Here is a 72,089-nt window from a genome sequence, read left to right as displayed (position 1 = left end):
ACTTAACGATTAGCTCGGGTTCGATGAGAATGCGAGAGTCTTTCGATGGATGAAGACGATGCCATCTCATGAATGGACTTGGGACTTCCCAAGGATTGTGGATTGCGAACCGAAGTCTATTATCTTTGCCAATAAACTTCATATTAGCTTTTCTCCCTTTTTTTTCCAAAACATAAGTTACACCTGGTTCCTTCAGTAAAGCTGGAAATTTTACTGGTCCCGGATAATACCAGTTGCCTGGATAAGCAGCCGATGATAAATATCCTTTGAATGACGGGAATCCATTAATAGTATTAGTATCCAATTGGAATGTTATGTTAATTGCCCACCTTTTTTTCATTTTTAGTTCTAAATCATTGCGTAAAAATTCTCGTACCGCATTCATTTTATAAATTGTGGATGGTGCAAGAGTGTTTCTGGACAAGCAGCGTCCCCTGAGCATGAAGGTTGGAGTTTCAAAAAATTCATGATCAGTCGATGTTGAGAGTGATAAGAAATCGTTCATTGAGAGAGAACGAAAAATGGCTTCAAGACTCAAATCAGATATAACAAATTTCTTTCCATTACTATATTTGCGATTTGCAGTTGAACGTATGTAGAACTTCTCATTGAATGCTTTTCTAGACATACCCAAGATATCTGCAATCTTGTATATCACATCCATATATCCATGTTTTTCCATGAATTCAACTTCTTTGATTGAAGTACGTAGTGCACCACAGATAGTGAATGCGGGAATAGGCAGAGTAGAGATGTGTTGGCGAGTGCTTGCCTCTTCAATCTTCATGGGATTTTCTTTCGATTCATCCATTTTAATTATATTTAATGTGATTAATGAAATGATAAGACTGATTACGACTATGCACCAAAATCCGCGCTTAATCCAATGATTGTGACTATCACAAATGTACTTGACTCCATGCAGCGAAGTATTCTCCACAAAGTTTTTGAAATGAGTATTCACGTTTCCCATTCTTCTCATCCTTCTTTGATGTAAAGTTTTTGGAGTAGCCGCGTTCATTTGTGTGAAGAACACAACAAACAACTCACACGGTAGATGATAGATCACTTGACTCAATAGATTGAATATCACTGTTTAAGAACTAGGATAGATAGTCTGGTACTTTCAACTAGAACACTCACGAAAATGTGCTATAACCTGGGCCTAAACCTTCAACAGACTGCTAAAAAATGAACATCAGGGCAGGGTCCCTTCACTCAGAGTGAATTTATGGGAAGAAGGTAGCGTACTTCTCAGTCACTTTTTCCATTTCAATATTACTTTACAACAGAGATAATGTGATAGGTAATCATTTTGAGTATGCAACTCATATTTCAAATGGCTGTTATTTCTATTGGGATTTGCATGGAGAGGCTGATAAATTCAATGAGCCCTTATTATCCGAATTGGATGAATTCATTAGTCATTCTGAGGTGAAAATAATTATTTTAAGTGATTGGTTGTTTAACTAAACACGAAACAGTTATTACAAGCAGGAGAAAGGAGTTGGTTGAGGTAGATGGGGAGGAGTGGGAGGAGGATGATGTTGCAATTGTGGAGGAAGATGATGAGGTGGAGGAGAAGGAGGAGAAAGAGTAGGAGTAGAAAGAGTAGTCGGGAGAGGAGTAGGAAGAGGAATTGGAAGAGTAGGAGTAGCAGAAGGAGGAGTTTGAGGAGGTGGTGGATGATGAGTATTAGATTAGATTTCTTTATTTATTTATGTTATAATATTTACTGGCTTATACACTAATTTACATTAAATGACGGTAATGCTAATTATTCAACGAATTTTACAAAGTATAAAAAATTAATCAATGAGAATAAAGATTAAATGCAATTAGAATAACGATGATATAAAATTGTAATGTAACTTCATAAATCGGCGGTGTTTCAACAAATAGTATTGTCGATTCTCTAAGAAGGATATAAAATAATATCCTTCCCATCAACACACGACCGGGTTATGATGGAATAGAGCTGTTGGGAATACAATAACATGTTAATTTAAAAAAAAATAGAAATCAATCAATGAGAATAAAGATTAAATGCAATTAGAATAACGATGATATAAAATTGTAATGTAACTTCATAAATCGGCGGTGTTTCAACAAATATTATTGTCGATTCTCTAAGAAGGAAATAAAATAATATCCTTCCCATCAACACACGACCGGGTTGTGATGGAATAGAGCTGTTGGGAATACAATAACATGTTAATTTATGTGATTTGTTTCTAGAATTATGGGATGAATGGATAAGATGGATGATATTGGCTGATATATGGTATGGTATGATATATGGCTGAGATTTCATATTCAGAGATAAGATTATTCATTTATGTGAAAAACCCTTGATAAAATGTTTTAAAATTAGCATGTAAGTCATATTGAGTTATCATGCCTTTTAGTATGTATTCAGTGAGGTTCCCTGCTAATGTTCTACTGTTGTAGAAATTCAATAGGTCTAATCATTTTGAATATCCTCAAATTTTTCAATTTTAATTGTGTAGCTCCATCTCATTTTATACTTTTTTGTAGCCTATACAGTATATTTACAAAATGTTTCATCTTAGCCTAGTATAATTAGTTATGCTCTCGTTTCATATATTATTTGCTTCTTATATTCTTTTTATTTTTGTCAATATTCTAATATTCATTATGTTGTTGTTGATAAGATACTCCTGTGCGCGGACGGAAAATTTACTTTCTTTGCGCTCAGTAAATTTGCCATAATTATTATGATTTAGTTTTAAATTTTTATTGTATTATTGTTTTATTTACAATCAATATTGTGTTTCCAACAGTATGTCTGTATTTGTTTTTATGGCAAATAAAGTCTATTCTATTCTATTCTATTCTATTCTATTCTATTTATCCCTGACTACTGGGAATTTGTAGAAGTCATCATGATTTTAAAGCCAGGGAAAACACCACATGACGTTACATCATACAGGCCAATCTCACTCCTACCTGTAATATCAAAACTTTTTTAAAAGCTGATCTTGAAAAGATTGAAGCCAATCATAGAGATGAAGATGCTGATTCCAAAACATCATTTCGGGTTCACAGAAAAATCACACTTCCATAGAACAAGTCCATAAAATCACCAATATAATTGGAATTTGCAACATCCTGGAGAAAAGAAAATCTGTAGTACAGTATTCCTGGATGTTGCTCAAGCATTTGATAAGAAATGGCACAGAAGTTTGTTAGCAAAATTAAGAACTATGCTCCCAATTGAGTACATTGAAATATTGGAGTCATATTTATTGAAAAGATATTCCAGAGTCAAGCAGGAAGCCACCTGGACTCGAAGACTCTGGACTCAAAGAAATTAGAGCAGTAGTACCTCAAGGTAGTGTTCTTGGGCCAAACCTATTCCTACTGTATTCCAGTGATCTACCTGAGTTTGAGAGCAATACAGTAGCAACATGATGACACAGCTATACTAACTCTAGGCAACAATTCATCCATTCATACAGTGAAATGTAATTTCACGTGTCAGCATATCAAGGTCTGTCTATGTTCTATCTCTCAAATACTTTAATCTGGTATCATTTGATGGCAAACCATTGTAGCTAGTTATCTTCACAAAACAGAAATCAGTTGTCTGCTGGATGATCAATCACTAAATTTCTTTTCCCCATGCACCTCCAGTGTTATGATGTTATATCCTCAAAAAGGATGAAGGATTTAGTCAATTTTGTAGGCAAAGGAAGCCATCTCTGTATAATGATTGAAAGAATATTTGTTCGAAATGTGAAGCTCGTGATAAAAGCGATAGAAAGAAATTGACGAAAGTGCCCATGAACAAACAACCCCATAAACTTACAAGGACTGAAGGCTCTAGTTGTCAATGAGAACTCACTATACTTGTTCAATAAAAATATTCGAAATACTGGTAACCAATGGAATAGAAAGTAGTCCTTTGTCATGACTACAACCAATAGGATTTGAGTTATAAAGAATTGAACTAATCACATCCTAACCAATGAAAAAGTAGCAAGTCCTTTGTCATAATGACAGATACTGTTTGCGATTGGTCAATTTGCTGTTGTTATTGCAAAGGAATACTTTCTGATGAAATTGTGTAATTTCAGCAGTAGTGAGTGAATAAATATTGTGAGATATTAGCGAATCAGTCAACATAAGTGATAATCCACAAGAGCAATACAGAATTTAGAGTTTCAAAGAGACAATGATCCGAAGACTAATAATAGTCCATTTCAAACATAGATGTCTCATCAACGCTTAGATAATCTGGTAGAGGAATTATTGGACCAAGAAGTTAATAATAACGACTATAGACATAGATTGGATACAATCATTCTATGGTGAAACACTAGAAAAAATATATCATCCTCTACATAAAATAGATCTCCACTTTTACATCTTTGACAAACCAAACAAGGGAATCTTTTGTAACTGCAAAAGAAAACATATTTCTGAGATGAGTTCAAACAATTAAGTGCAACTATTGTTATTTTTGAAGGGGAGGATTCAAGGATCCAAAGGTTCAAAGAACCCCACACTTCAACTGGAGATTATTGTATTCCCAAGTACATTAGTTAGGCGAACCAATACCTGTGCCCTTTACAAGATCCAGGAGTTTCTCCCTATACTAGCATTCCATTCCATTCCATTTGGTTGCTTGCAGCCAAACAGAGCCCTTTTCCTTGCCCCTGGTCTCTCGCAATCCAGTCCACTCGCAATCCATATGCTTGGCAGTCTCTTCAGGCTGATTGGCCCTGGTGACCTCAGTGAGTTCCATTCCTGGCCTTCTTTGTAGGTCCTGCTTAGTAACATCATGCCTCCAGATCTCAGAAGGTTGGAGAAGAAGAACAAGTTCATTTCCCAGTTACAACACATTCATGAGGATCTCCCAGTCTCTAGAGATTTGGCTAACCCTCCACCAAGGCGCCTCAAGTCAAGAAGATACTTGAGACTTGATGAGCAGGAGGAAATTAGAAGTGCAAGGGAGTTATGGAGACTGAGATGGTTGCAGGGAGAGGTCAGGAACAAAGGCCTTGTGGATGACCCTAATAACATTGTTCCTGGCACCCAGCTGAGACGTAGAGAGTGGTGTGGCCTTAACCGGTTCAGGACGCAGGTGGGAAGGTGTTCTGACCTGATGACAGCATGGGGATACACATCTGATCCTCTGTGCCAATGTGGACGAATCCAATCAATGAACCACCTAATATCTGAGTGTCCACAACACTCCTATCATGGAGGGCTGTCGGCCCTCCATGATGCTGGAGAAGATGCGTGTCAGTGGCTCCAGAACATTCTAAATTCTATTGGTATTTGAAATATTAAGTGTAAAATTATGTTTTTTTTCTAATTTTGGCCTATGTATGCATATGCATATATATATATATTTGTAGGTCCTTCCACTGAGGAAGGGGTTGCCAAATTGCCACCAGGGCACCCGGCCACCCTTGATTCAGCCTCTTGACCCACATTTGTGCCTGGAGTTTCACCCATCTCTCTGGTCTCTTGGGTTTTTTCCATTTTGCCCCTCCGAAACTTTGCAGGGTGGAAAGCCTCACCTCTCCCAAGAAGTTTTGCCTGAATGGCCGCCTTTCCATGAGCAGTGGTGAGCTATGGTCTCTCCACCCATAAACTTGTGACCTACGTGAGTTCCACTCCTGGCTTTTTTGTAGGTCCTTCAGCTGAGGAAGGGGTCGCTGAGTTGCCTCTAGGTCACCTGGTAACCCTCGACTCAACTTCTTGACCCATATTTGTGCCTGGAGTCTCACCCATCTCTGGTCTCTTGAGGTTTTTTCTTTTTTTGTTCCTGAACCTCCTGAGTTCCTGAAGCACCCCAGATTGAGGAACCTTCCTTGATGAGGCGAATCCTGATGGGTTTGAATGCTAGGCATCTTTCGGAGTTGGCTTGAGGTTTGGTTGGTTCATGTGATTCCCACAAACAGCTAGGGAAGTGGAGTCACTTGAGACAGAGCCCCGTACGTCCAGGCAAGGCTAAGTACTACAGAAGGGTGCCTGGTATCCGGTAGGCACCGTTAGAGGAACCATATAAATGAACCACCCATCAACACGGTCCACATCACACCTTTGGTTGGCCTAAGAAGAAGTAAGAGTATGGCCAAGGAAGGCCAACGGATAGATAAAGAAAGGAAGAATGGCACAAAGCTAATTCAATGGAAAAAGTGTCATTCTAGAAATGAAAAGTTCCAAAGCATATTAAGAAGGAGATGAAGGGTTTTGTGAAAAGGGCTTTGGAAAGGGGAGCCCTTTTAGTTAAGTCGCCTTCTATGACAAACAGGGATACTGTGGGTGTATTTATGTTTTCAGAAAATTCTTGAGTAGGATGTTTGACTCATAGCTCCTCGACCCACAGGGGGCAACTTAGTGCAACTAAGTCAAGTTTCCTTTAATTCAAAGTTTGTATGAAATGAATGTATTTTGCAAACTTAAAGTCAAGTTGACAAGAACAGAAGCTTGAATCCACTATACCAATGTACATCCTTCTTCAAGCTCTGTTGATTCAAGTAGATGTTGAACAGGTTCGACTTTTGAATGCAACTTGAATCTTCAAGGTACATTCCAACCCAAAAATGGGAAAATGAGATAGAAAAAGTTATTGCATTGCCAGTCAATGTAGAATTAGCCCAGTCAATAAGTGATGAGCAAGAAATTAGGGGAAGCTGAATTTTTGCAAAGTGTTTGTATACATAGTGCATAGCCTGGCATCGTTACCACCGCTTTCAAAGTCCATGATGATAGAAAGCTAAATTTGGTATCAAATTGTGGACCAGGAGTTTTTCCTTCCACTTGCATTAAATTAAATTGAGAATAAATAGTTTTGAGATTATTAAGGTGAGCTTAAAGAGGCCAAAGATTTCAAGAGAGTTATTTTGAAAATTGGGCCATTGAAATGGACAAATTCAGTACTTTAGAGAGCTATATCCAGATTTTGGTGTTCGAATAATATATTTGATAGAATAATATCATAAATAATACAATAACCGTTTTCTTGAAATTCTAATCTTGACTACATCTTCCCTTGAGTTCTTCCCTGTATCTATTCTTCGCATGATGTATTTTGCTTTTTTCAATTGTAGGTTGGAGTATGGCATTTCTTGCTATGCTTCCACATTCATGTCACATTTTAAAAATCTTATAGTTCTACAAAAATCTGTCATTAGGGTCATTTATGGTGCTAGTAGACGAGCTCATACTTTCCCTATGTTTAAATCATTGGGGATTCTCCCTTTTAGATATAGGTATGTGTTGAGAGTTCTATCCCTGTTTTATAAAATGAGTGGGGATAGATATTTGATGGAAAATATTGAACAAGACAGTTTGGTTACACGGCAAACTACACGAATGCTGGTGAGACTTCCCAAACCCAACTGTACCACCTTTCAAAGATTTTATTCATTTTTCTGGGACCAAAATTTCACAATATCCTTCCTGAGGAAATAAGGAAGCTGAAAATTTGCAAACAATTCATCCGTAAAACGAAGTGTTGGCTATGGCTTCATTCACCTTTGGAAATTGAAAATTTCTTCAGAGTGGTAAGCTAAAAAATTGTCTTAAAACCTAAACATTTTTCTTCTTCTTCTCTCTTCTGTCTTAAATTTTTTTTCTGCCTTAAAATACCTGTTGGTCGATTTATAGGTGGTGGCTTCGTCCCTACTGTTCACATGAAGTTTATATCACTATGAGATATATGTAATGAGGGGAATGATGTGTCAATTGTCGAATATTGATGACTGTGTGAATGCGTGTGTGTATGTGTCTTATTTTTTTCATATGTCCCATTATTCAAACTCCTATTCACGGACAAGGGCTTTGCGGAAGCTCTTTTGTGAATAGTATTTTTGTTTGCATCGGTTCTCACATAAAATATTAAGGTTCATTTCCATCATCAGTTACATTATTCCAAAATGTTGATATGAGTTGTGTAAGTACTTATAAGTTTAAAGTTAATTTCTACTGTATTATTGATACATTATGATATAGTGCCAAATTAACCTTTCAGAAGTGCCTAGTATCTTTAACTTCTTAGTTATAGGTATCTGATGAGATGTTTTTTATTTTGTTGTATTGCTGATGTAAACAATAAACTTGAAACTTGAAACTTGAAACATCTTGATGCCAGAGACAATTATGGACGATGTATAAACATACACAATCCCTTATCTCTCTTATTATACAGATGAATCAAATTATATTCAATCAATATTTAATAGTATTATTATCACAAGAATACCCCTACTAGACTATACGTCTGTGTGTAGAGGTGAGCTCTAGGTAACCAACTGGATCTAGACCTATTGCGTGTTATAAATTTATAGGCTGCAATGGCCTGCATGATTTTCTAGTACAGAAGTACCGCAACTAAATTTTACTTGATAAATAACTAAAACACATTGAAAACATATCAACATACAAAAACTTTTGGTACTGTAAATCACAGTTATATATCCATAACAAAGATACAAGGGAGAAAGAAAATTGAAATTAAAACAAAAGTAATAATAACAAATAAAACATATTAGAGATTTTGCATACAAGAGTTGTGATAACATCATATCATTTTACTAGTATTCATGGAATTATTAATAATACTCATAAATGTTAAAAATTAGATCGAAGAAAAGAGATAAAAAAAAAGATATTGAAGATATCCTGATTATACAGGAGCAGTGATTGGCGGACCCTCGAATGATAAAAGTACAAACATGTGGATTTATTTCGTAAGAAGGAGGAAGAGTATTCAGATTCTCACTAATAGAGTCAAGAAATAGAAGAATTCCAAGAAAGAAACGAATTAATTCAATGCAAGTATACAACTGAAGCAGGCTTTCTGTCATTTCCCAGCCACCCCTCAAACCTCTGCTTGTATACAGTAACACTGCATTCCTCCATATTCCTTATCTCAACAGGTAAGTTCCTGTGTACCATTTGGGCTAGGTAGAAAGGTGTTCCCATCTCAAGCCCATGAACCACTTGAGTTCACCCTGCATCTTGTTGGATAAGTATGGATATTTCTGGTAAATTGATGAATCTATTGTTTCTGGGATGAATTGATAAAGATTCTATGTAGAGTTTTCTTATATTCAACACCGGGAATTCTGTGAATAGGTAAATGGTTGGATAGCGGTACTCTTTATTTAAGATAGTTTTGATTATTTGCCACTGTGACACTGCAAGTGCCTCCAAGAGGGTTGCAGGCAGTCCCCCTCAAATAAGAATGCCATATTGGATGATGGACAGTAGCAAAGTAGACTGACTTACAATGCTTTTTCTCAAAACTTGGATTAGCTGAGAGAAAGCATAGATAATAGCCTTCCAAGTTGCTGTTTGACAAACTGGACATGGGGACCTCAAGGGCTTGATCAAATGTTATGCCCAGATACTTGTAATGGTTAACTCGTTCTAGAACGTCGTTCTACAACTACAGCCAGTGGAAGTTGAGTCCTGACATGCGTGAAGTTTCAATACTCTAGGCCCTGGCTGCGGGTGACACTTATTTTGGGTGATAACAGGTGATTAAGTATAGGCTTGATGATAAACCTTGATAATCAGAACTAAAAACGCTCATAACTTCTCAAACAAGAATAGAATCTTCTCATTTGGTGCCCAAATGCACCACCTATGTTTAATGCTAATCGATTACAAGATGGAATGATCATATTCAATATATTTTTTCCAAGATCGATTGATATTCCAATTGCAATTAATCATAATGATGATGATGATAATAATAATAATAAATAATAATAATAATAATAATAATAATAATAATAATATAATAATAATAATAAATAATAATAATAATAATAATAATAATAATAATAATAGTAAAAATAAAAATATTATTATTATTATATTATTATTATTATTATTATTATTATTATTATTATCCCATTGTTTTATTATTTTATTGCTACATATTGCTACACAATACAATTAGATGAATTATTATTGATTAATTTTTTTCTACTCAAGATTGACAACTATTTTTCTTTTGATATGATTTGCATTGAAAATTATTTATTTTGGGATCACTGATTGATTATATCAATGTACTATTTTTCTATGTTTTTTTTTTTTAATATAATGTAAAACTTGACTCCTCCAGTCAAACCTTCTTTAGAAGGTTTTGGAGAATTTATATTCCGTCTGGTTTATAATATTTGAGATATTTCCACTGAAAGGGAATCTTCTTATCTTTTGTCATTCTTGTTTTTTTTATCCTTCTTCGTTTGTTTTTGTTTGTGAGATTTCTTTTTATAAGTGTATTTTTCATTTTTGTTTGTTATATTTTCTATAATAAACTCCCTTCTTCTGGGGGTACCAGGACGAAGGAAAAAGGAAAGGAAGGAATTATTATTATTATTATCATTATTATTATTATTATTATTTTTATAGAGCAACAAGAGAGACTGTGCAGGATGAAGAAAACACCTCTGGTGGCCCATCTGATCTAGATTAATTCAAGGCACAGGTCAGAAGTAAATTTAATGGAATGTACATGTTGCATGAAGGTATGGACCCACACCAATGACAATGCATCCCACGACTGCGAAACATATCATAAGCCACCCACACAATAGCAATAGTGAATGATTTAATAAGAGAAGCAATTAACAATGAACAGAATCCTAACATTGATGAAGTAGTTCTCCTTATTTACAGAGGTGCAACAACAGTCACTCAGCTATGCAATAAACAAACACCTGTAGGGAAAAATAGAAACACCAAAACCATTCCTAACTGAAGAAGAAGACTCAAGGGAAAGATATCAGAGTTGAGGGCAGAGATAGGTCAAATTACCCAATATTTTAAAGGGAACCTCACAGAAAGGAAAATTAAAAAATACAAGCTCACTGTCCAACACCTATTCAAAGCTGAAATATGGGATCTCCTAGACTCAAAAAAAACAGTTACTAGTAGCAAAATCAAAACAACTCAAGAGATATATGAAATGCATCCTTAGACATAAACAAAATCAAGCTTTCAACAACAACCAAAAACAGTTCTATAAATTTTTAGAGCACAATCAAAATCAGAAAAACTCTGAAACACCCATCAAAAAGGTTGAAGAGTTCTGGTCCAACATATGTTTACAAAATGTGCAACATGATGAAAGAACTGAGTGGATCGAACAGGAAAGACAGTATCACATGAATATTCAGCTAATTGAAGAAATGGAAATCTCTGTTAATGATTTCAACATAGCTATTAACAGGATTCATAACTGGTAAGCACCCGGTCCCGACAAAATCCAAAATTTCTGGCTGAAAATATTCACTCATATTCACAAACCACTGTTAGCAATTCTTAATTCCTTCTTAGGAAACCCAGAAAGTGTACCAGACCACATGATGCAAGGAATAACATACCTAATACCCAAGCAAAGACAATGATACTAAGAATCCAGTCAACTACAGACCAATCACCTGCCTTTCAAACATCTACAAATTGCTCACTTCCATAATAACTGCCAAACTAAAAATTCGTACAGACCCACTCATGTGTGAAGAACAAAAAGGATGCCGTAGTAACTCGAAAGGATGTAGGAACAGTTGATAATTGATGCAGAAATCACCTCAAATGTTGAAAGAAAACACAGGAACTTATGATATGCCTATATAGATTATAAAAAAGCTTTTGACAGCTTCCCGTACTCCTGGTTGCTACATGTACTGCAGATGTACCGTGTAAACCCACAAGTTGTAAAGTTTCTAAAAACTGTAATGACAAAATGGATGACAACATTTAGCATGAATGAAAATAGAACGAAACCAATCAGAATAACACAAGGAATCTTCCAAGGAGAATCACTGAGCCCTCTATGGTTCTGTTTAGCACTAAACCCTCTCTCCAATATGCTGAACAAAACGAAATATGGCTACAAATTGGATGGAAACCAGCAAAATACTTACACCCTTTCACACCTCTTCTATGTTGATGACCTTAAACTCTTTTCACACAACAGACAGCAACTTGATCACCTTCTTTAAACTACATACAACTCCAGCCGTGACATATGTATGCAGTTTGGAATAGAGAAATCCAAAATCAACAGCATTAGAAAAGGAAGGCAGGTCACGGAGCTTCCCTGCACAACAAAAAGCCAGGGGTGCCAAAAGGGGGGGACATGATGCCAACGGCGTAGGACCAATTCTCTCTAATGATTTTTATTTTATTCATTCTCTTATTATTATTTTTATTTATTCATTACTGCTTTGTATTTCCCAATGATGTAAGCGCCAGCTTACTGGTTTTTGGAAATTGTATCGAGAATTTTAATTTGAGGATTTTCTTGCACTTGGATTAGCTGACAGGATTTAAACTTGTCAATCAATCGGCAATATTGTCAATATGGATCATCTAATTGATCGACATCAAACAGTCAGATCGAATATTCGTATCAGTGTATCGTTTCAGTACTTGCGCATAAACGCGAGAACATTCTAGTGTTATCCTCGCCAGGGAAAGCTGAACTACAGCATCCTTGCAAGCAGCAAGCAGTCTCCTCTCCTTCCTGCACCGGGTCCAAGAGGGATTCTAACCTCGGCTACAGTTAGAATAACAGTTCCAGTTGGGAAACTAAGTTACCAGTAAACCGGGGTTACTTTGTTCCAATTTTGGAGAGTTGAAACTTCAAACAGCTTGCAATCAATCTTAAGTTGCAACAAATCTCTTGTAATATTTTTTTATTGTACTCTGCAATGTTTATAGAGTATTTTCCATTTTAAAAAGTTAGTATTTATCTTAACTCAACAAATATATATTTTTTCGAAAATAAGAGACAATGTCAATCAGGGGTTTATTGTTTATTGTTTTTGAAGGACAAATTCAAGGATCCACAGGTTCAAAGAACCCCACATGTCAAACTAAGCTTATTGTGTTCTCAAGTTTGCTCTTTTTGCATGAGGCCTCTAGGTAGGTGGCTCATTCAGGTCATCCAAGTTGTTCAAATTCTTTCTTGAGTCAATATGATTGAAAGACATTCTTGGAAGTTTGTATGGTACTGTAGCTGTTGGAATGAAAAATAAAACATTCAATTACAATCGTTTATTCAAATTTTGTTCTCATTACATATACAGTCCTTCAAGCATTAGCTGTATTTTGCCTTTCAAATAATCAGCAGCATACAACAACATATAGTAGAATATTTCGGCTATGGTCGTTATACTTATGCCTAGAAATGCGTCCAAGTAGAAAACAGTGGAATCCATCATGTCATTGTTATTGTACGTGTGGGTTCGAACTTTCGGATGGAAAAAATTTTCTCTAAATACAATATCAACTTGGGGATATCCATTGTATTTACCAGGAGATTGACCAAAAGATATAACCTTGTAGTCGGTGTAGTTACAAGATGGCAAACAGTCGCAAGAATCTTCAAACTCCCTGTCACCCATAATGAGTGTCTTTGGCAACATACACCGCACAGGAGCTGTTCTCATCAGAGCATATGTATGTTGATTCGTTGTGCGGCATGAAAAACAGAACACATCCGCATTCTCTCAAAGCTCTTCTGGTGGAGCACTCCATTAGACAATTTCTTTGTGTATAATATTGAAAAAACTGCAATGTCTTCTCTGTTGCATTGTAGCATTGCTTGGCAGATGGAACTTTGTACAGATAATCATTCATAGGATATTCAAGGATCAGTTCAGGTTCGATGAGAACGCGAGAGTCTATATATGGCTGGATACGATGCCATCTCATGAATGGACTTGGCACATCCCAAGGATTGTGGATTGTGAACCGAAGCATATTATCTCTCCCAATAAACTTGAAGCCTTCTGACATTGATCTAAAAATACCCATTAGATAATTTATGTCTGATTTATACACTAAAATTGGAAGCTTCATTAATGGTGGAAGAATAGGGTTTTTATTACTGGATGGTAGGTTGGATGACCAGTTCCCTGTAAATGACGGGAATCCATTTATCGACTCAGTATCCAATTGAAACGTGACACTCAGTTTAAGCCTTCTTCTTAAATCAGGTTCAAAATCATTACGTAAAAAATTTCTCACAGTATTAATTCTGTAAATCCTGGAAGGTGGAACAATGTTGCTGGACAGGCAGAGTCCTCTGAACATGAAAGTTGGACGTTTATCAAATCCAAAATCAAATGCTGGTCGTAATCCTAAATATGCATACATTGAGATATGACGGAAAAAGCTTTCAAGACTCAAATCAGATATAACAAATCTCTTTCCATCACTATATGTACCATTTTTAGTTGTACTTATGTTGAACATTTCATTAAATGCTTTTCTATGCATACCCAAGATATTTGCAATCTTGTATATCCCATCAACATCTTGTTTATTCATGACATATTTGAATTCTTTGACTGAAGGACGTACTGGACCACAGATAGTGAATGCAGGAATAGGCAGGGTAGCGATGTCTTGGCGAGTGGTTGCCACTTCAATCGTCATGGGATTTTCTGTCCATTGATTGATCTTCATTCTATATGTTCCAAATAATGAGATAAAAAACCCGATTACGACTATGCACCAGAATCCGCGCTTAATCCAATGATTGTGACCATCACAAATGTACTTGACTCCATGCAACGAAGTATTCTCTACAAAGTTCTTGAAATGAGGATTCACGTTTCCCATTCTTCTCATCCTTCTTTGATGTGAAGTTTTTGGAGTAGCAGCGTTCATTTGTGTGGAGAATACAACAAACAACTTACACAGTAGATGATAGATCACTTGACTCAATAGATTGAATATCAGTTCAAAAACTAGGATAGAGAGTCTGGTACTTTCAAATAGAACACTCACAAAAATTCGCTATAAGCTGAGCCTGAACCTCCAACAGACTGCTAACAAATGAACATCAGGGCAGGGCATCTTCACTCAGAATTCAATTATTTTAAAAGAAGGTCATCATCGTTTTTTTGTGTTAATAGAGGTCAGAGATAATGTAAAAGGTGACTCATGCAGCTCATATTCTGTATAATTATTATTTCTATTGGGATTTGCATGGGAAGGCTCGTGTCCGAATTCGCTTACATTATCAAAATTGGATGAATTCATGAGTCATTCTGATGTTTAATAATTCATTGAGCTACAGGCCTAAGCTGATTGATTGCTTCAAATAGACACAAAGGAAGTATTAGAAGCAGGAAATAAAGAGTTGGAGGAGGTTGAGGATAAGGAGGTGGAGGAGCTGGATGATGAGGATGAGTGGGGGGGTGGGGGAGAAGTAGGATATTGAGGAATAGTAGATATTGAGAAAGAAGAGGATGAGGAGGAGAAGGTGAAGAGCTTGGAGAAGGTACCCATTATATATTTTTTTTCTGTTCTCGAGCAATAAAAAAATTCAAAAATGATACATGAAGGTGATATTTATATCTTTGAAGCAGCATAAATTTTCAAGTAATGGACCTGTCAAAGCTTTCATTCTTAGCAGGCTCTTCATCAATAAGTCAGTTGATGTAAACGTTGTAAATATGTATATTGATTAGCTGAAATCACGTCTCAGCAAATCACGGACAGTCTGTGTGATATCTCCCAAACTGATATAATTTGATGGCAAAAAACTGCAGTAATTTATCAATATGTTTTATACAGAGTCATATGTATGGGAACCCTTCAATAAGTTGGAGACTGTTGTAGATATAATACTTTCAGGATAAGTTATTGGTCAGATACTCTACCTTTTGACGTACAGCTGAAGTTCAACCCCTCATGAGGTTGAACTTTATCAATTATTTCTTTAAAAATTAAAACTTAAAACAGTCGCCATTTTAGATAAAAGTATCATAGAACTTTTTTAATAATGTCATCTTTCTTGTTTTAGAAAGGGATTAAAAATGATGTACCATACAATGGGTGTTTACATTCAAAATATTTGAGTTACAACCCCTCATTTCCTTGAAAACTAAAACTTCAATCAGCAGCCATTTTGAATACAATTATCTTAGAACATTTTACTTGATGTTATCTTTCTTGTTCTGAAAAGGCCTTTAAAATGATGTAACAATGGGTGTTTACATTTAAAATATTCAAGTTACAACCCCTCATGAGGGGTTGAAATTCAGTTGTACGTCAAAAGGTAGAGTATTTGACCAATAACTTATCCTGAAAGTTAATAATTATATCTACAACAGTCTCAACAGGTTCCCATACATACGACTCACTCTGTAAATGTTTTATATGATTTGTGTTTTACAAATCAGTAGACTGTTCGATGATAAATCACCAACTATTATTTTCCAGCACTGAAATGCTGATTTACAGCATTTAATTAGGATTCCTGATTAATAATAATTATTCATTGATTAGCATTTGAACAATGCAATTAATAATTCACTTCCACCTGTAGACTGACTGGCCGCTATGGCTTCGTATATAAAATGAGCGCTGCCTTCCAGAGATTGTCAGTTTGGTGCAAGGGTAAACATTTCTGACTAGCAATTGGGAGGTACAGGGCTCGATTCCCGGGCTGACAAATAACTTTTGGATAGTAGCGCTCATCGAGTTTCCACCTAGCTGTTAACCCTGTTTTCAATATTTGTTGCAGTAGCAGAAGTATTCGGGGTTATTTAAAGCATTTAATTAGGATTTTCGTTTCATAATAATTATTTATTATTTTCTTATGCACCTCCAGTGTTATCCTGTTAAATCCTCAGAAAAGATTAAGAACATCGGTACTAATGTATTTCACCCCAAGCAATGATGTATTCTCCACAATGTTCTTGATATGGGGATTCACATTTTCTCTTCATCCCATCTTTCTCTGTCTCTCTTATATTCAATTATTTTGGGCAACCATGTTCATGGCTGTAGAGAGCACACGATGAAACTACAAATAATTAAATATGTTATCCTTCAGGATCAATAAAGCTCAAAGGTAGATAAGCTGTTTGGGGGAAAGCTAATTGTATTGGGATTGCGTGGGTAGGTCTAAGCACATGTCTCAAACACTCATCCATATTGGATGAGTTTATAACTAACACTCTAAGGTCAAATCAATTGAATGTTGATTAATTGTTCCATTACATCCAATGAACACGAAGAAAGAATGACAAGCGAAAAAAGGAGTATTATATGAGATGTTGGAGGAGCAGGAGAAGAAGAATGATGAGGAGGAGAAGGAGGAGGAGTGGGAGGAGGAGGAGGAGGAGGAGGAAGAGGAGGAGAAGAAGGAGGAAGTTAGAGGAGTAGCTGTAGGACGAGGTACCTATTATTTATACAAATTTTGTCTGTTCTCAAGCAATACAAGAATAATATAAAGTTAATACTAATGTCGTTCCAGCAGAATTAACTTCTAAGTAACGTTTCTGTTCCAATATTTATTTGTTAGCAGTCTCATTCACCATTGACATCATGGATATTTAGAAAGAATAGGTATATTCTTGAACGTTACAATGGCGACCACGTACCAAATAGTTTTGTATAGGACGGCACTCAGTGTAGAACCAATCTATACATATAACATAATTTCTATGCTCCTTTTCATTCCAATACTAGCTTGCCCGGCGAACTTCGTACCGCCAAAAAGTCAATGTATCTCATGTAACTTTATTTGGTGAATCTTGAAATTTATGACAATTAATATTTTCATTTACATTCCAATACGGACTTCCTATGTGCTTAGTCATGCAGCATTTATTATTCCGAAAACAAGTTGCTCTCAATCAATTGGTAGTAATATCTATCAGTGAAGTATTGAATTGAAAAAAATAGATAGGTTAAAAAAGTGTTTCAAACTTGAATTTAATGAGTTCATAATTGTTGATTGTCCAGGAAATGCGATATACGATGAGTCACACAGAATTCCATATTCTTTCCATCTTCCATTTTGAGATGAATATAAGCTAAGCTAAATTCAAAAAAATTGTAATTTTTGTCATTCTTCAGTAATTAATAAATGCAATATGAAGAACAACTCTCTTTCATGAGGTGAATAATTGTTTCACAACATTTTCCAGTTTCTCAATGATAGGGGAGTGATAATATTATTTGTATAGGTCTTCTAAGGAACCATTTTCTACAGTATCTACCAATCAACTAAAATTCAACTCCAAACTACTGTATTAATACCAGTACACTATTTATCTGTTTATTACAGCTGGTAACATTAGATGCTAAATCCTATTATCACAATATGATCTTGAATCATGATCATCTTTCTGTTCTTCGGTAGCCGCTAGGTTGTCAATTTCGGAGACATAGGTCTGTAGAATGGGTTAATAAAAATAATGTTATTAGCGCCCCTATTAAAATTTTTGGTCAGAAACCATCCCCAATATTCCCAAAGTTCCATGCCGTTCTGTCAAGTAGGTTTTAAGTCTATAGGGAACAATCAAGCCAACAAACACACAAACAGACATTCATTTATATATATATTGTAGTGCTGTTTTTAAATGCCTCACGTTGGGCCGGCAAATCGTGTGGAGCTGTATCCAAATGCCTCACGTTGGGCCGGCAAATCGTGTGGAGCGTTTTTTAACAGCTTCACATATGTAGAGTGAATCTTGTATTAATTCAACGGTGTTGAGGTTATAAATTTTGTAACTGCGTGCGTGGACGCTGAGTGTACACCAGACTGATTGACTCACTACAAGATTCAATACAATTGTCGGAATCGCGGGAGGCCTAAACACTCGCTCACCCTTGATTCTTCTTATGACAGATTGTATGGTGATGAAATTTTTATAAGTAGTGTAGCGGACGCTAAACACTGAATACGGATACCTTAAAATTATTACCTGTGAAGAATGAGCATACAAAATCATACAGGTCGAGCAAAAATCCCGATGTAGATAATTTACGGGACTGCGTCTCTAATAAGTTCTGAAGGATTAAGATACGGTATAAGGACCAAATATCGTTCAGAATATACTTCGAGAACAGAGTCTTGTCGGGTTTTAAGCTCTATTGTAGGAAATTATATGATCTCTGGCTGCATCTGCTGTACTGTTGATGTATTCGCTCCTAAGTCGAGGTTGGTAACAGATAAAAGCTGATATATGAGCAGGTAAGGACAAAGAACAAATATCTCGATCTGACCCCACTCACTACATCCACTTAGACCTGTTCCAATATCCAGCTTAATTCAATTATTTCAATGATCGTATTCGATCGGTTCTTGATGAGATAGAACGTATCAGACACAATAATTGACAGGCTTAAGAAATAATCGAACTCAGAAAACGAATTAACAAAATCGAAATATATTATAATAAAATATATGATCTCACAGTGCAGATTCAGAATATAATTTACAGAGTGAAAGTGTTTCAACATTGACAAAAATGATTAGCAGTTTTCTTGTACTTGCATGATACCATGCGTGATTGGACAGAATTTTACAATTGATAAAATTTAACAGTTTTGAATAAATAGTGAAAAATGAATAAAAAATGTTTTTTAAAAAATTGTTCGGGGTCGTGGTTCTGGCAGCGGAGGATAGTTAATCAACTACAAATTCTTAGAAATTCTATATGAATAAATTCTAGGCTCTTAAATGCTAAAGCGCTTGTCGGCGTGGCCAATAATTTAATGAAGAAATTTTTATATTTTTCTGCACTGAAATATTTTTGAAGTGTAGATTGGGGCCCCTTTAAACTTATAACTCACGTGAAATTCCTTGACGGTCGTGGTTTTCTTCTTTGGATCAAAATCGTTTGGTCGGCAGCAATCCAGGCTTCGGTCTCAGCACGTGGGGAATTTTAATTTAATATTTCCTTCACCAAATTAATTAAGGGATGATTCAACTTTAAACTTTTAATTTATCGATTGATGAAAATAAATTTACAAATAACAAATAGAATAGCCTAAAATATTGGCTCACAAATAAAACATATAAAATCGAACGAAAATTTTACAAATAGGTCTTGGTAACTATAATGAGGTCTGAATGGTGAGGATTTCCAAAGGGAAGTGAAGTCTTTTTCTCTAAGCTTCTTGGCTAGACCTTTCTTCTGAGAATCTCGGTGTAGTAAATTTGCATAAAAATTTGCCATTGGTAGAACGATTGTGACGTAGACGTGACGTCAGTGGCAGGCAGTAGAATATAATTCCTTTAATTACAATAATAACTTAGTTTATATAATTCTTAAAACTGCTCAATCTTCTAGACATAGTTCCTCTTATACAATGTATATGTGCTAGCGTATATGATAAGGCAGGTTTGTTATCTGATAGTAGATTAACATGTGTTGCTTTCAAACGATCACCTTTTTGGTGCTATTTCTATGCACTATGATTGGCTTAGGCTTGCCAAAGAGGTCTAATCACCATGTGGTTCAGTTGAAATAATAATTAATAAATTAATATTCTTATACAATTTTTATTATGTCTGAGATCGTTATAATTAATTTCTGCTGTCTTTATCAATAATATAATTTCATGCTATGACCTAGTTAGTTACAATAAGACTTGACATTATAATATAATTTCTTAAATAATAAATAATTTCAACAACAATATAACATTTTATTTTTTATTCGAAATTCTTGGTCCTTTATTGATAGTTTTATAATTTTTAGAAATGATATTATACCTTGCATGAAACCGGCATGACATTTGACAAATACTTTGAATCAGTCAGCTGTGTTCGAGCCGCTTTAAACATCTGATCGGCAGTAAACAAAGTGTAACCTCAAAATTCAATGAGCAATTCATAAATAATTCGTGCTTTATTTGCAGAATAATTATAATTTTATTGAATAATTTTCTAGAAAATATTCGGTACAGAACGGTACTCTTATCTAATATACAGTTACTGATAAGTAAGCTTTATCGCTCGGTCGCTAACTATTCCTTTAGCAAATTCTTTCATTTTAAGAAGGTTAATCACAATTTTTCTCTCTTCTCATGAGGTCTATTTGAAAAATTCATCACAATATATATATATATATATATATATATATAGATAATTATTATTATTTCAATATGAATATGAAGGAAGATTGAGAATGAATGTAGTTGGTTGTCAGTTGTCTTTGATTTACAACGTATCACCATAGAGAAATAATAGCATAAATTGTGATATTGTTTCTCACGCTATTGTTTCTTTATGGTATCACCTTATTGTGAAGCAGTATTGAGCTGACTAGCTTGTGGATTCGTTCGACGATTACTTCCGATTGCTTTCATCGATTTACTCCACATTTTCAACATGCAACTATACAGAAGATATTGTACAGATCAGTTGGATCGTTTCCAAGAAAATTGACTTATTCCTTCGTCCTTTTTGAAGATAATATAAAAGGATACGGTAACACTGAAAGTGGATGCAAAAAACTGTAGATTTCAAAGTGATTCATCATCTAGCAGAATACTGTTTTTTTTTGTATTGAAATGACTACAACTTTTTTTTCATCAGCTGACTGATATAGTTTTCATGAATTAGCAAATTTTCTCAACAAGTTATACTAAATTATATATTTGGGAGATATCACGCAGACTGTCCTTGATTATGCTGAAATGTAATATCAGCTAATCAATACACATACTTACAACGTTTACAACACTGACTTATTGAAGAAGCAATAGCCTGCTAAGAAATGAATACTGGGACTGGATCATTACTTAGAAATCAATTATTCTGCTGAAACGTTATCGATATCAACTTATATTATTCTTGTATTGCTTGAGGACGATGACAAACTGGGCTGACGTCAAAGTGGGCTACCTCCAAAGTTGCACTCCGTCAAACTGGGCTGCATTCCTTAGAGTGTAAGTATGGCGGTGCATGCAACGACAAACTGGCACTTCTCAGATTTTGTCACCAGACGACAAAGTTGAACGCCGTCAAACTGGGCTGCATTCCTCAGAGTGCAAGTTTGGCAGTGCATGAATCAACAAACTGGGCTGGAAAACCAGCCCAGTTTGACGCGGTCCCTTGCTTGAGAACATGAATAAATATGAGTACAGTACCTCCTCTTCCTACTTCTACTCCTGCTTCTTCTCCTCCTCGTCCTACTCATCCTCCTCTTCCTCCATCTCCTCCTCCTACACCTCCACCTACTCCTCATTCCTAACGTCCTCTTCCTCTTTATCGTTTTATCGATTTATCGTTTCTCGTTTTTACTAATTGATATTTTTTTTCTTAATTTTTTCCGCTTAGTCATACTATTTCGCTTGTATTTTCAACTTTTTTTTTACGGTCAAGTGCTGAAGGGGAGGGTATCCCCTCCTTCCCCTCCTTGATACCCTCTCTGAGAATGGACTTCTTAAGGTCCAAACTTCACCTTTTCATGTGAAAACTTTACAGTATCTTAACTTTTGCATTTTTCATCATTATTCTTGCTCAATATTATTGTAGAACTCATCAGTTTAATATGATTCACCATGTCATTTTACTGCTATTTATTTTTAACGCTAGAATGTAAGTTGAATTATGTTTTGTTAAACACATGAATAAAGGAATCTGAATCTGAATCTTTTTTCCACCTCCTTCATCACCATGCCCTTTTCTAGTACCTTGTCACCATCCTTCTCCTCCTCCAATTCATCCTCCACCTGCTTGGCTTTTTTGCAACTGGGTCTTTGATCTTTTAAATGCTCGATTAATCGATACTCCCAGTATGATTAATCGACGTTTAGATTAATCACTCACGAAAATTTGTCGAATAGAATAGAATATTTTATTTGTGTTTGTTCCCATGAAACATACAATCAGGTTGGTATACAATCAATATATTAATTACAGAAAATAGTCGATGTTTTTCAGTTCGATACCCATCCCTACAAAGAACAGTGAAGTATCATAAACGGTTATCAGAATACAAGCAATGTAACAAAACCCTGAACATTTTGGCGGTCATCTTGTTTTCGACGTGTTTCCTGTGATTTCAACTTATCACCATGCTCCTCATTATACTAGTCCTAACGAAGAAATTGAGACATCTTCCACGGATGTTAACCAAGAATGACCACAGAAGTACCACAGTAATTCACAGTACATTTGTGACACAAGACATTCTCTTCCGGACCACCTACTAATAATATGATTTCACATCGTTTAGATAAAATTAATTGCTGAAGGATTAGTGAAGTTATTACATTTTTCAAGTCAATCCGCGATCCACGGACTATTAAGAAATTGATTTAATCTAATGTTTTAATTTAGTGAAGGAGTCATATTGTTCTATTGTGATATTGTGATGAGTATTCAATAGTACCGCGAAAACAGGCAATGGCTCATCTTCCAAAAAGGGTAATGAAATATTTTGAAGAATTCAAAGCAATAATCATTGGTTTAGTTGGTATACTTCTGGGTTTCACACAAAACTCGCCTAGAGTTGTGGAGGTTTGAACTAGTTGAGCTATCTATCGGTGACTTGAATAACTCACCGCTGAAAAAAATTGTGTTGGTGACTGTAGCTGGCCAGTAGGGGTTGCGCCTGTACATCTTGATTCATTAGCCATACATTATTCATTTCATGAACATTTAATCTTTTACAGCTACAATCCATTGCTCTCTTACTAATTTATCCCTAGGGAACCTGTGATACTTTAAAAACCCCCTGTCATTTTTGCATAATTCTTACAACTCTGAACACCAGCAGCTGGCCCCAACATATCGAGCCCAAAATTTGAAACACATGCCAATATTTAGGGATTAATTTGGGCTTAATTTTCAAATTTTGGGCTCGAAAAGTACGACCGTGAAAAACTTCGAAAGTTTTCAATTCGGCGGGCCAGCTTCACGGTTAGCCAGCGACCATCACCGTTTTGAAGATGAACGTGTCAATGGCGATAGAGCAAATTTTTGGCTTTCATTCTATACCATTTTCAAATTTTAGGCTCAATAATTACGCTGTTGGCGGAGGAAAAACGTTATAGGCCGGGGGCGGGAGGAAGATTGTATTAAAGCAGGTCGCTTGCTACCCCCTGGAACAAAGTATTCCGAAAGAATGTGAAGGTCGATGAAACAAGTCTTCAGCTATAATAAGATAATATGATAACACTTTTAAATTCTTGGCACAACAAATACGCCGTCAGCGGGGAGAAAGGTTTGTAAGTAACCAGGTCCCTTGCCGCCCCCAGGGGAGGAGTTTTTCAAGAGAATGTGATGGGAATGAATTGAACAAGTCTTCAGCTATCATATGATACCACTCTCAAATTTTGTTCTCAACAATTACGCTTTCAGTGATGGGAAGAGCTGTAGGTAACCAGGTCCCTTGCCACCCCAGGGAAGGAGTTTCCAAGGGAATATAGTGGAAATCGATGAAACAAAACTTCACCTATCATATGATACCTCTTCAAAATTTTGGGCTCAACAATCACGCGGGGGGGGGGGAAGGTTCGTAAGTAACCAAATTCCATGCCGCCCCCAGGTAGGGAGTTTTCCAAGAGAATGTGGTGGAGATCGATGGAACAAGTCTTCAGCTATCATAATATGATACCATTATCAAATTTTGGGCTGAAGAATTACGCTTTCAGTGACATGAAGAGCTGTAGGTAACCAGGTCCCTTGCCGCCCCCAGGGAAAAAGTTTTCAAGAGAATGTTGTGGAAATGGATGAATCAAATCTTCAGCTATCATATGACACCACTCTCTAATTTTGGGCTCGAAAATTACGCTTTCAGTGACGGGAAGAGCTGTAGGTAACCTGGTCCCTTGCCACCCCCAGGTAAGGAGTTTTGAAGAGAATGTGGTGGAAATCGATGAAATAAGTATTCAGCTATCATATAATACCACTCCTGAGGGGGGGTAAGGTTCATGAGTAACCAGGTCCCTTGTCGCCCCAAGGGAAGGTGTTTTCCATGAGAATATGGTGAACATCGAAGAAACAAGTCTTCAGCTAACATATGATACCACTTTCAGATTTTGGTGTCGAAAATTACGCTGACAGGGAGAGCAGTAGGTAACCAGGTCCCTTGCCACCCCCAGGGAAGGAGTTTTAAAAAGAATATGGTGGAAATCGATGAAACAAAACTTCACCTATCATATGATACCTCTTCAACTTTTTGGGCTCAATACCAGGTGGGGGGGGGGGAAGGTTCGTAAGTAACCAGGTTCCATTCAGCACCCAGGGAAGGAGTTTTCCAAGAGAATGTGGTGGAAATGAATGGAACAAGTGTTCAGCTATCATATAATACCACTCTCAAATTTTGGGCTCAAAAATTACGCTTTCAGTGATGGGAAGAGCTGTAGGTAACCATGTCCCTTGCTGCCCCCAGGGAAGGAGTTTTCCAAAAGAATGTTGTGGAATTCGAAGAAACGTGTCTTCAGCTATCATATGACACCACTCTCGAATTTTGGGCTTGAAAATTATGCTTTCAGTGACGGGAAGAGCTGCAGGTAACTGCACCCTGGACCCTTGCCGCCCCCAGGGAAGGAGTTGTCCAAGAGAATATGGAGGAAATCGATGGAAAAAAACTTAATATCTTTAAAATTTTGGGCTCAACAATCATTCGGGTGGGGGGAAGAAAGGTTTGTATGTGACCAATTTCCATGCCGCAACAAGGGAAAAAGTTTTCCAAGAGAATGTTGTGGAAATGGATGAATCAATGGAACAAGTGTTCAGCTATCATATAATACTACTCTCTAATTTTGGGCTCGAAAATTACGCTTTCAGTGACGGGAAGAGCTGTAGGTAACCAGGTCCCTTGCCACCCCCAGGTAAGGAGTTTTGAAAAGAATGTTGTGGAAATCGATGAAACAAGTCTTCAGCTATCATATGATACCACTCTTGAATTTTGGGCTCAAAAATTACGCTTTCAGTAATGGGAAGAGCTGTGAGTAACCAGGTCCCTTGCCGCCCCCAGGGAAAAGTTGTCCAAGAGAATATTATGGAAATCGATGAAACAAAATTTCATCTATCATATGATACCTCTTCAAAATTTTGGGCTCAACAATCATGATGTGGGGGAGGGAAAGCTTCGTAAGTGACCAAGTTCCATGCTGCCCCCAGGGAAGGAGTTTTCCCAAGAGAATGTGGTGGGAATTGATTAAACAAATCTTCAGCTATCATATGATACCACTCTGCAAATTTTAGGCTTAAAAATTTCGCTTCCAGTGACTGGTAGAGCTGTGTTACCCACAGGCTCAACAATTACATCGTCAGTAAGGGGGAAGGTTTGTAAGTAACCAGATCCCTTGCCGCCACCAGGGAAGGAGTTGTCCAAGAGAATATAGTGGAAATCGATGAAACAAAATTTCATCTATCATATGATACCTCTTCAAAATTTTGGGCTCAACAATCATGATGTGGGGGAGGGAAAGCTTCGTAAGTGACCAAGTTCCATGCTGCCCCCAGGGAAGGAGTTTTCCCAAGAGAATGTGGTGGGAATTGATTAAACAAATCTTCAGCTATCATATGATACCACTCTGCAAATTTTAGGCTTAAAAATTTCGCTTCCAGTGACTGGTAGAGCTGTGTTACCCACAGGCTCAACAATTACATCGTCAGTAAGGGGGAAGGTTTGTAAGTAACCAGATCCCTTGCCGCCACCAGGGAAGGAGTTGTCCAAGAGAATATAGTGGAAATCGATGAAACAAAATTTCATCTATCATATGATACCTCTTCAAAATTTTGGGCTCAACAATCATGATGTGGGGGAGGGAAAGCTTCGTAAGTGACCAAGTTCCATGCTGCCCCCAGGGAAGGAGTTTTCCCAAGAGAATGTGGTGGGAATTGATTAAACAAATCTTCAGCTATCATATGATACCACTCTGCAAATTTTAGGCTTAAAAATTTCGCTTCCAGTGACTGGTAGAGCTGTGTTACCCACAGGCTCAACAATTACATCGTCAGTAAGGGGGAAGGTTTGTAAGTAACCAGATCCCTTGCCGCCACCAGGGAAGGAGTTGTCCAAGAGAATATAGTGGAAATCGATGAAACAAAATTTCATCTATCATATGATACCTCTTCAAAATTTTGTGCTCAACAATTACGCAGTTAGTGGGGGGGGAAGGTTTGTGAGTAACAAGGTACCTTACCACCCACAAGGAAGGTGTTTTTCTTGAAAGTGTGGTGGAAATCGATGAAAAAATTCTTCAGCTTACATATGATACCCATTTCAAATTTTGGGCTCAAAAATTACGCTCAACTGTGGATAACCAGGTCCTTTGCCACCCACAGGAAATAAGTTTCTAAGAGAATGTGGTGGAAATCGCTGAAACAATTCTTCAGCTATCATATGACATCACTCTCTAATTTTAGGTTCAAAAATTATTATGCTTTCAGTGACGGGAAGAGCTGTAGGTAACCAAGCCCCTTGCCACCCCCAGGGAAGGAGTTTTTGGAGAGAATAAGGTGAAAATCGATGAAACAAGTTTTCAGCTATCATATGATATGCTTTTCAAATTTTGGGCTGGGAAATTATGCTTTCAGGGACAGGAGGAGCTGTGGTTGACCAGGTCCACTGCCGCCCCAAGGAAAGGAGTTTTTCAAGAGAATGTGGTGGAAATTCATGGAACAAGTCTTCAGCTAACATATGATACCATTTTCAGATTTTGGGCTCAAAAATTACACTTTCAGTGATGAGAAGAGCTGTAGGTAACCAGGTCCATTGCCGCCCCCAGGGAAGGAGTTTCCAAGAAAATGTGGTGAAAATCGATGAAACAAGTCTTCATATGATACCACTTTCAAATTTTGGCCTCAACATCAACCCATCCAGTGATGGAAAGGGCTGTAGGTAACCAGGTTTCCTGCCGCCCCCACGGAAGGAGTTTCCCAAAAGTATGTTGTGAAAATCGATGGAGCAAATCTTCAGTTATCATATGATACCACTATCGAATCTTGGGCTCAAAAATTATTCTTTCAGTGACGTGAAGAGCTGTAGGTAACCAGGTCCCTTGCCGCCCCCAGGGAAGGAGTTTTCAAGAGAATGTGATCAAAATCGATGGAACAAGTCTTCAGCTATATTATGATACCACTCCGCAAATTTTAGGCTTGAAAATTTCGCTTCCAGTGATGGGTGGAGCTGTGGGTAACCAGGTTCCTTGCCACCACCAGGGAAGGAGTTTTCCAATAGAATGTGATCGAAATCGATGGAACAAGTCTTCAGCTTTCATATGATACTACATCATTATTATGGGCTCGAAATTACGCCGTCAGCGGGGGGGAAGTTTCGTGAGTATCCAGGTCCCTTGCCACCGCCAGGGAAGGAGTTAGAATAGAATAGAATAGAATAGAAATAGTCTTTATTCATCAGATGTAAGAAATACATTGGAACAGTGTCAATAGATTAAATATATATATATAGATATAAATAACTAGGCTAGCCTAGTATAGACAAAAACGTTTCGTCAAAAATCAATGTTAAACTCTTCAAACGAATACAGCGACAATTTGACCAGATATTCCCTTAGATACTTTGCAAACATTGTTGGATCTTCTAATATTTGGAGACTGCTTGGCAACTTTACAAAACACTTCTTACCTCTGTATATGGTTTTTTTCGTAAAAAGATCTAATCTGTGCCTCTCTGTTATACGATCAAACCTTGTATTATAACCGTGAGTGTTATTTCTCAAGTTTGTGTCACCAAATTTTTTGAAAAAGACTATAACATCATATATGTATTGTCCATATATTGTTAAAATTTCCAGGTCTGAGAAAGCTAATTTTACAGAATCAGTTCTATTGAGGTTCAGCATAATTCTTATTGCTCGTTTTTGCTGTTTTAGAATTTTATCAAGGTTACTTTTACTTGTACTACCATATATGCAGAGACCATATGATAGATGTGCATGTACTACTGAGTGGTATATTGATTTTAATATTTGTATACTACATAAACTGGACATTTGACGCAATGCATATAGACCTGGGGATATTTTTTTCACAACATTGGCAACATGATTTTCCCACGAAAGGTTACTATCTATTAACAGACCAAGAAATTTAGTTTGATCTTTACAATCCAAAAGGGTGTTATTCATAGCTACGCTTGGACACAATTCACTCCTGTTCTGCCTTGTTGAAAAGGGGACTACAATAGACTTACTTGAGTTCAGCAAGAGATTTCGGCTATTCAGGTATTCATTAATAGAGGACAGGCCTACAGCAGATGAGAGTTCTACATCCTCAATCGATTTTCCTGAAAATATGATGTTAGCATCATCTGCATAGAGACACACAGAGGCATGTGCTCGAACCACATCAGGCAGACCCTTGATGTAACATAGGAATAGTAAGGGACCCAAAATGGACCCTTGAGGGACACCATACTTTAAACTTCTTAGGTTAGAGCGATAACTGTATTTGTAACTATGATTGTTTTTCTCCTCAGTATGCTCTATTTCAACAAATTGCTGTCTGCCAATCAAATAAGATGAGAACCACTTCCTCTCCTTATCATGTACTCCCAATTCCTCTAATGCGCGCAAAAGAACATTATGAGACACACTATCAAATGCACGTGTCATATCTAAAAATATGCCAATAATTCTCTCACCTTTATCTATTGTATTAATTATGGTATCTATGAAATCCACCATTGCTGTAATTGTTGACTTTTTTGAGCGGAAACCATGCTGTTCTTTATCCAATAAATGGTTTGCTTCTAGGTATTTCATTAATTGAATATATACCACACGTTCAATGATTTTTGAGAAAACTGATAACAACGCTATTGGTCTGTAGCAACCTGGATCTTTGATGTCACCTTTTTTAAATATTGAAAGAACTTTAGCTATCTTCAGTTTATCAGGAAATTGACCTGCTATAAGGGATGAATTTATAATGTGTGTTAATGGCTTGATTATAGCTCGTAAAACTCGTTTCACTACCGTTATTGGGATATCATCTGGCCCAGAAGAGTGTTTGTTCTCAAATGACATCACTATTTTATGTAATTGACACTCAGTAATAGGTTCAAATCTAAACCTCAATGAAGATTGACAACAACGTGGATTTTGTACAGTTACAGGTCTAGAACCATTGGGAATATCTGGTTTAACAAACCTATCAACAGCCGAAACAAAAAAATCATTAAATATATTGCTCACAGTACTAGGATTCGTTTTGAAGAGAATGTTTGAAGTTTTGAAGAGATTCGTTTTGAAGAGAAAGTTTTGAAGAGAATGTGGCAGAAATCGATGAAACAAAACTTCACCTATCATATGATACCTCTTCAACTTTTTGGGCTCAACAATCATGAGGGGGGGAAGGTTCGTAAGTAACCAGGTTCCATGCCGCCCCCAGGGAAGGAGTTTTCGGAGAGAATGTAGTGGAAATCGATGAAACAAGTTTTCAGCTATCATATGATATGCTTTTCAAATTTTGGGCTGGGAAATTACGCTCTCAGTGACAGGAGGAGCTGTGGGTAACAGGTCCCTTGCCACCCCCAGGAAGGAGTTTTTCAAGAGAATGTGGTGGAAATTGATGGAACAAGTCTTCAGCTAACATATGATACCATTTTCAGATTTTGGGCTCAAAAATTACACTTTCAGTGATGAGAAGAGCTGTAGGTAACCAGGTCCATTGCCGCCCCCAGGGAAGGAGTTACCAAGAAAATGTGGTGAAAATCGATGAAACAAGTCTTCATATGATACCACTTTCAAATTTTGGGCTCAACAACAACCCTTTAAGTGATGGAAAGGGCTGTAGGTGACCAGGTTTCCTGCCGCCCCCACGGAAGGAGTTTCCCAAAAGTATGTTGTGAAAATCGATGGAGCAAATCTTCAGTTATTATATGATACCACTATCGAATCTAGGGCTCAAAAATTATGCTTTCAGTGACGTGAAGAGCTGTAGGTAACCAGGTCCCTTGCCGCCCCCAGGGAAGGAGTTTTCAAGAGAATGTGGTGGAAGTCAATGGAACAAGTCTTCAGCTATCATATGATACCACTATTAAATCTTGGGCTCGAAAATTATGCTTTCAGTAATGGGAAGAGCTGTGGGTAACCAGGTCCCTTGCCGCCTCCCGGGAAGTAGTTTTCCTAGAGAATATGGTGGAAATAGATGAATCAAAACTTCACCTATAATATGATACCCTTTCAAAGTTATGGGCGCAACAATTACGCCGGGGGGGGGGTAAGGTTCATGAGTAACCAGGTCCCTTGTCGCCCCAAGGGAAGGTGTTTTTCATGAAAATGTGGTGGAAATCAATGAAACAAGTCTTCAGCTATCATATGATACCACTCCGCAAATTTTAGGCTTGAAAATTTCGCTTTCAGTGATGGGTAGAGCTGTGGGTAACCAGGTCCCTTGCCACCACCAAGGAAGGAGGTTTCCAATAGAATGTGATTGAAATCGATGAAACAAGTCTTTAGCTTTCATGATACTACTTCAAGATTCTGGGCTCAAAATTACGCCATCAGCGGGAGGGAAGGTTCGTGAGTAACCAGTTTCCATGCCGCTTCCAGGGAAGGAGTTTTCCGAGAGAATGTGGTGGAAATCGATGGAACAAGTCTTCAGCTATCATATGATACCACTCTCAAATTTTGGGCTCAAAAATTACGCTTTCAGTGATGGGAAGAGCTGTAGGTAACCAGGTCTCTTGCCACCCCCAGGGAAGGAGTTTCCAAGAAAATGTGGCGGAAATCGATGAAACAAGTCTCCATATGATACCACTTTCAAATTTTGGGTACAACAAATACCCTCTCAGTGATGGAAAGAGCTGTAGATAACCAGGTTTCTTGCCGCCCCCAGGGAAGGAGTTTCCCAAGAGATAGTTGTGGAAATCGATGGAACAAGTCTTCAGCTATCATATGATACCACTATAAAATGTTGGGTTCAAAAATTATGCTTTCAGTGATGTGAAGTTCTGTAGGTAACCAGGTCCCTTGCCGCCCCCAGGGAAGGAGTTTTCAAGAGAATGTGGTGGGCTCAACAATCACGCGGGGGGGGGGAAGGTTCAAAGTAACCAGGTTTCATGCCGCCCTCAGGGAAGAAGTTTTCCAAGAGAATGTTGTGGAAATCGATGAAACAAGTTTTCAGCTATCATATGATACCACTATCAAATTTTGGGCTCGAAAATTATGCTATCTATGAAGAACTGTAGGTAACCAGCTCCCTTGCTGCCCCCAGGGAAGGAGTTTTCAAGAGAATGTGGTGGAAATTTGGTTCTCATCTATTATATATATATGCATATGCATACATAGGCCAAAATTAGAAAAAAAAACATAATTTTACACCTTATATTTCAAATACCAATAGAATTTAGAATGTTCTGGAGCTAATGACACGCATCTTCTCCAGCATCATGGAGGGCCGACAGCCCTCCATGATAGGAGTGTTGTGGACACTCAGATATTAGGTGGTCCATTGATTGGATTTGTCCACATTGGCACAGAGGATCAGATGTGTATCCCCGATGCTGTCATCAGCTCAGCACACCTTCCCACCTGCGTCCTGAACCGGTTAAGGCCACACCACTCTCAACGTCTCAGCTGGGTGCCAGGAACAATGTTATTAGGGTCATCCACAAGGCCTTTGTTCCTGACCTCTCCCTGCAACCATCTCAGTCTCCATAACTCCCTTGCACTTCTAATTTCCTCCTGCTCATCAAGTCTCAAGTATCTTCTTGACTTGAGGCGCCTTGGTGGAGGGTTAGCCAAATCTCTAGAGACTGGGAGATCCTCATGAATGTGTTGTAACTGGGGAATGAACTTGTTCTTCTTCTCCAACCTTCTGAGATCTGGAGGCATGATGTTACTAAGCACAGGCAACCACTCAGTCTCTGTTGGTCTCAATGTCCCACTAATCTTCCTCATAGTTTCATTGAAAACTGTATCAATTTTCTCAACATGTCTGCTGCGAGCCCAGACAGAAGAGCAGTACTCCCCTGTACTGTACAGAAGTGCAAGACTTGATGTTCGAAGGGCATTCATGTCACAACCCCAGGTTGTTCCCGCAAGTTTGCTGATGATATTTAGCCTTGTCTTCAGTTTATCTCTCAACCCCTGCAGATGTTGTCGATATGTGAGGGATCTATCAAGTCTGACTCCTAGGTAACGGGGAGCTTCCTGATGAGATATTCTTTTGCCACATAACCTGAGATTAATTGTCTTTTTTGCATGCTGGTTACTAAGATGGAATATTGTTGAGACAGTTTTGGACGGGTTTAGCTTCAAGAACCACTGCTGGAAGTATTCTGCCATTAACTCTAAGTCCTCATTCAACACAATTTGGAGCTGATCAAAATTTCGACCTTGAGTAACAAGCCCAATGTCATCGGCATAAATAAACTTGCGTGATTGAGTAACAGGCAGGTCTGCAGTGTAAACATTGAACAAAATTGGTGAAAGAACCGATCCTTGAGGTAAACCATTTTGTAATCTTCTTATAGTGCTGAGTTTACCATAAAGAGACACTCTGCATGTACGGTCTCTCAAAATAGCTCCAAAGAGATTGACGGTTGCCTTGCATTTCAGGATCCTTGCTAACTTCAGAAGAAGACCAGATCTCCACACTGTGTCATATGCTGCACTAAGGTCCAGAAATACGGCTCCTGATTTGAGGTTTCTCTCAAACCCATGCTCAATGTAAGTTGTGAGCCCCAATACTTGTTCCTCACAACTCCTACCCTCCCTGAAACCAGCCTGCTCCTCTGGCAAACACTCATCCATTCTGCTCCCGACTCTTGTCAGCAGGACTCGTTCAAAAAGTTTGTACACAACTGACAACAGGGCTATTGGTCTATAGCTTTTTGGGTCTCTTTGATCTTTTCCTGGCTTCAATACTGCTACGACCTTTGTTTGTTTCCAGGATTTGGGGAGCTCAGCTCTAGCCATTACTTCAGAAAAATACTTTGAGAGCCACATTATAGCTTTTGGTCTCAAATTCTTGATAAACTCAGGCAGAACTCCATCAACTCCTGGTGCTCTATTGCCTTTCATCTTTTTTATGGCAGCTATAATCTCTTCAGAACTTACCAACTCAGCCAAAAAGGATTGTTGCATGCAGTTTTTCAGCTCCTTCTGTAGTTTCCGCTTCATTTGAGCTTTCAGCTTTGGGGGCACATCTATATCACCATTTTCCTGGAAGATGTCAGCTATTTGATCAGGAGTCACATCCGCTCTTTTTATGGATCTTGTGTTCCCACTCAGCTTTCGGATTGTAAACTCCATGATTTTCTGCTGGAGTGAGTGAAATCCAGACTCTGTATGGCTTCCATCCAACGATTGCGTCTTCCTTCATCCAAATTTTTTATCAGGCTATTGGCAAGCTCATCAGTTGGTGAAACTTTATATTCAGCCAGTAAACCATCACATTCTGCATTCCAACATGGGACATAATTCTTTCTATGGCCTCTTGGGATAGATCTCTTTGCAGCCATGAAAAGCAGTCTGCTGAACCTTCCATAGTTTGGTATGTTGATAGGGATTCTGGAAACTGTTTTTTCAACTTCTTCAGTAAACTTTGCCCAAACTGCCTTACGGAGATTCCACCTTGGAAGTTCAGGATTTTGAACACATGGCAACCTCATGCCAATCTCTGAAACCACCATGCTATGTTGACTTCTAGGGAATCTTGATTCAACTGATCTTGTCACATGCAAAGGTCTACCTTCCCTATTACATGACACAAAGCACAGATCTGGAGTGGTAGAAGTTCCCCATCTGGCAGAATGAAAAGTGCTGCCTTGTTCAGCATCATATTCCAAGTGACAATCATTTACTTCAGCCCATCGAATCAGACTCTCACCATCCCTGTTTTCAGTTCTGTAGCCCCACAGACGGCTATGAGAGTTGAAATCGCCAGCATAAATGCACGGATGTGCAGCATGAGGGAGGGCAGGGTTCTCCCATTCTTCCCCAGGGGGTTTGTACACATTGAATATACTCAGCCCTCCGTATACTATGCCTATGGCATGACTATTTCCATTTAAACCACTACAATTAGAAGCAATATTCGATGTAACAAATGTGGCAATTCCATGCTTATCATGATTTAAACTGTTAACAAGTGTATAGCCTGGAATCTTCAGCTTGTTATCCATATTCGCTGCTACATGTGTTTCTTGAATCAGTATGATGTCAATTTTGAGATCTTTACTCATTTTTCCACAAATTTCTCCTCTAGCTCTTGTCATGCCCTCAATATTAAGTTGTGCTATTCTAAGTAAGTAACTATCTGGATTGCCCTGAAAAGGACTTTGGCCTATGTAGCCGGGAGACATTACTGGAATGTGTCCGGCTTGCAAAAAATGAGCTTCAAATTGATTTCAAAATCCACTCAATATCTATAATGTACGATTACATTAAAATTAAGAACAGTACTTTAAAACACAAGGCAGAAACATTGAAAAACATCAATACCTACTTCCCATCTCCATAAAACATTTTGAGGTTAGAAAATATTTGTAGACTTGCCTTTAAAATTTCTTCATGAGAATTCACTTTAAAAAAAAACTTTTTCTTTTCAAACCTTCAGAAATAGTTGACATCAAATAATATAAGGCATAAAACTATCCAAAAAGGGAATTGAAAATAAAATTATGTTAAAAGTAGGACTTTGAAAATCTTCATCTCCGTTGCTAAGGAGATTATTAAACATATATCATCTATTATAATATGATATAATAAAGAAAAGAATTAGCTTATACATGTACGGGATAGAAAATCACGAATGACGCATCATCACGTCTGAGTAAGTAGGACTGATTAACTTGAAATGTTGCATATTAATACTTAATTTACCGAGGATGTTTATATGCCTATTTTGGATTCTTCATGATTTTAGTAGGTCGAGTTTGTCACATTTTTAATTAGACCTTCTGGAGCACGGGTTAACTGTTAGTTGACCGAGCGAAGTGAGGTCTAAGATTCAAGTCGATGGTTTGCATTTCTCTTTATGTTTTTATTCTACACGGTAATAGATTTTCGTGAAATTTGATAGGTATGTTCCTTTTTAAATTGCGCGTCGACGAATATACAACGTTTTTGGAAATTTTGCATTTCAAGGATAATACAAAAGGAAAAGGAGCCTCCTTCATACGCCAATATTAGAGTGAAAATCAATAGAATTATTCATCATAAATCAGCTGTCGAGTGGATTATAAATTGCATGCAATGACAAATGCAATTCAATATCTAAATGTAACTTAGTGAAAAAACATGGACTATAAATTGCATGTAGTGAGGCAGGCAATTGACAACTTGAAGTAGCATAGTATATTCTCTGCTTTCAACTTGGTAAGCTTTTGATTATAGTAGCATAACTGTTTACATCAAATTATTAGCATTGTCGATACAACAACCCAAACAGCCATTGGTCATTTATACACCGATATCTCGCCGACACGATAGGACAGAACAGAATTCACTCTGATGGATAGTATTAGAGGAGACTGTGGTTTATAACTGCGCGAGATCTACTGTTCACAGAACTACTAGTATAATAAAGAAAAGAATTGTCTTATACACGTGCGGGATAGGAAATTCACGAATGGCGCATCTTCACGTCTCAACTACTGATTAACTTGAAATTTTCCATAATATAGATTCTTGATTTACCGAGTTATAGGCCTATTCTTAATTCTTCATGATTTCAGTAGGTCAAGTTTGGACTGTTGATCCGTGCGCGGGGAAAGAGTACACAATCTATACAGGTAATACAAGTGCAAAAAAAAACAGCCAATAATTTATATTGATTCAAGCTTAACCTATAAATAAAAAAAAAATATTTGTTAAATCCTGTAATGTATAAAATACAAACTGTATGAATGATGATTTACACAGCACAAGTACCCGACTCAGAATACTTCATCCTCTTGTGAGCTATCTGAACTGACGATTTAACAACCTTAAATAGAAAGTACAATATAAAAGCAGAATATAAATAATTAAAATAGATAAGAGAGGCATGAAGGGCTTGGAATACAAAATCACAAACTAGTGAGGTTTGTGGTTGAGCATGTGCCAACTGCTTCGTGTCACCTATATGGCGACTCCAGCAGCGCAGCGGCGGCCACCCGGCCGATTGAGCGGAGCCAAAAACCTACTCTCTTTTTGTAGGCGGCAGCACCAAGTTCTTCTGCATCTATGATTGTTTGTGGGAGGTTTCGATAAATCAAATGGGCAAGTAGAAAGGGATTACTGTTCAGTGACGTTAAGGTTGATCTGGGAAAGTTATAGTAGAACTAGTAGAATTAATCTTGGTAGAAGTTTCAGTTTATCAGAATAATTTGAAGCTTGATATGAATAATTACCACAATATTAACTATAGTGAGGTCCACGTTATAATGGCAGTGGAGAAAGATATGAGAACAACTTTGCCAATGCTCCGTCTTGTCGATGCCTTCTATAGACGGTAGCTGATACAGGTTTATTGATGCAATATTAAATGTTCATTCTCGTTTAAAATAATCAATTATGTTTTATTAAGTGAGAAACTATATTTTTCAATAATTTCATAAATGAGTTGAAATATTTTGTTAATTAACTATTAATTCTACATTGTTAAAAGACGATCTGGCAACAGAGCAAATCTAGAAAGAGATAGCGCTATCCGCTCTGTTGAATGATAGACAAGGATAGCAATATCATTGCTTAACAAGCACTGCCATTATAACGTGGACTTCACTATACACAAAAAGTGGGGAAAATATGTATCAATCTAAGAGCATTAACATAGGAAAGGAACATCAAACCCGACACCGTTGTGAATGAGATATTGAATCAAGTACTGATTGAAAATCTGCACTTTCAAGAAATGTTCAGTCTCCACATTTTAAATGTTTGGAGTTTATAACACTGATTCTGCATTAGTTTGGATGAGAATTGAAAATTAATCTTCAACTTTGCCTCCTCACTGTTTGTAATCTAATTCGAAACTTTGCCACTAGACGACAGCACATGTTGGGTAGAATGTTCAACCCCTACTCTCTCCTGATTGGACGACAGTCTGTATTGTGATCTATGTGATTCTAAACTCTACCAATAGATGGCAGCATTTACTGGGTCATGAGTTTAAATATGGAAAGGTTCTGCTTCTTTTAAATTTAGAGTTTTCAATACATTTGGAAGAAAGGGAAAAAGTTGCGCTTCACAGTTGGATGGTTTCAGTATCATACGCTTTCATGAAGTAAAAATATCATTAAGTGGCTTTTGAGTAGTGAATAGATTCAGTCTCAGAAATATAAATTTTATCTCCATTCGTTCATATTTAATCTGATATCTTTACTTCAAATACGATTTTGGTGAGATATAGTGATATCTATTCATAATAAAACAGAATATTATTAAAGTGACATTTTGACTAAATTCGAATTGAAATCTGGAGTAATCCATCTAATGTATTGAGAAATCGTATGTTTAATTGGAACGTTACCATGGAATTTAGAATAAATAGTGAGTACTTGATCTGGCCTAATAGCATCAAGTTAATGCTGTATTTTGTCTTATTCAAGTGAATAAACGAATACTTAACAATGATGACAAGGAGAAAAAGACAAGAGAAGGGAAGGAATGAAGAACTTCAAAGAATCCACAAGGATTCGACGGAAGTTCGTTCCCTGAATTTGGGAAAACTTCCCGAATACAATATTCACTCGGATCTATATTTTTATGAAAGTCAACGCAATTTCAGAGGTTCGTAAAGTTTCTGTTCTAATTACGTTTCTAGGTACGATATCTTTGTTTGGATTACTTCAAATTTCAATGCTAATTTGATCAAAATGTCACTTTCGATTTCACGATCACGCATTATAAATTGATACAAGCTTCGTGTAGGTTAAAAAATAGATATTTTAGACTTCATAGAGAATGAGCGCTTGTAGATTATTACACGAGCATTGAAGAAAGAAATTAATCATAAGTATGTAAGTTAACCTCAAATCATAAAATTCAATACAAATCCAAATCCTATTCAAAAATGATGAATATACTCATGATTAATTATTCCCGTTCATCTTTTTATGGAACCATGTCAGGGGACAGAGTGTTGCATGAAAATTGTAACAGAAAAAAAATCAAGGTTGCCAGAACAAAGCACAGTGAGCTCCACTCCAATTGACAGCATTAGTCGGATGGGGGATATTGATGTTATTTATAAGAAATGCTGACAGTTAAACTGAATTTTACTATGGATTCTTTTTCTTACTGGTGCAACTCAATCTTGTTCTGATGTTGTCTTTGTCTGGAGAAGGATCTCTTTTGTATCCTTCAACACTTGAATCAGTTGAAGAAAAAGCAAATTACCAACTCAGTTACTCACATGTTAGCACAAATAATAGGGCTCTCAATTGCTGCTTATCACTCTATAATAGACGTGGAGAGACTTCGGTACCACTGCCTCAACAACAACCTTCTTATCACTATTATTAAACGAAAATCCAAATTAAATGCTGTAATCCACTCCGAAGGCTTCTGCTACTGCAAATTTTGACATTAGGGTAAACAGCTAGATGGAAATTCGATGAGCGCTACTATTCAAAATTATTTGTCTTCCGTGCTGACAATTTTTTGAATAGTAGTGTTCAACGAATTTCCATTCAGCTGTTTACCCTGTTGTCAATATTTGCAGTAGCAGTAGTCTTCGGGGTGAATTACAGAATTTAATTTGGATTTTCGTTTAAAAATAATAATTAATTAATAAGCAATTGAATAATTGCAATATCTCAGTAATTTCCATCTGTAAACTATCTTCTTCAATGGCTGAAATTTACTTCTACAATAACCTGAGTTTGTCGAATACAAATATATCCAGATTACAAATTGAAGTATTTTAACAAACGATTTAATCATGAGTGCATAGTTGAGCACTCGTATTCTGTATGACTTAATATTATTATATTATTACTCCCACTAGGAAACAATCACGTAGAATGTGTCTATACAGGGCAGTATCCTAGAATAGATTCATTCCCATCTTGTGGAAGATTTTGTGAAATAATGTATGAACATGACTTCTACAGTATGTGGGAGGATATGTTATTCTTTTATAATTATTATGCTTTATTGTCAAAGATCTGTTCAACACACTAGATTGGAAGATATTTATAGGATTTATATAAGACGAAAGTGAAAGATGCAATATTGCTTTTCTTAAAATCAATTAGAAGAGGATATATTTTCTATTGATCCATTAGAAACTCTCAATTATCGAAAGAGACATTTATTTATTCACATTTAACAATACACCCATCAAATACATGATTAGAAAAGGATCAACATAATTATCTTAACTATCATTTTGTTTCTCATATTCTCATGTTTGTGTGCTAAATGAGTATTCTATTTTCAAATATACCGTGTTGGGACTGGATTCTTTTCCTCTGAGGAAGGCAGTACTCAAAAACTATTTTTTGCAATAATCTTGATTGTAACTGAAGGAACACTAGAAATGTGTTCATTCGTTGCAGATATCAAATGAAAAGAGAAATCCATTGTTGAGAATTTCGTTGAATCCACCCAATAAACGATCTTCAATAAAACGGTCTTCAATGGTAGTTGACAAACCCAGATATTTGAAGAATACTTAGAATAATATCATTGAAAATGTGAGTGGAGATTCCATTAAAGAAGTTATAGGAGTCTAGTGAGTTCAGATTTTGATAACTCTTGGATAATTTGTATGCTGCATTTGTCGAATAGGCCAATCTCTTCAATGAATATTATTCTACGATCATTAGACCAGTGTAAATCTACAATATATAACCGAAAACCTTCGTTTTTAAGCTAGTATCTCCAATCTACCTTACGAAATAGCAATCCCCAATTAAAATTTCTCCCTCTATTGTATAGAAGAAACGGTGAAGATTTTGTGATAACTGATAAGAGAAACGTCTTCTACGTAGAAGTCTGCAACTGTATTAAAGTATTAAATAACTAGAGCTCGACTTATCAGAGAATGATTGCACTATTGAGCAGCTTATTCAAGAAGTCAAATACTATTAGGCCTAGTTTAATTGTTGCTTTGATGTTAATAGATGTACTGAAGCCAATAAATATACTGCGAGCTCTTTATGAAAATAATAGTTATTGTCGTTATTTTTCAAATTTCGAAAACAAATATCACTGAAATCCTCTACCATCTTCTTGTCAACAATCCAATCCATCATTCTACATACAAGAACGGTATGATGAGATATTTCAAATTGAACAATTGAAAATTACACAATCAAAAATAGCTGTAACTTTCTTAGTTATTAGAAGAGTTATCAATAGTATTAAGTATTCCTTATGCTTCTAAATACAATTATCTTCAACAGCAAAAATGTAGCATTACTCATTCCGATAACCCCCACCCCCACTATGGACGCACATCACCTCCCCATTACTCCACCATCTCGTCAGTATTTCAATTATACAGTCTGCGTCCAACACCACCTCCCCCCCCCCAACACGTAGGTACCCCTGGAAAAACAAACAATCTGCATTTGTACTTTTTTCATCAAAAACCAATCTGGAAATTCAAAAAATATTTCCTTATATTAGTAATGTATGTCAGAAGCTTGAATAAGATTAGAATTCTTCATTCATGTATAATTTTAGACTACGATACATGCTGGCTTGGATTATAGTTCATAGCGGATTACAATATAGGAGACTATCCAATGAATTCCACAAAGTATAAACTAGATGAAAATAGAATGGATCTTGGTGATTATAATAAACGTTGTTTTCACAAACATATAAAAATCTGGTGTGGCACACTCACACAACTTTCCTTGCCGTTAAGAAAATTGATCACCTGACGCTAGTGTACTCGCGCATCTCAAGTCTACTATTCAAAGATATGAGACAGCTGGTGATAGGTCAATAACGCTGGAAACACACTATATCTGCTATCTCTTCGTAGTGAATGATTTAATAGAACCAACAGTTGCCAACAGTTTGCAATTTAATAATCACATTTTCTCGGATTTCAAGCTTATTTTCAATTCTAGGTGGAAATGTTACTGGACATTAATTGCAGAGATTTTCATGCTCAATCTTTTCCACTTGAAATTTTTTGTTTAAATTGTATATGAAGGCTGATTTAGAATCTAAAATCAAATTTTGCATAGATGGGGCAAAGATCCTGAAATTTTTACAGATATAGGACTTTTTGCAGTTGATAGAGCTTATCAATGACTATTCCAGGTTTAAATTTGATCAAAATCGTTGGAGCCGTTTTCGAGAAGATCGCGAAAAAACCCTGTTTTTGACAACATTTTCGCCATTTTAGCCGCCATCTTGGATTGCATTTGATCGAAATTGTTCGTGTCGGATCCTTATAGTGTAAGGACCTTACGTTCCAAATTTCGAGTCATTCCGTTAACTGGGAGATGAGATAATATCGTGTACACAGACGCACATACTCACACACACACATACAGACCAATACCCAAAAACCACTTTTTCGGACTCAGGGGACCTTGAAACGTATAGAAATTTAGAAATTGGGGTACCTTAATATTTTTCTCGGAAAGCAATACTTTCCTTACCTATGGTAATAGGGCAAGGAAAGTAATATGTTTAAACACATCAATGAAGTTCAGATTATATATTATACTACTGTTTTATATGACATATACATTGTATGAATGAGAGGGACCCATGGATGAAAAACCTCAATTTAAGAGATATCCAGTTCATGAAGTTGTGCATCTCAGTACTTGAGCCGTCGTATTTCCCACGCGAGCACTATTCTTCTCAGATAGATCTCGCTCAGAACTGTTCTATTGTTGATCTCCGCTCCGAGAAAGTCTGTCAATTTTGTCAATTGTGATACGATTTAGCGTGCAGTAAGATCAGAGTCAGATTGAAGGAGTAAAACTGAATGGTTGGTTGCAATTGTAAGAAGGAAAGCGGTTCTCTTCCAATGACAACAAAACAGAGAGAAAGAAAACGTTCTCAGATGTGTCTAGCTTGAGCAGTGAAGAGTTATTAAAAATCAGTACACTTGAACTGAAAAAGAGTAGGGAATTATTATTTGTATGTCAAAAAGGAAACAATCTAAGATGAAGTAAGTTCTTAGAGTTTGGTTATTGGCTGAATTGAGAAGATGCTTCACATTACAAATTTTTCGCTTCATTTAATTGAAGTTGCTTTTTCATAAATGTATGTATTCAGGGCTATTCATTTTTTATTTATAAGTAACATAATAGTACCCCTTTATTAGAAAGTGTCTAATATAAAACAACAGATTGAAAACATAAGTTAAAGCTTCTAGTTTCGATGTTTCACATCATCTTCAGGTTTTAAAAATACATTTCAAATAAACGTTCTGATTTGTGTTTTTAATATGTTATTTTAAATTAAAAACTTTTCAAAAAGAGGGTACTATGATGTTACTTTTTCATCATTATCAGTTGATTAACTGTATAACAAACTATACTATTCCTTACTAGAACAATGAAAAATACATTTTTATCGTCGATGAGATAAAAATATTCATATACATCCGTATAAATACTGTATAAAACTGCATATCCGTACACTGTTAATATTCGTATAAATTATGTCACAATTTAACAGCAAGTTCTATATACTTGGTCATAGGTAGAAGGGGGGATAATTATGGGAGGATGAGTATCTATAATATTGTAAGGAAAATTCCATTATCTCATGATCCTTCCAATAATCATATCATATAGTCCCTCCGTATTAATCTCCCAAGCACAATATCTTGGTTCGAAAGTAAGCCTCATCGTCAGAAAAAATGTACCTATTAATAAAGTGTAACATCATGGATTTCATGGATTTTTTCCTCATTAACACCTCATTGAACACTTATGGCTTATTATACTATCAATTACCCACTGATTTGCATTATGTGTTCTTTCTATCAATAGTTTGATAACTGATCGCAAAATAATGATCAATGATCTTCTCAAAAACTATAGAGGAAATCTATCAATTTCAATGTCGTTTACTATAGTGAGATCCACTCTAACTGTCAGCTGCCATTTTATTATAAATAATATCAATGCTTCCCATATTCAACTTTGTATCAGCAACTCATTCACAAGTCTCATTTCAGCTATCCATCATCTCTCTATTGATCCATTCATGGAATCATCACCAATATAAATGTTTGTTTATCATCATTTATTCCCTCATCATCACCTGGGCTTAGAATACATGTGGAGAGTTGTCTTTGTAAATAAATGAAGAAATACTTTATTCATATTGGTTCATACAATAAGTACATCATCAAAATGATAGAGAGAAAGAATAAGGTAACCTTCTGCTATTCCTCTCCCAAATTTAGATAAGGTTACACATAGTCCGAAATAGGTTGTCTTGTAATTGTCCTCTTCACAAAATTTTCAGTACTCAATTATTTTTACAAAGAAGATTTTTAAATTTAGATGTTTCAAAACCAATAATAGAAAAAATATTTCACATTATTATCACTATAATAGGAAATGTTCACATATTAAAGAAATAGTTTTGCAGGACCAAAAAACAAACTTGATATTCTAAAATCACAGCTGTATCAAAGTTGAATAGAATAGAATGCTTACAGTTCTAAGTGAATAATAACTTGAGAGCTCTCTATAATTTGAGAATTTCCTGAAACATTTATTTAAGTCTCATTTTTCAGTTTGGAATATATTCACAACTCGTCAACCGTATGCTAATTTATGTTTTTCGTTTGTTTGTTGCAGGTGTACAAGACTGTGCTTTACCATAACAATACTGATGACTATAATAGGCAAATACTGCACAGGAATGGTTGGAACCGACCACCATCATCAACACAATGGCCATCATCATCCACATCATCATCATCATCACCACCATAATCATCACAATCTCCATCAACAGCAGCGGTTAACTGATCAGTTAAACAGGATAAAACGGATAACTGATACTGACATGGAAACGTTTCCTTACAAAAACTTCACTTCAAAACCAGCAAAACTTGACGAGTCGGCAATTATGTACAAGCCGAGCAAGTTTGATGACAACGTTCACGATACAGTGCATGTTGACATGCTGGAGAATGGAACGCAAGTCGAGGATACTTCAGATGACATCGGGAGAGGGACGATTTTGATGACTAAGGCCCAACCAGATCCAGAGACTGACAATTTCAGCGGTTCTACATCAAACCTTGTGAGGACTCAAAGGAAAAGTGTGACACCTGCCTCAAGAAGCAAAACCACGTCTCATCATGAATCAAGTGATGTGTCGAAGACCAAGTGGAAGGAGTCACGGGTGAAATCCGACAATTCGACGATCCTGGAAGGACCGCACTTGCGGAGGAGTCGTAGGTCGTATGTGAGGTTTCCACCCGGGGAGTCTCTCCCGGTTCAACAGCCTCGTAGTTTCTAGTCAGGCACAGCGAAGGTTTGTCAGGTTTCCTCCAAACTCGGATTTCCCAACAGGACCGTTAAGGCCTAGCAGACCTCTTGTTCCACCCCATCCTGGTCACTGGGTGCCTCCTACTGCACCTTTTCATCCAGGTGAATAATATAATTAAAAATTTGTATCAATAGAATTAGAATCATTATTATTAACCTTCCGGCAGTCGCGCTGTTGTAAAAAGTACAACAGTGTATACAACGTATAGAAAACTTGAAATTAAGGTACCTTATTTTTTTTGGAAAGCAATACTTTCCTTACCTATGGTAATAGGGCAAGGAAAATAAAAAGTATAACAGTGTCAGTTTTTTTGCTGCACAAAACTATTGAATGGAGTGGTGTCAGTGAATGAGTCACCTATGCATTCCAAAACTTTCCCCCATCACTCCACTGAGTTGCAGTATCAACCGAGCAATGGTTCAGTCTAAGGTGCCATTTGGTCGCGACAGTGCATAAGATAGGGTAAAACTGTATACGGGGACTGTAAACGAACCAATAACACAGAATTGATGGCTTTGCTTGATGTACCTTATTAGGCTATGAAATGGTAATCATCCAAATGTTCATAGGTGTAAAATAATCCAAGAAGATGGAAAAAGTAATTATACAATTGATTAATTTGTTTTGACAGTAAACAGAGTACATAACACTTGGAAAATTGGATGATGTAAAAAATACAACACGCGACTGCTCGTGTGATTGTGAAGGGCGCGACTACCGGAAGGTTAAACAAAACTCCCAATTAAATGCTGTAAATCACCCCGAAGACTATTGCTACTGAAAATTTGACAACAGGGTAAACAGCTAGATGGGAATTCGATGAGTGCTGCTATGCAAAAATTATTTGTCAGCCCGGGATGTTATTTCCATCTGTGGAATTAGAATCATTGGATTTCATGCTCATCATTATTGGCACTACAGCCCATCTAGAGCCTTAGCCCTCACAACCACATCCTTCCACCCCTCTCGACATTCTGCTGTTCTTCTCCATCTTCTTACACCCAGTCTTCGCGAATCCTCTTCCACATCGTCAACCCACCGCTTTCTTGGTCTTCCTTGTAATCTTCTTCCTCCGGGTTTGCCTTCCAGCACCATTCTTGGCACCCTCCCTTCCGGCATTCTGCACACATGACCAGCCCATCTCAGCTTCATACTTTTCACAACAGATAAAATACTGGTCTCTTCGAACAATCTTCCTAGTTCCTCGTTTGTTCTCATCCTCCATATTTCATTTTCCTTGATTGCTCCAAATATTCTTCTTAAGATCTTTCTTTCCCATCTCTGAAGCAGACCTTCTTCTCGTGTAGTCAATGTCCAAGCTTCGGCCCATATGTCACTATTGGTCTTAAAACTGTTGTGTAAATTTTTATTTTGCCTTTTTTTGACACATTTTTGGACTTCAGCATATTCTGCAGGGCGAAATACACCCTATTTCCGGACATTATCCTAGCATCCACTTCTTCCGCTACATTATTCTCTTCCATTATTAGGGTGCCCAAATACTTGAATGATTTCACTTTCTCATTGGATTTAATGAATCATAATATAGTACAAATGATTTTCATGTGATATTTTGGACGAAGCCTATTTTTTTTAAATCATCATTTATATTTTTTTAAAGCCTATAAATTTTTAAATCATAAACACACTTCAAAACTACTAATAGCATACAGAGAATAACTCATAGGAATTTAACCTTTGGTGTGGGTTTCAACATTAATTATTGGAGAATTCTATAATATGTATCAGATAAGATGTATAAATATGTATCAAATGTATCTATAATTATGTATCAATTTATTTTGTACAATAAGTCATTGCTCAGAATTTATAGTTGTAAGTGTCTTTCTTAATAACATCTGACATTACATAAAGTTTAATCGAACATAAGTAAGCTGTAGTTGTAAAGGCTTCCAATACATATTGAAAATAACTTCATGAAACTAAAAATTCTTTACAAGTTGGAGCTCCATTGAAGCAGCTGTTCGAGGTGGCTGCAGATAGATGTTACATTGGACAAAGGATGAGATAGATCAGGAACTTTCAGTAAGGGTTTTGAATATGGAAGTTATAGGCCTAAATTAATCTTTGAAACAAAGATACTCATTTTCAGAGATACTTAAGTTTGAGCTTAGTGATTCTAGTTTGGAAAAAAAGCTTCGGAGAGTGAGTTAGGGCCCATTTCTCAAAGAAACAAGTCTTGTTGTATCAGCCATGATTATACGAAAAATGACTAATCCAGCTGATTACTAGCATTTTACAAAAGCACCCTTGTAAACTTGTGATAGCAAGTGAATTTTAACAAGTCTACAAACGTTAGTTACGGAAAAGCGTTTCAAGATCGTTAGCATGGTAATATACAAAAATTTTCAAAATCATTCGTCATTAGCCAAAAAATTTCCACCTATGAAAAGACCTCAGTAAATAAGTGTTAATAAAGATACATTCCAGCTATTAAAAATTATTAACAATGTCATTGAGGTTGAATCGATTTTATTTTCATATTTATTTCAGGGTATTTGTGTAGTGTATTCACCAAATTAATTAAAATAATAAAAATTTATTATTCTCAGTACTGATTTGCTTCATCTTCGTCCTCAGAAATTGAGAATGAGCCAGTAGTATTAGTTGGTAAGAGAGGATTATCTTTACGTTTCCTATCTAAACAGTTTGGTACCTATAATAAACTATGTGGATGGCGATTGATAATTCCTTTCATGCTTTATAGAATTGATTTGTTAGGGAATAATCAACTACTCAACTACTATATGGCTCTCCTAATTTACCCTTTTGAAACTCCCACAGCTTAAAAAGTTTATTATGGCACTTTAAGGGCCATTTATTTAAATTTAGTAGGTTAGGTTTGATTAAATTTGCTCTTTAGTCTCATGACTAGATAGCAATAGTACATAAAAAGAAGAAAAAAACTTTAAGGGCCGTATGAACCAACTCAGTTTAACCGAAACTAGATGAGCTGTTCTTTTAACTCTGAGTTTAACACATCGTGATAAATGCGTCCATATCTTGATGTAAACCTGGATTAGTGTTAAACGTAGATCGTGCATATGGATTGCTTACTTTCCAGAGTAACGATGTGATGCTACCTCTCTAATCTGATCTTTCAAAACTCAAAATTCAAGTTTGGATGTTTTCAGGATCAACCTACAGACGGGATGTATTTGAATAGAGGGTATTTCATGCATGTCGATTTATATTTTTTTCGATGAACATTTTACTGAATGAGACATGTTGTTAGGCTTTCAGCCACCAGTTCCATCGGTGGGCCCAAGAAGTCCTCGGTTAGTTTTCAAAGACCCAGTTGAACCGGGGACCATTCAAGCTTCGCTTTTCAATCAAAATGGCTTCCAAGATTTGACTGCACCAGAAGAGAACAGAGGTACTGTAATCTATTACAATATATCCTTACTGGAAAGGGCACATTCATGATAATGCATCGTTACATTTATCAACTACTTCCAAACTTCCATCTCTTTCATCGTATATGAGAGTTAAGTGGGAGATAGGGCCGGCTGCGCCCTAACTTCGCCCTCCAGGGTAAAATAAAGGCAGCCTATCTATCTATCTATACTCGAACAGCACACTATCATTCATGAATAATTTATCGCTTTCTTCTTGGAATTTGTGTTTTCGCATCTTTCTAAAAGGCCTACTCTGTACTATTCACCAGCCTATATCACTTCTTACATTGCTCTTTGAATTATAGGCTGATTATTATCTATTGTTTTCTGATGGAAGTTTTGTTATTTCCAGTAGCGCAATCATGATTCAAAACATACTGTGATATTTTATCAACAGATATAACATGCATCATTATACACTTACATCACTCTTTTGATTTCAAAGTCAGTGGCCCGGTTGCACAACAGCCAGTTAAATTTTAACCGTGATTAATTCCATGAGAACCAATCGGAAAAGGCCTTTTTGATAAGACGGCTTCTCTGGTTGATTCTCGTGGACTTAATCATGATTAAAATTTAACCGGCTATTGTGCAACCGGCACTATGACTACATTCAAAGTGGAATAAATCATAACCCTTTGATGGAGCATACATAGAATGACATAAAAATACATTCTGTAATTCCCCAAACCTATTATTCTGATCACAAATTGAAGGATGGTGTCATAGCTATACATTTTGGCTTCTTGAAGGTGTTAGATAGTTTGTGCTGAATAGACTAGTCTCGATAAACCTCGATAAGGACTTTTTCAGGCGGGAGTGTCTCGATTAGACCAGGTATCGTTAGACCACCTGGTGTAATCGAACTATTGTTATAATCGAAGCATTCCGTCTCGTTTAGCCGAGGTGTGCGTTTAGACCAGATTTTCAGCTTCATTGTAGAATAGGACCTGGTCTAATCGAAACCTCGTCTGATCGAGACACTCCCGCCTGAAAAAGTCCTTATTTCTCATGGAAAGGTTTATCGAAACTAGTCTATTCAGCACAAACTATCTAACACCTTCAAGAAGCCAAAATGTATAGCTATGACACCATCCTTCAATTTGTGATCAAAATAATAGGTTTGGGGAATTACAGAATGTATCTATGTATTTTATGTCATTCTATGTATGCTCCATCACAGGGTTATGATTTATTCCACTTTGAATGTAGTCATAGTGCCGGTTGCACAATAGCCGGTTAAATTTAAATCATGATTAAGTCCACGAGAACCAACAGTGGTCTAAACGATACCTGGTCTAATCGAGACACAGAACCTGGTGTAATCGAACTACTGTTAATCGAAGCATACAATATCGATTAACCCAGTAGTTCGATTACACTAGGTCCTGTGTCTCTATTAGACCAGGTTCCGTTAATACCACCTGGTATAATCGAACTACTGGGATAATCGAAGCATTCCGTCTCGTTTAGCCGAGGTGTGCGTTTAGACCAGGTCCTGGTCTAATAGGAAAAGTCCGACCTGGAATAATCGAAGACCTTGACTAATTGAAATACACCCCTTCAGGCTCATTATTTTAAGAAAAAAAAAATAGATAAAAGTCGGATTCTGTCGTCCGGGAATTCTCCACAGGAATCCTCCATATTAGAGCGAACTTCAGAATCGATTGATAAAAAAATCATCACTCTCGATGATGAATAAATCCAAAAAAATATCCCTGAAAAAAATTACAAAATGATTCATAATTATTCCATCATTATGATTGTTCAATGAGAAGCCAAACTATCACTTACTATAAATATAAAGAAAAAAAAATCTCAGTACCCTTTTTTGAAATATTTTATCACTACATGTTTCGGACATTAATGCCATTTTCAAGTTATATGAAGTAAATAAATTTAATACTATACTATTTAATTTTCATATCACTTGAAAATGGCATAAATGTCCGAAAAATGTAGTGATAAAATATTTTAAAAAAGGGTACTGAGATTTTTATTTTCTTTATATTTATATTACAAGTAGCCCTATACAGAAAAGAGATGCTACTTACTATATATGATGTGAATTCTATGATGATTCGAAGGAGAGAAATAATTTGAAAAAGAGTAATTCAATTCATAACACTACATAAAAGTGCTAGGCTAGGCGCACACCAGTTAGTTAAGACAAGACAAGACATGATCAGACACGTTCAGTCACAATACTTCACATAGTTGTTTATTAAGACATGTCTAATTGCAATCACTAATCAGTGTGAGTTGCATCACAAGCAACTATGTGAAGTATTGTGACTAAGCGTTTCTGACCATGTCTTGTATTGTCTTTTCTTGACTAACTGGTGTGCGCCTAGCCTTAAGATTCAATTTATCTATCTCCATTTAATTTATACTTATTGTTTATTATTTCATCATCTGTATACTATTCACAGAACTAGAATTGGAATTATTTATTTCCTATTTATTGGGTGCTGGTGAAACGATATAGAAATTTTTACCTAAGTTCATTTGTAATTTACATATTGATGACATTGTATTTCGAAGGATTGATTGGAAATCAATAAAATGCATAGAGAATTCATACTAAAAGACTCACGAAAGTCTGTTTTTTCAATATTCAAAATTTTCAAATAGGAGGTAACGAATTAAAGATGAACTATTCCTTGTAATTCAACTACATTAACAGCGCATAATGAAACAATATTACCGAGATGCTCACTCCAATATAGTTTCCAGTAAAGCATTCATTAAAAGACTATAGCTTCTTCTACAGGTAAGTAGAACATTATTCTCTATGATAGAGTGAAGTGTCCAACATTGAATATTCAAAAGGAAATATTCAATTCTGTATCTAATTATTCTTCTTCTGGGTGAGGAATTCTCCAACTTCTGGCAATTTATATTGAATGATTTAATCATTCCTTACCTAATGTATGAATCAATCCATTTGAAAGAAGAGGGTTCTCATATTTTTACAAACCTAGGCGATACTATTCTTCAAAATATAAACTGATAGCGACATTATAATATCTGGAAGTATGCTTGGAGTTACTCTTATAGTTACTAAATTACAACGGATTTTCTTGAAAAAGTTGTCTCATTTATTATTATAATATTCACTCCACTCTATTTACAATTATATTTACTCTTATCACATTTTCAGTGGTGATGTAGGACTATGCTCTCCAACAAATCAATTTGATAACCCTTACTTTCATAATTATATCAGAGTTCAAGTACCTTTCAAAAACATATCTTCCTCAAGAAAAAAGATTAGAAATCGATCCTGGTACATGATACCTTCGATGGAGTTTGAAATCAATAAATGTTAATAATTATTATGAGAGTAGTTCTTGAACAACTCGAGATCAGCAATTACGTTTGGTTGGGGAGTAGACTATGTTTTTTTTTCAATTTTGAGCCATCCATTGATTCCCATAGTTTCCAAAAAAACTAAGTTTCGATAGCATTCCATGTAATGAAAATTTGATTCTTCAAATCAGGTGTCTTCATGGAAATCGATGATGTCGCATTCCCTTTAAACTCGTAAGTTGAATAAATGCTCCAAAATATAGTCATCACTACAAAATTGAATTATATTATAAAATTATAACTCTTACGATTTCATACTTTCAGATTTCTCCATCGTTGATTCTTTGACATTGAATTCTCCAATTCACAAATAGTTTTGTCATAAATAATACTCTCCATCGATACATTCGGCATAATCATCGCAAACATTCAGAAGATTTATAGTTTTCCAGCATTTTCCAGTGACACACTCTAATAAAACCATTGAAAGTTATTTTTCATCTGAATGAATGATCTTCTTACTCATGTTGATGAATAATGGAGATGTCTCTCGAATGGGTATTATGTTGATGAATAACGTAATAAAAATTCGTAATGAATAACGAATAAGAATCAATGATGGATGTGAAATTATAATAAATTAATTATTTTTGTGTACAAAAAAATACAAATTTTCAATTTCTTATCGGTTCTTCTCCACACCTCATCGAGTTTATATCCTTTTGATCAATATCATTTCAAATCATTCTTCCTTTGCAGTATCGATATTTTCGGAATTTCCCAATTACAAGTGTTAAGACATTGAAAAGTTATAAAAATTAAGTTTCACGATTACAAGAAGAGGTGGAATCACTTAGGGCCACTTTCTCCAAAGATGGTTCAACTATTGACCCGTTCGATTAATGTATGGTCGCATTCATTATAATGTGTTTCAATTGAGCCAACTGATGGTTTAAACTAAAAATTTAGTTTGAATTTTTTTGAGAGGATGACTCTTAGAGTGATATTCACTTTGATGAATATTAGTGAATTTTAAATCTCAGATTCTCAATTCAGTACTGTACTCAGATATCTATCCAGAGGGACTCCCTTTTTCTGGTTATGTCATGTACTTCTACTCTTAATGATTGCTTGTCTTATTCAATTGAATATTTAGAACAACGGGATTGTAATTTTCATTTTATAGGCCAAAAAAGCTTATAAAATGACTTCCCAGGTCTGAATATAACTCATACAAAGTTAAATTTCACATGCTACACGTGCATCCATACCAACAAAATTTCTCCAAGTTACATCAAGACAAATATCATATCTACACAAACAACATTGCATATTCATATAAATTGCCAATATTCTCCTCAAACTACCGAGTTCTGATGTTGATGCAAATTTTCTTTAAACTTCCGTTCATCCACCCCAGATCAGATAGACGACCATCATCTATAAAGCATTTATAAATATACACTTATAAGCTTTATACTTATCTTAGGTATACCTATATACTTATCATCTATATCAAACATAGTTAGTTATCTTCTGTATTGTAACTACCTGTAGTTCTTCTCTCTTCATTATACTTACAATCTATTTGTACAATAATTGAAACGTTGGGGAATTTGTACTTCCTAATGGTTAAATCTATACAAAGTTGACATATATAAAAACCAAAATCATACTGGTATTCTCTATATATTGTATGTAGTTCCTTTACCCTCTATTAGGTACTTACAATATATTATGCGATCAAATCTATGGGAGATGAGTGCTTCCTAAGGGTTCAGACATTTATATAAAACTACATCATCTGGTACCTTTTATATTGTATCTAGTTCCTTCTACCTTTATTACTTTCAATCTATAATGCGATCAAATCTATGGGGAATTAGTGCTTCCTGTACCAAATGTTATCCTCTGTCGCTTGCTTGATTAGAACTTTCCGAAGTAGCTCTATCCTACTCTACTAACATTTGTTGATATCTTTCTAGCGTTAAGTTATTGTGGTGTAGAGTTGTGATTGGAATGGATATTGTTTACATCAACATTGGTCCAAGGAATTGCAGATATTTGGTCAGAGGCGAGTGATTCAAAGACGAAATGTAGCAGTGGCAGTTGTGAGTTCTTCCTGTCTTGCTGGATGACGTCGGGCCTTATCGAAGGCACATGTGGCGGACTGCTGTATGCTTGTTGTCATAGGAACACCGCGAAAACAAGCGAGCACCATGGACCTCTGGTGACCAACGACATTCCAGTGCCCGCTAACTATGGCCCAGTGGTGAACGACCCCCGTAAGTTGACTGACATTCTAAGCACAACTACTACTTTCTAGTCCAGTACAGTAGTCATTGACTAAATCCGACGCAACCGACTGATGAGCATTCTGACTTGGACCCACTGGACACTGGTTGACACCATCCATTCATACACATAAGATGAAAAATCAACCATTTCAATGAAAAATCCATTTCGGAAAGTGAACACTATAAACGCTCACATAGGAACCTTCACAATGCCATTTGAACTTTCATAGACTTCAAATCACAATAATCCATAGTAAACAACAATTTAGTGAAGTAAAAACTACGCCTACAATCGCTCACATTGAAAGCTTCACAATACGCTTCAAGAGACTTCAAATTATACAATAAATGATTATGATTAAATTGTACTTTCTCCGTAATAATCCACAATTATAAAATTTTCCTATAATTTCATACTTCATATAACTAATCATATAATTCATAACTCATATTTTCATAACTTAATATAATTTTCCTTCAGGGTAGCAGCCACTAATGTGATCACCCAAAATCTCAGAAATTAAGGAGGAATCTCTCTCTCTCTCTCTTTGACATCACCCGAACTAATAAATTGCATATAATATTCCTTCACGAAAGCCACCATCAATGTTGCTCATCGAATGTCTCTCAATGCTCTATAAACCATCATGAGGACTTCAAAGTATAACATTTTTCAGTAATTGAAGATTATTTTCTTCTAAATCATCCGTCATAATTAACAGATTCCGATAATTTTTATCCAAGGAAGTAGCCACCAATGTAATCAATCGCCAATTGACAGTTTTAAAATTCTCATGAGAGTGTTGGAGACCTCAAATGAAAATTCTCAAAAATTAATGTGTATTTATTCTGGTATTATGCACAGAATAACAATAATTCACACACATGGATCTACTTAATGGTTGGACTCTCATAGTGGTATCGGTATTGTATGCCAAACTTGAGAATTGTATCATTAAGGAAGTCGCCATCAATGTTTGGACCAATAATAATTTTGAGAGTGAAACTCACATGAGCTCTTAGGCTTGTGCGTGGGTAATGAGTGAGAGGGATGATGATGAGAGATGACGATTAGAGATGACGATAGATACTCTCAATATTAGACAGTTTCACAATATTTACTCTGAGATGTCAAAGACGTCAGTAATTGAAGTGAATTCATCCCGAGACTTGAATGCTCCTTATTTATTGAGTATTAATATCAACAATCTGATGGTCTATTGAATAGAGTACTCTTTGGAGTACAGTAATTCCTTCAATTAGTACTCTCCAGCGCTTGATTTGTAAAGGCTGATTCTTCTCAAATATTGAAAACACAGATTTCAGATATATCATTGTTGATAGGTACATTTTTTATATATTAGAAATTCATCACCCCAACATGTTTTCTAGAATGGTGATTCAGTGATTTCTAACCCTTTATGTTCGGTAAAAATTGTTTTTGATTCTTATTCATATTAGCAACCCATCAAAGAGATTCACCTAAGAGATTCCTGAGCCCAAATAATAATACTGAACTAAGTTAAAATTAAAACAATGTTAAGAAATCTGATGAATAAATAAGTTTTTCTTATCAATGTCCAAGAGCTAAGCTGCAGCCCAACACGAATCCGTTGGTGACCTATTAGTAAGTAGGCCTATAGCTACCCACCGGTTGACAACCACTGTTTCAGAACATTTTCTTAACATTCCATTCAGACTTCTTCTTCCTTCCTGTAATGTTTTAACAGAATGTTGCCTTTTATTGCTGAGAATCGTTGAGATAGAATGAATCAATTTTAGTGTTTCCTTCATCCATTACAAACTCGTTTATGTAATTTATTTCGGTCTTCTTCTATTACAACCCCTTCTCAGGCAAAAAAAAGAGGGAACCATTCTATTTTATCCCATTCTCCCCATGAATGAAGAGTTCCAACAGCTTGAGTTCTCTACTCATTAACACATGAGGTGAGGGACAATGTTTTCTTCCAAATATTTCATATACTATTTTCTGTTTTTTGTTTCCATAATTCATCATTAATTGGACGAATGTTGGATTGTGAAATAACATAAGTGCCCCCTCAAGCACCCACGCACTCCCTTCAAATTTAGGAAACATCCGGCTTCTATCCCCCCTTACGATGATAACATCGTCATTGATTTTTTCTACTAAGAGATTTTTTTATGAGTATTGATCTAACAAACCAAGATTTGATTTTGAGCCCTCTCCCCCCCAAGATTTTGAAGAACACAGTCTGTGACCAAACACCCCTTGTGGGCACCCCTAACATAATTATACAGAGTGAGTCATATGTATGGGAACCCTTCAATAAGTTAAAGACTGTTGCAGATATATAATACTTTAACTTTCAGGGCAAATTATTGGTCGAATACTCCTCCTTTTGACTTAAAACTGATTCTCAACCCCTCATACAGGGTCACTTAGGGGTTGTAACTCGAATATTTTAAATGTAAACACACATTCTGTGGTACATAATTTTAAATGCCATTTTTAAACAAGAAAGATGGCATCAATAAAATTGATTGTATAATTTTTTTTTAAATGAGGGGTTATAACTCAAATATTTCAAATGTCAACACATTATGTGTGGTACATCATTTTGATGGCCTTTCCAAAACAAGAAAGATTACATCAATAAAAATGTTCTATGATACTTGTATCCAAAATGGCAGCTGATTGAAGTTTCAAGTAAAACCTAAATCTTATTAATTGAAGAGACTTGAAATGTTGTCAAAAATCTAATTAATTCAAATAAAAATTATTATAAATCTTAATTTAATAAATATTCTAATAGAATCTCATCCTGAAAGATACAGTATTATATCTAAAACAGTCTTCAACTTATTGAAGGGTTCCCATACATATGACTTACTCTGTATATTATGCTGTTGTGTTAATCAGATGAGTAGGATGAGAAGGCCTAATCAATTAACACAGGGAAATGAATATTATAATATCGACCAATAGCTTGCTAGAATAGGAAAGGCGATTTCACTTTCGTTTTGAGACAACCTGTTCATCCTTCACCGTAAACGCGATTATTGCAGAGGAAGAAAGTTGTTGTGCAATAACCGTTTTTTTACTGAAGCTTCGAAGCTTTGAATCATTTAGGAACACAAGACACAGTTGTCTGTTATGTTAATAAAATTGCATTTTCGATAGTGCTCCTCATCTCCTAACATCACCTTAACACACCAACTCTATTCCTGTTAGCAATCAATTCATTCAAATGAGAATCGTAAGAGATGGATGCTCTTTTAATCGTACAGAATTCATTTTCAACAATTCGTGAGTTAAAGTTTGGTTGTGATTCAGTCGTCTTTATTTTTACATCTCCTTGAATGATGTCATTGGTTCTACTCAATGCTGATGATAACAGGCTTCATATATAGCATATTGAACCTGTGGGTAACTGTCTAAATGGCTTCAAGTCACGTCAGAGGCCCTGGAATAATATTTAGTATTACCCGAGGAATTCCGATACCAAACCTTAGCCAACCAGGTCATTTGATTTTTTCATGTATCAATATATTTGTGAGTGACGACCAAAGGATTAATAAATCATTAATTATAGATTAATTCCTGTAGGACTCGTTTTTCTTGATGAGTACTGATCAACATTGCTACAGTCCGGGTCCTGTAGCTTTGCATATCGGCGGAGAGCCACTATACTACAATACTACCTGTTCAAAAACATCGAACATCTGTAGGGACCTTCCTCCATCACTACGGATCTATGTATTCTGGAGCGTATGTTTTTTAAAAGTAGGAATATTACCCCGCGAACCATACCTTGCCTATATGCCGTTTCAATTTCACGGAGGCTAAGCTACGGGACGCGTACTATAAGTACAATAAGTACACCGTGATTCAAAAAGAATACCACAACTTTGAAAATATGTATTTAATCAAGGAAACATAATAGAAACTTGGGTTACAAATCAAAATTAAGAGTATTAGAATAAGTTTTTTTCCCACTAGAAAACAAGTTCACAAATGTTCAATGTGACCCCCTCCAGACACTCGAGTGATATCAATACGATACTCGAACTCGTTCCACACCCTCAGTAGCATATCGGGCGTAACAGTTTGTATTGCTGCTGTTATTCCTTGTTTGAACTCCTCAATGTTAGCTGGTAGAGGCGGTCGATACACCTTATCTTCAACTTACCCCCAGAGAACAAAATCGCAGGGGGTGAGGTCAGGGCTTCTTGGAGGCCAGTGATGAAGTGCTCTGTCTCGAGCTGCTTGGCGGCCGATCCATTGCCTCGGATAGTTTTCATTCAAATAGGCACGGACAGATGAGTGCCAATGGGGTGGTGCTCCAAATTCGAACTAAAAAACCTTTAGAGCTTCCTCGAATCGATGACAGATTGTGCTCCACTCTCCGTTTATTCTTTGCAGAGTTATCAATTTTCAAAGTTTTGTTATTCTTTTTGAATCACGGTGTATTTTGAGAGAAAACAATACTCTTTTTTGAATGAGTAAGAGGTACCTTACGTTTTTGTGAGAAATTGATTGGATCGTGGTCAATTTGAATTGATAAACCCACGCAGAATAAGAACTGGTTCAGGACTCATTAGTGCATTTCAAATGAAATAGATAATGGAATCTGTAGCCTACCGATGAATCTACCTTTATCGACTTCCATGCGTATAGTAATCAGTGAAATATTACTATGGACATGCTTCACGTTAATAATTCCAAATTCTCACTCTGATTTAAACGTCAGAACACTAATCCATAGAAGTGGATTATCATAGACTACTAAATGAAACATTACAATCAATCACAATCGAAACAAAAAAATCTTAACAACTAAAACATCCACTGGCAATAGTGATAACTGCATCTCTCAGTTATATTCATATTTTCCTTAATATGTATGAAAATTCTCCTCAGCGCATCATCAAACAATACCACCTTCTATTGTAAACAATACAAATTATTATGTAGATCAGGTCCATTTGATAAAATTCAGATTATAAAACCAGACTACTATAAGCTCATGAAAAACTGAATGTGACAGTTTTCTCTAAAAACCTGTTCTACTTTATATTTAATTCATAATCAATATTAAAAAAAACTCATTTCAATCTTGTTATACCCTCTATGAATTATAATAATTGGATTTGCAACACTTTTAGTTTTTATCATCATGGTAATAATATATGGCCTGTCTGGAACAGGCTACATCTGTAGCCTGATGACAAGCTACCGTGGCCTGTCATAATTTAATCAATTATTCTTTGCATGTTCATTTTTTACACTGTTGACCATAGGTACCTCTTATATACCAGATACCTTTCATGTTATGAACTAGATCTTGATTATGAATTTTTAAAAATAAAAATCAACATTAAATTAATTCATTATAATTATGTATAAATAGATTATAATTATCAAAATAAATTAAGTTATTTCTATTTTAAGATCTAGGATATTTTACTCTAGAAAATATTCAAAATCCGAAGATATTTTTGATTTATTATACTCTTATTATTGTCTATTTATATTGTTGTTTATTGGATATTTTAGATCATATGTATTTTTGTAGAAAAAAATGTAAACTTGAAGTACTTTTCTGTTTCAGAGCGTCAGCCAGACAGGTCCAGGTGACTTTGGGCGATTATGTAATAAATTCGGCAGTGGAACCATTACCAGCTTACACGTTTGGAGTTAGATTCAAGTTCACTCCACAGGCGGACAGATTCGACGTAGCAGTTCTAAGATTGGATCGACCAGTACAGTACATGGCTCATATTGCACCGATTTGTTTGCCAGAAAAAGGCGAGGATTTCCTGGGTCAATTCGGTTGGGCGGCTGGATGGGGTGCATTGCAAGCTGGTATGTGAGAAATCTTTTCCGTTCAAAGATATTTGTCAGAAAGTTCACCTTAGTTTACCTACAGGTGGACTTATGCCCGGTTCCACCAAGCTCAGTCAAGGCATTGAAACATGGTCAAATCAGTTATGTTAACAAGTGTGCACTGGAATTATTGATAGAGTGAGGTCCACGTTTTAATGGCAGTGAAGAAAGATAGCAGAACAATGCTGCCAATCCTCTGTCTTGTCTATGCCTTCTATAGACGGTAGCTGATACCGATTTATTGATGTTCATTGATTATGTTCATTCTCATTTAAAATAATAAATTATATTTTATTAAGCAAGAAGTGATATTTTTCAATTATTTCATAATGAGTTTTCATAATTAATATGAAATATTTTGTTAATTATTGTTAATTCCACATTGCTAAAAGTCGATCTGGCAATAGAGCAAAGCGAGAAAGAGATAGCGCTATCCGCTTTGTTGAATGATAGACAAGGAGAGCAATACCACTGCTAATTAAACACAGTCATTATAACTTGGACCTGACTATAGTAACTATCGCCAAAGAAATCGTAAGTTCCAATGCACTTTTTGTAAACCGTACCTGATTTGACCATGTTAAAATATCTTGACAGAGCTTGGAGAACCAGGCAAGAGATTGTTCCTCAATGAACGTCCCAATTCCAAATGAATGTATTTTTCAAAGCCTATATATTATCTTATGAGGGAAAACTTGGAACTAATAAAGTAAAATATAGGGATGGGTATCGATACATCGATGTTTAAAAACATCGATGTTTCAACATCAAATATCGATGTTTTTAACATCGATGTTTACTGTTCGATGTTTTTCACTTATCGATGGTTTTACCTAGACATCGGTCATCCGATGTTTTTCCCAACTAAAAAGTAGAAACAATTCTATTTTCTTAATTTGATACAAGTTTTTTTATTTTTTGTTTGAAGAGGATTATCTTGAGAGCAATAAGCATAGTAACAGAATTACAATCATTATCTCTAAGTTAATCTCTAAATTAAGATTTACATTACTTCTGTGGCCCGTGTCAAGGTTAGATAGTTGGTTATTTAGAATTGAATAAGAGGTCGGATTCTTTGTTTCTTAGGAAGAAAGAGTTTTTTCTTACTACAATTATTTCCTCAACATGTGTTTAACACTAATTAATCTAGCTCTGGAAAAGAGGTCCTCGTATTGTAAGGAGTGCAGATATCCATATAAAAAAACTTAATCCGTTTCATTTCCTAAAAAATCTATCAGGTATTGAATGAATACGATATGAGTATCAATGATTGCTAAAATTAGCTTAGGGTGAAATTTCAAGACCGAATCCTCAAGGATATCCTGAGAGGTTTCAGACTAAACCATGAAGATGACAAATCTTGTGAACTAGAGTTGATATATCTTTCTAGTCACAAGCTGACTTCAATTATTCGAAAGACTGTTACTTGAATACCACAAGTCCAAAATTGCTGTGATTCCAGTTAGTAACTGTTGAAATATTGGAACAATAGCTCCAGATAAAATTGTAGTCACTTTGGAAGCTCTTTTTGTGCTCTACAATCTGAAATCAGGTATAGCGATCTATCTCATATTCCAGGTACACCTGACAACAATGCTCCTTGTATTGTGAAAAACACCTAATTTTCAGCTTCAAGCATCATCACCAACTACATTGTCCTCACATTGATATTTCGCACAACGACATAAGTTCTTGAGATTATGTTCTATGAGAATCACCCGTAAGATACACTTCATTTCAGTATTTCCCAGTGGAGAGGCGCGCTTAAGAAATAAGGACACCTCAAGGATCAAAATTTTAAACACATAACTTTTGACACAATGATCAGATTTCATCGTACTACACTTCATCCTTCCTGGTTCGTCACGGCGGTTCAAAATCATGCATATAAGTCAAATTGGTAGAAAAATTGAGCATTTATTGTTGAGTGTACTTAAGCCCATATTCCAATACACAGAAAATGACCAATTTCTATATCCAAAGTTGCATGTCTTGTGAAATACTTCTGATAAAATTTCCAAATCTAGTGAGAATGTGAAAATTGTCCCCCTCTACCCACTCCAATAAATAATACTTTCGATTCCAAAACAATTTGGAAGTTAAGATTTTAAAAATGGTGATTTCAGTTTTTACATTTTTTTTCGTAATTTTACTGTTGATCAAGAGTTTCTAAAACGAGTCTGATACATCATAGAAACTTACGATTGATTACAAATTGTAGATAAATTCATCCTCTAGAGGTCAGTTGCCTGAAATCCATCTTGAATCACTTTTCGCTATCATAGAACTGTCAAAACCGTTAATATAAGAAAAATATCTACAATTTCCGGATTTTTTTCAACAATCAAATCTCACTTTACGAACATATTTTTTCATGAATTGTTCACAGCAGATGAAATAGAAAATTCTATTGTACATTTCAAGATCATGTAATAATTTTTATAATAAGGGGTTACCGAGATACATAGCTTTGAATATAGAAATTGGTTATTTCTTATGTATTGAATATGAATAAGTACCTACACTCAACAATAAATTTTCTATTTTTTGACCGAATTTGACTGTTGATGCATGATTTTGAATCGCCTTGGCGAGCCGAGAAGAATGAAGTGTAGTACGATGAAATCTGAGCATTGTGTCAAAAGTAAATAAGTGTTTGAAATTTTGATCCTTGAGGTGTCCTTAAGCGTGCCTCTACTAGGAAATACTGAAATTAAGTGCATCTAACGGGTGATTCTTACCCATGAACTTATGTCATTGTGCGAAATATCAATGTGAGGACAAAGTAGATGGTGATGATGGTTGAAGCTGAAAATTAGGTATTTTCCACAATACAAGGAGCATTGTTGTCAGGTGTACCTGGAAATCTATATGACATAGAGCGCTCTACCTGATCTCAGATTGTATAGCACAAAAATACGCCTAGAGGGATTTTGAAATATACATCTAAATTGTAACAATCAGAAGATATTGTTGATTAAAAACTAGAATTCATCAAAATTGATTTTTTCTTCAAATTTCACTCATTTTTGAAAAATTATAACAAAGTACTCATTGGAGTTAGAGAGTTCCGAGTGATCTCATTTTTTTCAGAATTATATAACCTGGGAGAGATTTGGCAGAAATAGCTGAAAACTGGAAAATGAGCCAAAAATACGAGGTTTTTGGGCTATCCTGTATCTAGCACAAGGAAATCTTGCATGAAGAAATTGGTTCTGGACTTCTCTTATGTACCCAAATAATATATTAAAAAATCAGAACTACAATATAAATTGCAAGCACACCCCCTTTTTTATGTCTATAATGACTGGACTAATAGTATCATCCATATAAACGTAGGGCGATAAACGATGTTTAAAAACATCGATGTTCAAAAACATCGATGTTTACTGTTCGATGTTTTTCACTTATCGATGTTAGGATGAAAAAAACATCGATGTTCAAAACATCGATGTTTTGTCTTTCGATACCCATCCCTAGTAAAATAGCGTTCGTGCATAGTTTTCAAAGTAAACTGTATATTTAATCCTGTATACTGTAAGGAACGTAGCTTTAAATCCATAATAATATCAAAATTGCATTGCCCAGAATGTTCACAAAAACCTTCATAATACCTCCCTACTTCTTAATTCTTATTCCTCAATGATACTATAGCCGTATTCATCAAGTTATTGGAACAACATTTGACTTCAAGGTTTGTAATTACGTGACGTGGTAATTTTTGTTTATGTATTTGTAGATAATACATACAATTCAGGTGAGACCAACCGGCATCCCCCAAAACTATCTTTTTATCATGGGAATGACAATATAATTTCACTTTCAAACAGAAATTAAATTCTGAAATGAAGCGCCTTGCAAAAGCAGTATACGCAATCCGCACGACACATCTTGAATGACTGAAGTTGTGCCATTCAACGAGTAACTTCGCCACGACTCACAATTCATTCTGTCTCACTCGCACTGACTCTTGCCAACTCTCTTTGTTCAACAAGTGTTAAGCGAGAAGCCTACTCGTGCCTCAATATAATAAGACTGTGGATTCACTTCGCCATATCCACTTGCAAAATATTTTTTCTTTTTTAATTGATAGAAAGCTTTGAATGATTAATTGTTAAGTTTATTTGCAGGTGCTCGTACATGACAGTATTGTATACAATTGATAAAATATAAAAAGTGAACTGAACAACTACAAGGCTTAACCTATTTCGGACTATGTGTAACCTTATCTAAATTTAGGAGAGGTATTTAAAGATATTCTTCCATTAAAAGAATCAAGTTTGATGAAAGTAGAGACTTGTGGACTGCCTCCGTAGAATCATTTCCAAAACTTATTATAACTTTTTTAATAAATAAGTTGAAATTGACACAAGAAGGTCTAACCATTACCACAACATACTTGCACTTGGTTCAAATGACACCGCTCAAAAATCGAATTTGAAGAAATATCATAGAAAAATAACAATTTACAATCATTACATTTTCAAGATATTTCCTTCATAGACCAAACCCATTGACGAGTCTCATTAAATAGCCTGATTAAAAGGGCTATCAGATATCACATTGTTGTAAACTTATTCAAGATTGACTTGTTTTATAAATTATGGTTTTTATCAGGCCTACAAGTCCAACATACGGTTGCACGTACGTCTATTAAATTTAACCGCGATTAAGTGACTGTTGAATGAATCGAGAATCAACAAGAGATGGCGATAACGGCTTTAATCAGAGGTTAATCACGGTTGAATTTGATAGATGTACGTGAAGCCAGGCCAATATATTGTGTTCTGATGGAAGGAACTGGAATCACTATTCCTACTGAATAGAAAAATAAAAATTCTGATACTTAATTGATACCTATTACGTAGTAGTAGTAACTACGATAACTACCACTTGCCGTACAAAATTATGGTTTTGTTTTCCATGTTGCAGAGTGAAATACTGTATATGTTCACTTTCATGTTAACACCCTCTCGGAATTTATGTTTTTTATCTTCACTCAACATGTTTGAAACATCCAAGTGTGGAAATAGAAATACATGATGATAGGGTACTTCGATTTTCAATTTACATGTATAATATCAATACAAATCAGTTGTCAGATTAAGCAACAGTAGCAAGATCCATATTGAACTGTCAGGTATCCTCAAAAAATAACATTGAATGCTGACAGATTCAGGTGAATATTACTATTATAATTATAGTGGGGTTATATTTTACTATTAGTATTATAAAGGAGGTAGAGTATACTCTACCAGTGAGGTTAAGGAATCAAGATAAGTAAGTCTGGTATGGTAACTAATCAATCTCTAATGCCCGTTATTTCTGTTCAAGGTTAAAGATTGAGGCCAAAAACGTTGCAAGCAGTGGATGTGCCAGTCATCGACAACAGATTATGTGAGAGGTGGCATAAATCAAATGGAATCAATGTTATTATTCATGATGAAATGATGTGTGCAGGATACAGAGGCGGTGGAAAGGATTCATGTCAGGTACTTATGTCAAGATTTATTCATATCAGTTTTGTAGAGTGTTCAACTGTGGAAAAGTGTTCAGTGATAATAATGATTTTGAAGTGACCAGGGTCCTGTTGCAAGATAAAATACGAACTGATAATAGCAGTAGTCAGCTGGTTATAAGAATAGGAAAGTATTAAACTATTAACTTGTATTTTATCATGTAACATGACCCTGGTTGGATATCTGCCACATGAGATATATATCGAGAATGTTATTAATATTATCACACTTGCAAAATGTTTCCAAGATCTACAATGAATTGATAATCCACAGTTACATAAATCTTTCAAGGTTTTAGAGTTTTCTTCATGCTCTTAGAACCGGCGTACATAGCAACAGATGAACATATGCAGACATACGTATGCATACGGAAAGATATTTTGTGGTTAACGTACATAACTGTTGACATATGGGTGATATTTCGCTGTAATTTATAGTAACATTGTATCAGTAATCAAATGAAAAAGCACTTAATCATTAAAAACACTTTTTAATGGTGGTGAATGTCACTTATTCGGCATTATGACGGTGGAAGCTTCAGCCAGTTTCACAGATTTGTCACGAAACTACTATAAGAACGAATATAGAGAAATGAACAAAATAGAATATACATTGAGACATAGGATTATAGAACCCAGAGATATAAATGCCTATGGTAAAAGAGCTCCAGAATTCAGAATCCCATTTCTGTTGAATTCATTGCCATTAGAGTTGACAATGTACAGAGTAAAATGAGATTCAAACAAACTTAAAGTGCACTTCATAAGGATAAATCATTTTGATTAGTTTCAGGAATTAATGAATTATGTTTTATTATTGTGTTTATTCCAGTTTATTATGTATTTTTATTAACTATTTATTATATTTTGAGTTTAAAATAATTTCAATTTTACAATGAAGATATATTATGATTTAATAAATTAATATTTGTGCTCAGAGTGAATAACATCAGGTAATATCCCAGAGTTTTTATCTTGTCCCTTTTATCTTGTTAATTGTCTCTTACCTAGCAAAGTCTTTTTCTATTTTATAAGTCAAGTTAAGTTATGGTGCAATGGACAAGACAGAACAATCAGTTACAAAAAAATTAAGAAATATTATCAGGTAAATTAAGAAATATAACTATTGTTATTGATTGTTTTTATTGTATGTAAAGGATTATTTTGATATATCCCTCAAATAGCTTAGAGCTAGAGGGATACTATCGCACTATTGTAATACTCAAATGAATAAATAAATAGATAAATAAATAAATAAAAAAAAAAATAGATAGATAGATAGATAGATAGATAGATAGATAAATAAATAAGTAAATAAATAAATAAATATATATATAAATAAATAAATAAGTAAATAAATCACAATGGACGTTCAACCAAAAACATGCAGATTTTTACATTTTTATAAACAATCCATGTAATGAAATCTAGTGCCCCTCGCGGGGCTGTTGGCACAGATACAAGCTTGTCTGTGCTGTTGTTAAACTAGAGTTGATGCATATGCGATATAAAAGGTAAGCATGCATTGATTAAGAATCGACCTATAAGGAGAGATTATAGGAGAGATTCTAAAACGTCTGCAAGAAGACATCGACTTACGAAGGCAGACAAACGTCTTTCCAGTGTTGAGGTCCAGAGTCTCACTGTTATATAAAATTGCTAGTTTAATATCTGTAATGTATGATCAATCATTTCCTTTTCATTATAATGACATTGAATAATCACTTTGGGAAATATTTTTTCAGGGTGACTCAGGAGGACCTCTGATGATGGAGAGAACAGGACGGTGGTACTTGATAGAATCGTCTCAGCTGGTTACTCTTGTGCTCAAAGAGGGCAACCTGGTATTTACCACAGGGTAGCTCACACAGTCGATTGGATATCATACATCATCAATTCATAGAAAACAGAGAAATCTCCCCTCGATTCAAACCACCTCAAAACTTCGCTTGACTAAACATTTTTGTACTGTGTTTTAGTCAAAGAAAACACTTAATGAAGTCTAGAAGTCATTGATATCACCCTGACAACGTTCAATGGGTGAATCACTTCATCAAGCAATGCGATGTTATCAAGATTGTGTTTAAACCAAATATTGCCAGGAATGCTTTGAGAAAGTTTGAATACATTGTTTTCTGTAAATAGTGAAGTGCCGGAAATATTCAATAGAATTGCCTTCGAATGCTTTCGAGAGAGTTAGAATACAATTTGTTTTCTGTGAAATAGTGAACTGCCGGATATACTCAAGAGAATTGTTTCCCGATTTTTCCACATTTGTAGGATTAGAAAAGAATGAACATCTATCCTAAATGGTATCTTGATTCCATGACCAATGCATCCGGAAAACTAAAGAACTTTACACAAATAAGTCAAACATGGGTAGAATTATCAAATTTTTGAATCATTGATTCATAATGATTAGGTACTCATGCTTCTATGATTCTCAAGCTCCGAGAAAGCCTCAAGTTCTTTATAGAGCAGAATATATACTTTAATATTAATTTATTTATCTTATAATGTACAACGACGGGATTACATTGAATCTCATATAATTTCTGATGGTAGGAATTTGTATAGGATAACACTGTATCTTGTAATCAAGATAATTTCCCTCATTCATATGAGAATTCGATTGAATTTTACTTTGAACAGAACAAATCCTCTCTGTGAATGGTAAAGTGACAGATCATCTCTAATTATCTCTTTAATTGAAAAAAAACTTTATTTCGACATAAAACTGTAGTTTTAAGCTTTGATCCCATAAGGTGAATGATAAACCTCACTTGTCCACCGATAAGAAGATATAAGATTTTTTGAATATAAACATATTGATAAAACATTCACTTGATAACATATCCCAAAAGGGATTCTCAAGTCCAGGACCATTCAATATAGCCTAAAAGTTGTGAATAATTGTTATAAATATAGCAGTTATACAGCAGCGCCAATCTCCATAAATTATGAACAAGAGATTGTTAGATTTTCATAGTAAATGTGGATTTGAAAACTGGTGTCTAACTGACTACAAAAAAGACTATTATTTATAATGATCGCATCAAATGAACCAATCAATTTTTCCATAATTTATTGAATTCAACTCACATCTTCATTTTCAATTCTCTTAGTTTATTTGTAAAGATAACGCTCAAGAGGATATGTAAGACTCTTTCTTATATTGTGTAGAAATCTTGCAAAGTATAATATTTCTTAGTCTCAGTTCAATAGAGGTGGCTGGAAGCAGCAGAATAATGCATCATCCTATTATTATAGGTTGTAATTGCATAGAATTAATTCTATGCAAAATCTCTGAATAATAATCACCAATAAGACTCTTAATATCTGAACATTTATACCAATATTCACTACAGATTCAAAAAGAAATGCTTGACCCACCCATTTGAACTCTAAAAATAATGGAACCCAATTTTATATTCGTCTGTAGTTTGAGGGACAACAGAATCAGTGCAGATATTTTTACGTTATAAGATTTTGAGTGAGAGTTACTTGATATCCACCTGACCGTACCGATACACCTGCGTTATTGCCTGTATTTAATGTTTGTTTATACCAAAGACTGTGTGATTTTGAAACTTTGCGTGGAGTGGGTACTAAACTATCTGAACTATCCTTCATTGACGAGCTCTATGAGCTGGTACGATACAGGTAATTCCATAACTATGGGCAGATTTTGAAATGTTCAAATTTTTGGAATAATTTTATTTTTTGTAATTTATATGCGTAATATTTGCACATTATTTGTTGTAAAAAGCCAAAAAACTTCGATTGAAAATCTATCTTTTGTTCTTCATTCAGCCCCTGGAATAAATCTTAATACTAGAGAGTGCTTGAAATGTCACAAATGAAGATTGATTGAGAATTGTATAAAAGATTTATAACAAAGAATTATTGGAGGCGTAAGCCTATCAATATTCACATATTGCTGTGAATATCAAAATCAGTATTCACATGGTGAGTTGCTGATACCCTTGAGTGATCAGACTTGCTGTTTCTTCTCGTGTTCGCACAAATGGAAATTGTTTTCACAGATTCCACTAGAAATACTGATATGCGGTCATTTCAATATTATGAGATCAGTAAAGAATTTACAGTTTAATATTAATGTGGAGGAAGTCATTAGCCTATTTGGTATCGATTGACTGACGGGACGACTAAATGACTCTCTTGGTATTTCAAGTGAAATAAGCAGCTTATTATGAATCATAACTCTGAGAGATTTTGTGAGAAATAATTTCAGAATTTACTTCATCATGGTCGTGATGAATCAAGAGCCTGACTATAACTTATTCGAGAGGTTTTATAATTTACTTTCATTATGATAAGTTGTATAACTACAAAGGCTATTATATTCGTTTTTTGAAATATTTAACGACACTACAGTCTAATTTTTGAATATGAGTTATTAAAACTAGTACTCACAGCGCTTTCGAATTATTTAAATCCATTTCCAACACAGTGTACTAGTTTTAATAACTAATATTAGAAAATTAGACTGTAGTGTTGTTAGAAATAGTTCAAAAACGGATTATTACTTACAATTCGTCATGGATAGTAAAATAGATGAGCTATTATAATTATCCTCAAGTTTAAAGCATCTGAGACTCCTTTGGATTAGCTTGGTATATAAGAGTAAATATATATGGTGTATAAATATATGGAGTAAATATAGTGAGGTGTATAATATTATATTGTAATTGTATTGATATTTTATCGTTTGAAAATTCATTATGAACTCCTCCTCACTTTCCATACTATACATCATTATGATTGGCGTATTTTAGAGAAATCAATTTACTTCTAGGTGCCGTTATCAGTTTCTAGTATCTTACCAAAATAATTATTGTACAGCTTAACGGACGACCAGTTAAGACAATAATCTTGTATATTGAGTTACAATTTTTCCTAGAAGAAAAATTTCATGCTGATGAAACTCAGCTCAATGCAACGAAACCCATTGAATCGCAGATTGCAGATTGGTCTCTGTGTAGCCGAAAGCCAATAAACTATATTGTTTGATTCACATTTTATATTTCAATCAACCAAGTTATTCTTTCATTCATTGGAACATAGTATACTATACAGCCCATTCTAGAATTTTATTATGAATTCATTAGATACTATTATACTATTATCGATGTAACGCATCAACGACTGGTATCTCTTAGCAATCATTAATACGTTACACCGATAATAGTATAATATTAATTTTGAACAAGCTTTGTGCGACATGGCTGTCGGACTACGAGTATAATATCAGGTAGGCCTAGACTACTACGGTATACTATGAATTACGTTACATTGGATAATGATAATCGATAATACCCAGTGATTATTTGACAACATTTAATCTCAATCAACATTTCACAAAAATATACATGTAAAAATATTTGTATGACTTATGGATAAGTGTGCCAATTGCTTGAAAAGGTCATGTCAGATGCCCTGAAATTGATCCGTTGCGACCTGAAAACTCTGACACCAGACCTGAGCCAGCCAGGTCACTCGATATTATTATTATTTCTTGAAAATAATAATCATCATCATCTTGGAGTGAGACCTGTCTGCTCCCTGACATGCTCCTCGACACGATGACTGCTCCATGCATTGTTATTGGCCGCCATTACTTTTTTCTTAACATCCCTCTCGACTTTACGACTGGAGCTGCTGCATGGTGTATCTCTTCCACCAATCAATCCCGTCTGGAAAAGGTAGAGTATTTATTTTATTATTTTTCAAAGGTAACTCTTCACGAGTATTTTAACACAAGTTGATAAATAAACCCAGTATCAATGAATAGATAAAAAAATGATACTTTCTGATAATGGAATAGTGGAACTGGAATAGAAGTTTTTCTGAGATGGTTGTTTCTCAATTTCTATGAAGAATACTATGGGAATACTCAATTTCTATGGCAAGCTCTACGGAACTGAGATGGAAGTTGTTTTGAGATGAAGCTGTTACCCAATTTCTATGGAAAAATCATGATTGGAAACTTTCACACTCATTTCTCAATCAAGAGTGCAAATTAGAACAATGCTCAGTCTCAATAGTCAATAATAACCAGAGGTGGCCCTCTATAGACAAAATAGAAAGTCCCCAGATTCTTCAATACTAATTATTAAACGAAAATGCTGTAAATCACCCTGAAGACTTCTGTTACTGCAAATATTGACAACAGGGTTGACAACTAAATGGAAATTCGATGAGAGCTACTATCAAAAATATTTGCAGTAGCAGAAGTTTTCAGGGTGATTTACAGCATTTAATTATTAGGATTTTCGTTGAATAATAATCATTTATAAATTGAAATTTGAATAAATGCAATTCCTCATTCATTTCCATCTCCAATAATAGTTATGAGGGATGCTTTACTGATCAAAATTAATACAGTTCGTTCCAGTGAGATCAACTTTATACTGTCAGCATTATTCAAATGAGAACTATTGGTTTTATTCATGAAGAATGCCAGTCTAGTCAAGTAG

The 72,089-nt window shown here is 35.6% G+C and overlaps 1 protein-coding gene across 1 annotated transcript; it reads left to right on the top strand.

Annotated features, from left to right (window-relative positions):
* Nucleotides 1-42,821: 42,821 nt before the first annotated feature.
* Nucleotides 42,822-67,863, top strand: LOC120354706 (polyserase-2-like). The gene is given in 9 exon segments (XM_039442138.1): nt 42,822-42,826; nt 44,475-44,992; nt 45,096-45,275; nt 48,431-48,571; nt 53,966-54,227; nt 59,797-60,054; nt 65,413-65,563; nt 67,335-67,386; nt 67,389-67,863. Coding segments are annotated over 9 exon segments (1,671 nt in total). The 3' UTR covers nt 67,493-67,863.
* The last annotated feature ends 4,226 nt before the right edge of the window (nt 67,864-72,089 follow it).

This window comes from Nilaparvata lugens, chromosome X (genome assembly GCF_014356525.2).
Source record: "Nilaparvata lugens isolate BPH chromosome X, ASM1435652v1, whole genome shotgun sequence".
NCBI lineage: Eukaryota > Metazoa > Arthropoda > Insecta > Hemiptera > Delphacidae > Nilaparvata > Nilaparvata lugens.
This window is presented reverse-complemented; position numbering and strand designations above follow the sequence as displayed.